Here is a 72,089-nt window from a genome sequence, read left to right on the forward strand (position 1 = left end):
TGAGCTCTCCAGAATTTGAAACCACCATCCAGCCCCTGTTCTTTTGCGCGTTAGACCCCAGAGTTAATGTTTAATTATGTTTTAGTCCTCGGTTTTGCCCAGAAACCCCCTGGAATCTCCAGTTTACTTACAAATAGGTCCCTGGATCTTGTTTTTATCCTAGATTTTGCGTTTTAGCTCCGTTTTAGGCGTTCTTTATGTCCACGCGATTGTTGTAACACGTAGAATAGTTTTAAACTAGTTTAGTGTGCTGTTTTTATGTATTGATGTACTATTTCTTAGCTTTTGTTAGTGTTTGCTTGTATGCTTATTGTTGTGCCTTGTTTTGGCCATGTGTTCGTGAGTAGACGTTGATCCATCTGAGGAGCCCCAGTACCAGTACCCGGAGCAGCCGTCTTTCGACCAGTTTGAGCAGCAGCAGGAGCAATACGAGGAAGGCAAGTATAACATGAACAACCTATCACTTTTAAATACATTTACATACTGCATTTTAATACTGTATGCCTATAAGGACTTTCCTAGCCACTTTATATCCTTTATATATATCCTTGGGTTGCATTTTGGTTAGTTGTGCTAGGTGCCGCGCTATAACACACTGGGTCCTTTTTAATTAATTTGATTAATGGTTTATGCAACTTAATTCTGGGAGTGGCCCTCTGTGCTTCGTGCTTGGGTGGCTGACGTCTCGTTAAAATATGTTTTGTTAGAAACTTGGTTTAGGGGGCCAGCACGGTGCTTAGTGCTTGGTTGGCCACTCTCCATAAGGACTGGTTCATAGAGCGACAACCTGGGATAACAGCGCTACCACAAGACTGGAATGGGATGGTCTTGGCGTAATAATTAGGTCTTTTTGGTTTGGAGTAACTTACCTGCGGGGCAGGGGCGGTAAGCTTCTATGGCCCTCGTGCTGAGTGGCCTCGTCTGTGCTTCGTGTCTTGACGCCCACTAGACCTGCTCCATAGTCGCTGATCCACCCTCGCGGTTACTCCTTACCAACGAGATTCTTTGTAAAGGCCTCGTAGTGTGCTTGCTAGTCATCTCACCTAAGGAAGTGTGACGAACAACTAGTGTAGCTCACGACTTGTGGGTAAAGACGTGCAACCTCTGCAGAGTGTAAAACTGGTATACTAGCCGTGCTCATGGTCATGAGCGGCCCAGATCCTCCTTTTGATTAGTGGGGTTATCTTCCTTCGACGAGGCAGGTTTCCTCGGGTGGCATGGTTCGGTTTGGTTCTCAGTAGTTCTTAATTAATTTTGATTAATTATTATATAACTGGGTTTATGGTAATTCATCATCAACTTGTAGTAATTAGCTTTAATAAAATTTTGCCAAGACTTAAAAGCTAATGCAGTTGAGTCAGCCAACCTTAGAGCCTCATAGTTTGTGTTATACTTGTTGAGTACAAGTTATGTACTCACTCTTGCCTCTTCTCTACTTTTTCCTCTTGGATACTCTACTGCTGCTCAGTTCCTGCCGACACGAGGGAGTTCGCTCAGCGCTACCAGGACTACGAGGACTTCTAGGCGTTCGTCTCCCAGTCGACGTCCCTGTGGCGCCCTGCTCAGCTTCGGAGAGTTTTTATCGTATTTGTACTTCGCTTCCGCTGTATCAGACATTTTTGTCATTAATGTAATAAATAACATTCGTACTCGTTTTATTATATCTTTTTACGTGATATGTGCTGTGATATACTGTTCATTCTATTGTATATACGTGTGACTTGATCCTATCACGTATATGATTGCTCGGTTTATGTCCTTTTATAAACCGGGTGTTACACAGTGCCTTATTGATATTGCAGCATAAGACAATAGAATTATGACAGTACCTATATTTTCACGCATCGATTTGGTATACGATATGTGCATTATTTAAATCATTGTTCGTCATTTGGCGCACCACACTATAGCGCCAATGTCTTCGTCAGGATCAACCTACATTCCGTGGAGCAAGTGTGTAGCCACCGTACCTGAAGGAATTGATGTGCCAATGTGCTTCTGCGGTTCGTTATGCAAGTTCATGCAATCTGAGGTTTTAGAAGATGACTACGGCATGAGGTTCTTTATGTGTGAGAACTACGAATATGATCCACCTAAGCGATACGGCAAAGACCGGGCCAAGGTAGCAGGACAACATACACTATTTTTCTTTGTGACCTAACATTGAGTTATGATTCTAACTTTTGTTGGACAAAGTCTCCTCCACCTCTTCGTGATTTTATGCAGTGGTTCGACACCGTGCAGTCGCAGCAGGCAAAGGACTTTGTGGAACAACAAGCAAGGGGGCTGCAGAACGTTGGCACCGAATGAAGCACGAGGAACATCAAGAGGACAAGCGCAAGAAAGAGCAAGAAGAGATCCGCAAGAGGATGGAGGAGGTGGATCGTAAGACGGCGGCCGAACGTGAAGCTGATAGGGAGAGAAAGCGAGAGAGGGCACGCCGTGTGAAGGAAGCCGGCCCCGAAGCAATTAGGAAGGGCAAATATCCTTGGTGCACTCAGTAGAGTAGTACCATGTAATCCCGGCATTTTACATTCCATAAGGCATGGTAGGTTTAGATGCAACAAGAAATTACCTTGTCGCGTGCACATGCCACTGCAATTAGTTGTTTATGTTTTCAGTTGAGAGCTTGACTCTGTGTGATGTAACTTTTACCATTAATTTGCAGTTGTAGCCGGGAATCTATGAAATGTTTGAACTTGTCCTTAATATTTTTGGAGCTTTTCATGTCACTAGAATACTAAAAAGCACACATTTAATTAATATAACGATAAGAAATAAGAACTAAGAAATGCATTACATAATGTGAACCATCAAATTTTACATCATAATACAACGATAATGAAACACACATCACACATGCAGTGGCATGGCAGAACCCGTTGCAAACTACGGTAAACAGATTCCGGACTAACCTAACATGCCTTAGGTAAGTTAAAAAAACACAACAAACACAACGATGCAGCATGTCACTAGCACTAGGGTAGTCCTAGTAGCCGTACCCCCACGTAGCAAACTGCGTTGAGCCTTCTCCGCAGTATCCACCCATTGCAGGTGGTGCAGGCGGTGGTGCCGGAGGCGCAGGGCCCTTCTTCTTGTGACAAGGGCAGTTGCAGTAAGGGATAGTGCATGGTTCATCCTGTGAACCGGCAGCATTGCTGGTATCATCATCTTCGTCGTCTTTGTTACCCTCGCTCACTTCCTCATAATGGTTCACCTTGCATTCCAGATCAAAGATCTTTATCTGGAGGTACTCGATGAACTCCTGAACAGAATCAATGGGTGCAGGATCGACCCACCTAGTAAAACCACAGTTTTCTGGAGCATCGGAAGACTGCAAAACAAATTGCATGTAAGGTGTCTCATTGAAGATAAAGAAATAAAACAACCGAGTATTACCCATGCGTGTGGACATTTAAAGAAATGCCTACCGCCATCCATCCCGTCGCTGCACATCTGCACTAAGCAGTCCTCACCATGTCTACATTTTGGCCACGGTTCTCTACGGTTATCGTATTGTCGAAGAGGAGTTTCATTGGTAAATTCACTCTCGTGATGTGGCGGAAACTCAAACACTGGTTCTGGAAAGGAATCAGGTCCAAGAGGCCCCTCCCATATTATGGGGTCTCCCTTTCTTCCCCATTTTCCTTTCCCAAAACCGTAGTAATTCTTCCCGCTAGACCCACATCCAGACATTGGGTATACAATGAGCTTTGGTGTTTGAGTGCTACTGGGAGTTCACAAACTTCGGAGTATTTATAGGCGCACAAAGGTCTGATACCCGGAGTGTGGAGTGAAAATGCACCTAAAAAACCTACATGACAACACAGTGGAGAGGCTAGCTGACCTAACACTGAAAAGGCTAGATTCGATTCTCGAAATGACTACTCGATGCATCTCTGTGCATGCAGACTCACAGCACTGCATTGCTGCCGCTCGGTCGATCGCGCCTAGATGCCACCTTCCCCACTACACGCCACAGACCTTCGCTGTAGAATGACAGGTCTGTCGTCCTCGCCAGAGAGACTGCTTTGAAGGTGAGCTGGTGTGGTTGCCGTGTTGTCACATCTTTTTGAAATGGTGGAAGGGCACTGCTACTGGGTTGTCCTCTTTGTCACATATGTCTGGGCAAAGAATGCGACATTTGGGAAACCCGTGATCGCCGTGCTGAGCAGTGGCAACCTGTGATCTCGTACTCGCAGGTAAATACACTATGGTTCCTATTTTGAGCTATTCGAGCGTGTAGTCATCATCATCGTCGGTGGGATCTCAGCCGCTAACTCCTACCGCACCTAACTTGTCCTTCATTAAATCACGGAAAAAATTCGCAAGAACTTCCCTTATTTCACGAGCATTTTGGAACCAACAAACATAACAAGTTCACATCAATAGTATCTATAGAAACAAATGACAAGTAAACTAGCACAATCATAAACATCGGATACAAATAAGCGGTCCACAGTTATCTCATTACAAATAAACATCAGAGATACAAACATCAGATATATCAAACCACCCCTAGGGCGTCGGACCCTCTTAGCCCTCTGCTGGGCACGGACATGGCCCTCGGAGTAGGTGAGAACATCCGGAGACCTCACCTGTCACTCAGGACGCGCAAGGGGCTGCGGTGTCTACTGCTGAGAGATCCCAAGTGGTGCTCCTCCTAGCTGTGGATACCCCAAGACATCGGGGTCACCTTGCGCGGCAGGCTCTTCTGGAGTCAAGCTGTCGAGGTCGTCTAAGGTGAAGCCCTCGTTATCTGGTCGAAAGGAGGAAGAAGAAGGTCTGGCGCCCGCATCGGGGTAGAATCCTATGCATAAAATGCGGATGTTAGCGTACGCTCGTGTCTTTCATCATGACATGTAGAAACCAAAATACGAAACACAAACTAACCTGTGTAGGCTGGTATCTGTGGCCCCGGTACCATCCCTAGATACAGTCTGCCAACTGGTGTTGTCCCTCTAAACATTCCAGTATGGCCGAACGCAGTAGCTAGATCGTATCCTGTTTGTGATATTAGTAAATATGTAGGAACACTTGATCTAATTTTAAAGAGATATGTATGTTACCTGCACTTGGGAAGAACTGCGACATCGGCCCGTGCACGGTCGACGGACACGGGAATGATGACGAGGCCTGGGACGACCCGTGGCTGTCTTCGTACTGCACACGGCTTCCCAAGTTGTGCACTACCTGACGCAACTGGTCACGCTGCCTCAACCATACCTCTGTCTGCTCAAACTGGGTCATTGGGGATCCGGCACGTACCCTCGTCAGGTAAGTCGAGCAGTCCATCTCCATCATGTTGCAAAGGCGAAACTGCATCCATTCAGTAAAGGAACAGTTAGAAACACATGAATTATCTTATGAATATTAATATATATATGCAAATATGATCAAGAGACTCACCGCGCCAGCTAGTGCCTCCACGTGGTGCCGGGCATAGCCATCCTGAGGCCTCGCCTGGTGTGGCTGCGGGTGAGTGTCAACATAAACCAGACGAGCCCGAGTCCGGGGTAAGTACCAGGTGAGGTAAACCCTAAAGGAGATGTCTGTGTGTGGTCATGTTGGATGGACCAAGTGCTCGTCTGCCTGTTCCCATTGGTCCACCCACGGATGCATCTTGGTGAGCCAATCATCAGAGCACGGCAAGCCACTCCTTGACAACCTACAAAAGTGGACCACGAAGAATCGTTAGATTCGACACGAATGTATGAGCCAAGTTAATTCATAATTACCTGTGGTCTCGGCGACTGACACGCTCCAACGCGGTGGGCACCGGAAACTCCTGGCGCTGCCAAAACTGTCTCCTGACTCTCCAGGGGCAATATGCCTCAACCGCGATGTCATAAACCAGGACGGCTGTAGTAAGCCACAGGCTCGCATTCACGGAGCAGTGCGAAGACAGGCCTGCTGGTGCACGGGTAGCCACAGCCTCTGGGTTGTAAGGCTCCCAGACAACATCCTCGGGCGTCAGCATGTTGAGCTCCGAAACAAACTCAGGATATGCGCGTCTAACCTGCGCATGCGCCCAGGACCTCTGCATTCCGAATAAGTAAAATTAAAAGTGCGCTAATGCATCATGTAACAATGAATAACAAAATTAGATTTGTTGCGAACGTACCTGACGCCAGATCCAGATAGTTCCCATAGTGGGCCTGTCGTCCTCCTCATCGCCGTACATGACCCCGTGGTAAGGCTCGTGGCTGACCATGGGCCGACCAACGGCTAGCCTCTCGTACGACCAAAGCTGTAGCAGTAGTGGGCACCCTGCCAGGATAGCGTTCCCATGTGTCTTCATGCAGCCGTCGCAGAGTCCACGGTAAGTGGCTGCAAGTACCACCTCACCCCAACTGTAGGGCGGTACGTCCTCGTCCCCATCCGCAATCTCCCGTGCATACGGAAGGAGAATACTATCGACCGAGTTGCCATGAGTGTTGTTGAACATGATGTAACCAAACAACCAAAGTAGGTACGCCTCGAGCGATCTAGTCACACTGTACTCGTCGGCATCCGCATCCAATAGGGCAGGCTGCCTAAACAATTAAGATTAATGGTTTCAACTGACATTGGAACATGTGAATTGTAACAATTAAATTTAAATATGGAATGAATACGTACTGTAAACTGTAGGAACCAGGTCTTTGAAGGACCCGCTGCTCGCGGGTGCGGGTTGATCGGACCTGCATCTTCCACGCGGTCAACTAGGGCAAAACGGGCCTCCAGGTCATCCTTCCACGAGGCCGCCACCACACGCGGACCTACAGCCTCCCCGACGATAGGGAGGCCGAGGAGGTAGGCCACGTCCTGCAGCGTAGGAGTCATCTCCCCACACGGGAGGTGGAACATGTGTGTCTCCGGCCTCCATCTGTCAACGAGCGCCGTCAGAAGGGATCGGTCGAGCTGAATAGGCCCACCCTCGACAAGATGGCTCAGAGTCAGTAGACCGGCCTCACATAACCTGCAATAAACAAAATTGTCGAAACAAAGGAATACCGACGAATACATAAGTGATAAATAATAATATTTCATTATATACCTGTCACACCAATCGTGGTGTATAGAGATCGCCTCCCCGGGTGGACGAGGACGTAGCACCTCTAGGGCTCGGTGCTCAACTGCTGCAAAGTAAGACCTGTGGCTCGAGTCGATAACTGGGTCTAGCAAGGAGTCCATCTCCATACCTGCATTCAAAAATATATGAGAACACATAGGTACATATATGTTTCATACAAACTGGACGCGTAACATTTATACATTACAGATAGGTTCGATACAAACTCCACGCACGATTACTATATATTACAGATAGGTTCGATACAAACTCCACGCACGATATTTATACATTACAGATATGTTCCATACAAACTGGACGCACGATTACTACATATTACAAATATGTTCGATACAATTGTGGATCATGACACCGAATGCCTTCCATGAGCAATTCTCGCCGATGGTCGTCTGAACGTAGGAAGGACCAACGTCAGCAGCATCGTGAAGTGCATTCTGAGGACACTTTTTGTAGTTGTGATCCAATGCTCCACATTGGCTGCAACGCTTTTGTGCCTTGCTTGCTTCGGACTCGACCATACCATTCCGAATACGACGTGTCTGACGGCGGCCTTTGCCTTTCTTAGTGGCTGGATCAGGAATAATCATCTTATTCTAATTATCCTGAATGAAAGGCCCCACTATTCCAATTCCGTATACATCATGTCCTCAGGTGGATACAGCTGCTTCCTTGCTGAAGTAAGGTGAAACAAATACTCCTGGCTGCAACCCAGACTCTGCACATGCCGCAATGAGATGCGAGCATGGCAAATGCAATAACTTAGGCTTCATGCAGGAGCAGAAGGCTTTGCCATCTACTGTAATCAAACTCTCATGTACCACCCTATCTCTACGGATACCACGACCAGTTCTATCCTTGCATAAAACCTCAAATCTATGCTCCATTGTACCTGTCAATATGACGCGGTGCAGTTTGGCCTTTTCAATCTTCTCTTGCATATATTGTGTCACTCTTGTGCAAAACTGAATTTGGAAGTTGCTGATGTTTATGCTTGCAGCCATGTAACGCTCTCTGAAATACTTCATGCACTCATACATGATGAACTCAACAATTCCCACAAGAGGAAAGGCACGACAAGAGCGCATAACCATATTGAAACACTCTGCATGGTTCGTTGTCTGAATACCATACCGTATTCCGTTGGTATCATAAAGGAATGACCATTTCTCCTTAGGTGCACCTCGAATCCAGTGTGAAAATGGCTTCTCAATTGAATCCCTAGCCTCTGCAGCCTGACTCGTGCATGTTCCTGATGCCCTTACCTTCACTAGCTCTGCAGTCAACTGATCAAGCATCTGCCATAATGCATTGAATTTTTTCTATTGATTTTGGGTGCACAACCTCTTAAACAGGTTCTTAAGATCCTTGTTCTTGAAGTGGTCATAGAAGTTTGCACCCATATGCCTAATGCACCACCTGTTTTGGACATCGGGCCACAATGGAGGCGTTGTCGCAAATCCACGTTGCAATTTCAGTATTGATTGCAGCAGACCTGCATGCCTATCACTAATAAGGCACACATCTGGACGTGCAGCAACAACATGAACCTTCACTCATTCAAGGAACCAATACCAACTGTCTAAGTTCTCATTCTCAACAAATGCAAATGCGAGCGGAACTATTTGGTTGTTGCAATCTACCCCGATTGCGGTGAGTATCTGACCTTTATACCTTCCAATCAGAAATGTGTCATCAATGCAGATCACCGGAAGACAACACTGAAATGCTCTAACACAAGCACCTATGCAAAAGAAGGCTCGTTGCATAATTCTTTGCCCCCTAGTCACGGCTGGTACGAGGTCTGTGTCAAAAGCTTCCAGGATTTCTAGCAGCAACTTGGGATAACATACGAGGTAGGTTATCATATGATACCTCGTATGTGCCGAACCGCATCTCGAACACCCTTTGTTTAGCCCGCCATACCTTCAAATAACTAATGGTGTACTGGTAAGTCTGCTCAATGTGTCGAACAATCATTTTTGTCTCATAATTTAGGTTGTCCATAATCAACCCATATATTTGCTTTGCAACAAAGTCGCATGATATATTGCGATGCGAGGGAAGAACTTCTGACAACAAACAAGTGTGTTTAGTCACAATGGAACATTTTCCGTTCGACTTCCATTTTCCCTTAAATGCATGTACTCGCCATGGACATCCATCACTCACACACTTCACCTCATATTCTTTACTACCAGACTTTACGACTCTGAATTCTCGTTTCAATGACATTGCCCATAGTCTCACAGCATCTTTTACGGCTTCAATGTTTGGATATGTTGCACCTTGCACTACCTCATTCCCTCTGTACTCCCACTCCTGATTTCGTACGTCTTCTGCAACATGACTGCCAAAACCATGCTCCTTCCACTCTTTTGGCAATGAGTATTGCTCGTCATCAGATGAGCCCTCATATTCTTCCATCTCTATTACAGTTTGGTCTTCTGCCTCCATCTCGTCCACAATGCTATGTATCCTCTCTCCCTCATCAGCAAGGCCCTGTGGCCCCATGTTTTGGTTCTCTATCTCTTCTGACTCATCTTGCTCAACATAATTGATCTCTCTTCGAATACTCGGAGTTGCTTGATCTGCACCATGTTGGATTTCATTTTGTGTCTTCTCCCGGATTTGAACAAGAATAGCCAGATGCCACCCACGCTCTAGAGCTGCTTGCATGTACTTCTGCCAGTCATCAATGCTGTGTATCATCATCAATTCTCATAAATCACTTTCTACCTCCCAATTAACAAGAGACTGGACGGTCATCACATGTGTCAACGAATTAACACGGAACCCACGCTGCAGCCACTTACATATGGAACCAAAACTCTTTTCCAAAGGTTTATCTATGGCGCTAGATGTGCACTTAAAGGCAGAAAGGTCTACTCCATTTGGCCCATACAAAACATTGTAGTCACCATAAAATACTTGAAACTGCATCTTGCTCGACATATCTGTATATCACAGAATACTTATCGAGTTATACTCTTTACTTCACTACCTTATTCAATAATCCGTAAAAACTAAGTATGGAATTCAACTACAACGTATAAGTATTCATAACTACGTGATGACACTCAAATTCTATACTGCATATGCCAAATTTTATTCTAAATCGTAATTAATTTATAAACACGTCTCTAATAGTACTGTAATTATAATAATAAATGCGTAGTACTAATTTTCTAAACTAATTTACTACTACGTAACTAAAGTATCATTAAACTCCTACTTAAATGGTTCTAATATAGCACTAATTAAATTAAATTACTCTACAATACCAATGGAAAAATACATAAACTAAATGTACTAACCTGCAGATTACAAGTGTGGAATCCGGCAGGGCTTCGCCGCTTTCCTTCTCCTCACCCCTCTCTTTTTTCTGGATTTTTGATAGAATTTTCGGGCTCAAATGAGGAGAGAATGGGGGTCGGATGCTTATATAGAGGGGCATGGCCCGGTCGCCCGAGGGGGGGACCTGTCGCCCCCGCCCGCGGGAGGGGGGGGGGCGACAGGCCCCCCTGTCGCGCCTGTGGGCGGGGGCCACCGGTCGCCGGGGGGGGGGGGGCGACAGGCCCTCTTTCATTTTTTTTCGGCCATGGACCTCGTTGCAAATTTGAAGAAAAAAAATTACATCTAGGGCCTGTCGCCCCCCTAGGGCGACCGGTGGTAGTTTTGAAATTTTTCAAAACGGACATATATTTTTGAAATTTAGATTTTTTTAATATATAAAAAAAAGAACGCCTGTGGCTCCTCGCTTGGGGAAGGCCATGCTCTGGATTTTGCATCAACAGCGGGGATGCCTCGGATTGTATTAGAGCCTGATACTAGTGAACAGCGTTACTGAGCTCCCAGTTTGACAAGACCCTCCAATGTCTTCTTTTCCATGAATTAAAGTTCTTAATGTATGTCAATTTCAATAATATGCGGGTTTTGTACACCCCTCGTGCAAGTAATACTGTAGCCCATCTGACGAATTGCTTTCTGATGCAAACGATTTGGTGACTGCCGATTTCAGGTCAGCCTAAGTTAACGGAAGCTTTTCCATCTGATCTGGATTAAAAAGAAAGAAAAGAAAAGTAGGATCGACCTGGAGCGGGACTCCAATCCTCTGCTTCAAGGAACATAGGACCAGAAAGGCAACAAAAAATGCTAAACAACCTGCAGAAGCCAAGCACTCTGGTTGCAACGTTGGCACAAAAACATAACAGACCAGCATGTACAGTTTTATTTTGCCATTCCGGTTTATTGTTGTGTCACCTCGTTCTGCCTTGCTGAGGCACTATACTGCTACTGTTGCATGGCCTGATCGGCCGGCTAATATTAGCCCAGAAAACACTCATGAATTGCACATATCCTGTGCCATCGCACCTCTAGAAGTTTGCATTCGTCATATCTCGCTGAATGACTTGATAGTGCGGAAACCATGGTTCTCAGGAAGTGGAGCATTTCCCGGGCGAATGGAGATTATCACATCGAAACCTGAAAAGCATTGTTAGACGATGATACTGAATCGAGCGAGGGAGATAAAATGACTAAGAGTACAAGCACATATAAATGTATGCAAATAATTAGTAAAACAGATAATAGACAGCCTCATCTCTGTGCTTATCATCTTACAACTGAAGACACTAAAACCAGAATGGCGAATAAGTAGATTTAAGGGATTTGCCTACAAAGTTTATTGGCTTGAATTGGTCATTACCTGCATTTTTGGCAGCAATGGCTTCTTGGTAGACGTCAGTGATGAATAAGATTTGAGATGGACTGTCAACACCAAGTGACTGAGAGATCTCAAAATAACTCTTGGTTTCTCTTTTATTACTGCATAAATAGGATGAAAATCATAACTTATGTCAACTTCTAAATATAGTTATAGACAAATGAAACAAGAAATCTATAACAAAATAATGCTTCGGTGTGTGAGAAGAAAACAATATTTGCTGAGCTGAACCTTTGATAAAAATATAGGCGGCAGGAACTTTTGTGTATGAGAACAAAACAATATTTGTCAGAGCTTACCCAGTTGTGGTATCAAAATACCCACACAGAAACTTTCGTAGGTCACCAAACATTGTATTGCCAAATAGAAGCCTTTGTGCCTCTCGACTTCCACTCGAGTATATGTAGACCTAATGACAAGTATTCATATTTTCGCAACATGAGAAAATGTGATTGCAATATCTTTACAAACTAGGGAATGGATATTGTGCTAACATAACTAGAAATTTGTAATTCACAGTTGTGACACATGACTGTACTGTACATCTTAACAAATTGTTTTCTATCAGAAACAGTTTCTCAGTGTTCCTTTCATGTTTCACTAAATTTTATAGGGGCTCATAACCTACAAACAGGAAAATTAAGTTTCATTTTTTGGCAGAATTTTGAAGCATTGAGCATTTTGTACTATTGATTTACTTTAATTTAAAGAAAAAACTCCATTTTTGGCCATCCAACTATTGCCCGAGTTTGATTTTGGCCATCCAACTCCAAAACCGGGTATCTTTGACTATCCAACTCTCAAAACTGGTCAGATTTGGCCATCCTAGTAGTTTTGGGTGCGGTTTTGCTGATGTGGACGCCACATGACGGTGCAGCCCACCTGTCAGCCCTCCTCTCCCCCTTCTCTCTCTTTCTTCTTTCCTCTCCCTCTCCTCTCACCCTGCACCGGCCGATGCCCTCCCCCCGCGCGCCTCTCCAGCTCACCAGGCCAGTGGTGCTGGCCCGCAGCAGAGCTCGAGCGGTGCTGGCAGGGCAGGTCGCCGCCACGCGCACGGCCCCGGCCATGGCCCGAGCTCGAGGTTGCCCCGTCGCCGCCGCCGCTCGGAGGGGCCAACCGCCAGCCTCCCATCGCATTCCTCAAGGATCTCGGGGTGCCGTCCATGCGGCCCCGCCCCTGCTCACCCCGCGGGCCACCCTGCTCCTCTGTGCCGCCGTCGATCCCGGCAGAGCAGGTGGCGGATGGAGCAAGGCCACGAGCAGGGGAGCCGCCGACGGCCACCTCTGCCCGCGGCGTGTGTTGCTCATGCACGCAGAGCTCCGCCACCGGGGGCAGTGACGGGGGCACTAGATCTCCGCCGGCGCCACGGAGAGGGAGGGAGGGCGCTGTGAGGGAGGAGCGCCGCCGTCCTCCGCACCTCCTCCACGCCGCACCCAAGGAGGCAGAGCAACCATCCTAGAGCGGATCCAAACACGAGCTCGGCCATGGCCACCGCGCACGAGCTCCGCCATGGCCTACTTGACGAGGTCAGCGCCTCCGCCGCCGCCACCCGCAGCGAGCCCTGCGGCGCGGAAGCAGTCGACCTCCTCCACCACGGCGGCGCGGTCGAGGCTCCTCCACCGCCAGTCGAGTCGTCCCTACGAGCCGCCGCCGATCTGGGGTCCGCCGCTGCTCGGCATCCCGTGGGTAGGTGGCGGCCGGGGAGGGTGGGGACGGGTGGCGGCGGCTGGGGAGAGGAGAGAAGAAAGAGAGAGGGGGGAGAGGAGGGCTGACAGGTGGGCCCACAGTTGTGTGGCGTCCACGTCAGTAAAATCACACCCAAAACCACCAGGATGGCCAAATCTAACCGGTTTTGAGAGTTGGATGGTCAAGGATACCCAGTTTTTGAGTTGGATAGCCAAAATCAAACTCGGGCAATAGTTGGATGGCCAAAATCAAACTCGGGCAATAGTTGGATGGCCAAAAATGGATTTTTTCCTAACTTAAATCACATTGCCCAAAAGCAGCATTCCTTCGGAATACTGAATCAGCACAATGAAGCAAGCGAATGGTTGATGAAGTTGCAATAGCTGATTGTGCAGGGGAAATGCACAAATATTTTTCACCCTACAAATAATTTTACACATTTTGGCAATAGACATTGTTTCCTATCTCAAAGGTTTCTTGACAGAAGTTTGTATGTTAAAAAAAGTTTTCTAGTTCCTGAATAGTCTACACTTCGCAATTCACATGAATTAGAACAAACAGATACCTTTATGCCACTAGCATGCCAGTTCTTTAGTGCCACTGGAACATCCTCAAAGACAACTCCATGTAGTTCTTTATTTTCAAATCCAGTCCTCCATATATGACCCTGAATTTAGCCAATTAGGACAACTGAACATACCGATGAAAAAAATAATATGACTGAAAAAGTGATACTATCTTCTGTCAAAACTAGATGAAGTTTCAGACCAACAAAACATGCTAATATAGATTGTTTTCTTGGTCTGAAAATCTATTCTTACTGGAGGCAGTAGATACGAATTTTAAACTAAGCTACCTGAAGTTGTTTCAATGACGTAATCTTCCGGTCTGCTTTAATCATTGATTCAACATTGGCCACCAATGAATTGATGACCTCTTCTTTGCCAGCCTCATCGGGTGGAACTGGAACAGCCCCAGCAATTCCATTTCTTAAATCATCTTCAATCTGAATAGTTTGTCGCTAGTTTGTTAGAACATTAATAGAACAAAGTAATATGTGCAGACTATCAATATCACTTCAAATTTTTCATTAATGTATTCTACATGCTACAGATCTATATTTTAACAGGAATACTTCATTGCTTACTTGGATGCGCAATAAATTGAAGTCTTCTTTGGTTTCTTCAGAATCAAACGTAGAAATTAGATGCTTTCGCACATTGTTATGTGCATATGGAAACATAGCATCAGTCACAAATGATATTGGAGTGGTTGTGCCCTCAATGTCAAGTACAACACACTGCCACAATAAAAAAAATGTCGAGTTAGTTGAACATAAAACACATAGCAATCAAAGACAAGATAAAGAAAACAACAGAGCTTTCATAAAACTACATGAACAACAAAGTAAAATCTACAGGTATGACACATCGCATTCCTAGGATATTAGGAACAATAAATTAACCTTTGATGCTTCAGCAGAATGGCATCCATTAGGAATTTCAGGGCTCAAAATGCTGTGCAGTCTCTTTGCACTGTTTAACGGACCATGTTCAGGAGTTGTCCAATCAATTCCTAGTTGATAGAGCTTGATGCAAGCATCTAAAAGATAATGGTAGCATTCAGCCTGCAAAGCAAGGCCACAAAAGTAAAGTAAACATCTGCACTCATATAAATAATTATTCCAAAACTTAGCAGACATAACGGCAATATTTACATCAGTCTATAAATCACAAAACTCATTAATTAGAATGCTTGACATGAATATTATGGTACAAACAGATTGTTTGCTTTTTCTTTTGATTGTGTCTAGATCTAGTTCAAGGAATTTTGGGTGTGATCTAAATACAGTCCTTAATCTGGTAATTGCTCAAAGCCAAGAGGGTTGAGTATCATGCATCAATAAAATGGATTAGGTCAATCATTAAAAACAAGTTCAGGGTAATAGGATCCTGCTTCATTATACAAATAGTGCCAACTAGATTCAAATTTGCAACCAAGTCAAAAGTTGCACGACAAGATTCACCTTATCAGCTTATTTATGATCATGTAAAAGATTTTAGATACATGGCAAATTAATTACAGGGAAATAATACGGAAAGCAGGTAATACAGAAGAGTAACATACACAAGACTGTTTATATTGTGCCTAATCATATAAGTATACTCCCTCCGTCCCAAAATATTAGTCATCCTAGGATTCAAAATTTGTCCCAAAAAGCAAGTCACCCTACTCTATTTAGAAAGTGCATGTGCATGCAAGAATCAATTAGTGCTAAATATAAATAATATATAGGGGCAAACATGATCATTTTACCTTCTTGTTAATTTGTCTTAGAATTCCTAGGATGACTAGTATTTTGGGACGGAGGGAGTATGCTATAATATTAAGCATCTCAAGAATACCAGTCTAAGAGTTGAAATTCAAGGAACCAGAAACATAAAAAGAAATAAGCAAAGTAACTGTCTAAGAATGTTTGTCAGCAGTCAGAGCCCACTCATTTTAAAACTAAAACATTCACAGATAGAAAGCACACCTGTGTCTTGGCATTGATCCAAGAGTCACCCCACACATATATTCCATGGTTACGTACAAGGACAGCAGTTGCCTTTGGGTATGCTGCAATCTGTTAAATAATTTTGTATCAAATGCCTATGTACATCTAAAATATTTATATTAACTTCGTTACAATCAATAATATTTGGTATCAGCTCAAACACTTGATACAATGAAGTGCTGTAGAAACAGCCAATTAGGCGGATAAGTTGATGATGATTGCTAAACCATTAGAGTAAAAGTAAACAGCATAACAACAAACAATTATTCAGAAATTTTCCCGTTTATCATTTAAATATAAATATATTATCTGTATTAATAATGTGCTTAAAATGCTTAATAAGCTCTCTTTTTTCTCGAATGTGCAGGAGAGCTGTGTGTCATTTCATTAAGAAGGAGAGAAACAAATGTACCAGAGGAAAAGGAAAAAAACTCAACACACACCACGCACCCAAAACACTCAAAAAACAGCTGCTAACATACCAACAGATTCGGATCGTCTTGATTATAGGGGCACGTTTGGGTAAGTGATTTGGATTCAAATCCTTATGCCCAATCCTATTGCTGGAATGTTATCTATAAATAATCTATTTATAGGTATCATAAGAATTAAGAACTCCGAAATGACATAACATTGTATCTGTACATATATATTGGATCTCTAGGATTGAGATTGATTCAAAGATAGATACTGATAGCATACCGCCTCACTTAGGGAGTCAGTGAGCTCATACTCATAAGGAGTGTTCTCGATAATAGGAATAACCAATTCATCACGGTAGCCATGACCTTTGATTCCTTTAATCATTTCCATGTGAGTCATCTGCAGTAAGGCCAGCAACAGTATCTAATCAAATAAAAAATTACTTTACAGCAATTACATTAGCACTGATAAAAATTGAAATAATTAAAATTGAAAAGCATATACTACGGATTTTAATTTCTAAATCCTGGCCACACATAACCAAGATTCCAATTAGGCGTGATATTACCGACAAATAAACCATCATGTCAATGGCTTCTAAAAATCCCTGCTATTTCAGTTCTTTCACATACATTTCCTTAATGTTCCTGCGCTGTATGGACAATTTAGGGAATTTATATAGACCACTGTCCACATCACTAGTTCAACCCACCTAGCTAATGCATTTATGCATCTAATCACTGTTGAACTGACATTGAACAAAAGAGGTGCCATTATTTGTTTTTGTGTTTACAACTTCACACTTTCTTGCTGTAATGTCTTTTATACAATAAAAAAGAAGTTTGATACGAACATAAACCAAGAATTATTAAATTGTGAGACACCATCAAAAAGTTAAGCACGTAAATATTAATACCCCTTGAAGGCTTTCCATGGAAATGAAGTTTCGCAAATATTTAGTTTCACATATTTGATAAGATAGACAAGGACACTTGTACAAGAGGATTTACCCTGAACTCCTTTGCACCAGGGTTAAGCATTGTTGCTATGCAAGTCTCCATTCCATGGCTGTGAATGACAGCCCCAGCTCCTCTCATCAAATAGGCCTTCAAAACACAAAAGGGAAATAGATTTATTAGAACAAAACAAGTAGAATCAACAGAAACAATTAAGAAGAAGAGAGCATTCACGAACCTTCATGAACAGAGGAGCACAGTCCGTACACTTTGGAGGTTTGTTTGGCCATGGCTTAGCTGTTGGCGCAGAGAGCACTTTCCCATCTGCAGCCATCACATACATGTCTTCTGCCACCATCCTCTCCTTCTGCACACCTAAAAAAGGTAGACAACAGATATTGTAATTGGAACGAACTACAAACAACTTTGTATGGATCAGCAAAATCCTCCTTGCTGGTCCTTTTCATAGCACTCATATGGATCAGCAAAAGGAGTTGATCCGAGACTTTGTATGCAAAGCATGGAGACACATGACACGAGCCCAATAAGTGCTCGTTTTCGGGTGGAGACTGGCAGCAGCGTCTGAGTCCACCCCGCACGTTCACGCAGCGGCAATCCATCGAACAGGTGGTACGCGGGAGCAGGGGAAAGGAAGGCGAGACACCGAAGACCTCACGGTTGGGGGAGGTGGGTCAGTTACCGGACGGCGACATGACGATGAGGCGGTCGGCGAGCGGCACGGCGGGGTCGTTGACCTTGACGGTGATGCTGCCGCCGGTGCCGGTGACCCACCCCTGCGCGTAGAAGTGGCGGCAGAGCTCCGCCACCAGCTCCCGCGCCTCCCGCACCGGCTCGCCCCGCAGGTACGCCTCCGACGCCGTCGCCCCCGCCCCCGCCGGCGCCTCGCAGGCGCACCCGCCGCACGACATGGCTGCCTGCTTCCTCCGCCGCTCCCGGGTGGCGTGCGGGGGGTTCACTTGCGCGGGCCCCACACGTCAGCGGGTTGTCAGCGGGGAATCTCAGCGCGCGGGGCGGAGGGGGGGAACGGGACGGGGAATAACCGCCGCCCGAGAGGGGTAGTTACTTTTTTACGCGAATTCTAGGGACCCGCTCTCCTGTGTGGGTAAGGAAAAGTGGGTGGGCCCAGTGTCAGTGGAGAGTGGTGGTAACTGTGTGTGGCGCCACCGAGGTCGTCGACTCCTCCGAAGGAGGCGGCGTGCCAGGTGGGGTTTTTTGTGTTTTTATAGCAATGAAGGGGTGGCACAATTCCTGATGGCTGCATTGGCCGCATCTCATCTCCTACATGGCCACATGTTTTAAAAAGAAAAAAGAAGTTATATACCGCTGTTGGTCCTTTGAAATTAGTCCCAATGCAATGCTGGTTTTATGGATAACCGGACCAAAGTGAAGTCACGGTCGACCCCAACACGACGGGTCCCACGCCCATGTGACTCCTCTCGTCCTCTTTTTTTTTCTAGCGGCTTCATCTCTCGTGAGATCCCCATCCGTTCGAGTCTCCTTCCTCTTCCTCCCTCGTTCTCTTTTTTTTTTCTCTGGATCTGACTCAGTGGTTTGCCAGCTTGGAGGTGCGATGTGGCAGCCCAACTACAGCGAGGCACAGCGCGGTGGCCCGCGGCGGGGAGGCGCGACGGTCCAACGACGAGGAGATCTGTGAGCTTCCCCTGGCGCGACGGGCTTCCATGGGCTCTCGCTGGCAACGGGGCGGCGGCGAGCTTCCCGGGTAGCCTCGAGGGATTGCAGCGTCCTTTTTTATTTTTTGATACAAAATTTTTCCCCATTTTTTTTACTTTTGGATGCAAAAAATTTTCCGATTTTTTTTTCAATTTTTCTTAAAACTTTCTCTTCTAAATTTTTGTCATTAAAATATTTTTTATTTCTCTCTCCAAAATATTTTTATTTGAAAATTTCTCTGGAAAACTTTTTACCCGAGCTTTTTTCTTTCCATTTCTCTTCAAAAAAAATTCTGAAAAAATTCTCCTATATTTTTTATTACAAAATGACAAAAACATTACCAAATAAGGAAAAAAAGAAGCTATCGGAATTCGATCGTACGGAACGAATCTAACAGGTGCCCGTAAATTAGAGTGACACGAAATTAGTTGAGGTGAATTGTCTTTGGAGCCAAATCCTAACAGATGTTTTTTGGTATCTGGGAGAAGTTCTAGAGTCTAGTGGGCATTTTGCATAGATGGTCAGAATGGTAAAAATAATATGTTCTCTAAATGGCTTTTCTAGTTGAAAGGAAATATGTTAAAGAAGGGTTTCTTTTCTTAACATGAACTCCCAATAGTACACGAACTAACCAACTTTTGAAACGGAATGACGAGCTTTTGTATAATCAATGAAGGGACTAACAAGTCGTTATAAACTGCAAAAAATGTTTTGTTTGGTAAAACTAAAATTTCCTTAATTTGGTATGTTGATTACATACGTTGATTACACATCTTTTGTTTTTCTATTCTAGCCGTTTTAAGAGCATACATGCACGATTAATTCGTCCAAAAGAGGAGTAGACATCACAACTGTGTTTGTCATACATTTATCCGCGCGGACAAAACTTCACATCTCATTTCTTGCAGCGAGGGATAGAATTTTGGCCATAACTAGAGAACTCGTCGAATTAATTTTCTCTTAATGAAATGCGTATTTAGGTATGCTTTTTTTTTAAAAAAGAACTAGACGAATTATTGGCCAATACTCTACAGTTTTACATGTCTCTATTGGCAATAACTAAGTTTGCAGAAAAAAATACTACCAAATCTATACGTCATCAAAATATATCAATAGGGAATTCAATGACACAAATATCTAAAATATCATATTATAGATGTTATTATATTTTTCTATAAACTTAATTAAAATTGGACAATTGACATATGACATAAATGTGACATGTAAAAAATCGGAGGGAGTCATTCCTGAAAAAATGAATTATAAGCCAACAACCGTTTGTTTGAAAACTTATACTACTCGTCTACTCCCAGCCTATTAGTCCACGTGAGCGGGCTGGGAAATTTCTGATTCCTTTATCCAGTTCTTGAGTGGGTTTTCACTTTTCAGCATCGGATTCGCAAGTGCACACCGGTGACACCAAGGCTGCGAAACGCGAAAGGCCATATGCCCTACAACGCAATAAACCCAGCACGTAACCTAGATTTATTTGAGGCATAGTCGTCATAAGTAGGTTGCGTGATATTTGTGGTGACTTTACAACGCCATCTGCTATGCCATGCTCTATTTCAATTTGACTACGTCAGATGCAGACAGTGCCCTGCTAGGTTGCGTGGAATCGGGATCGGAATTTGAGCTGATGGTCGGAACAAGTATCAATAGACTTTTTTAACAAAAGAAGATAGAGCTTTGATGGGATCAAGCTAGTATCAATGGATTTAGGTTTGGATTGGACTGGTATGAAGGGCAAGAATTCATCTTGTCCACAATGTTAGCCCTACAGTTGTAAGAAGTCCCTGGTAGGCATAGATTCTTTATTTCATAGTGATTTGAATGTTGTGTAGTGGATTCCAGTGCACCGTGTTTCTTAGTTAAAACAGCACCGTACTAATCAGCTTTGTAAGTTTTTCTATTTGAAACTCTCAATTTGAATTCAAAAGCTGCTCAATTTCTTCCTGCTAAGTGTCCCAAATTTGCGTGAATTCCTCAATTCCATATTAAATTTCGTACATCTTTCCCTTGAAATTATTAAAGCCTTCTCTGCAGTGGATTTTCTAAGATTAAACTAGTTTAGTTGGTTATATCCAGGTCTATTAAATGTTTCTTTTGAAAATCTTTCTTAACTTGTTTTTTTTTCACATTAATCTCACCACCGGGAAATCGTTAAGGCCCGCCAGATTTCAAGTCGCAAAAAAAAAAGAGAGCCAGATTTCTTTTAGCCCAAAGGGAATCAGCAGGCCACCAGTCCAACACCTATGCCCAGCCCACAAGAACACGGGGGCACTAACCCTAGTCCTGCTCCTGCGCGGGAAGCGGCTGGCGCGTTGGCGCCAATTTTTCCCGCCACTAGCCCCCCTGCACCCCCGCCGCCGCCTCCCTCATAACACCACTGCTGACCACACAGCTCCTTTCCCGCCTCTCCCCAACACCCCGAACCCGCCGCCGCCGCCTCTGAGCCGTCCGGAGCCTTCTCGCTCGCCGGCGGAATGGTAAGCGCACGGGCCCTCCCCCTCCTTCTCCTCCTCTGTTTGCGGCGCCGCAAGGTCTGATCCCCAATTGCTGCGCTCGCGTGGCGCTGTCTCCGGCCTGCAGGATGACTCGGAGAACAACCCGCCGTCGACCCCGGGGTCCCCCGGATTCAGCACCGACCGGCTGCCGCCGAACAACACCACCAGCCGCGGCGCCACGGACCCGTCGTCCTACTCCGACGACGACGGCGAGGCGGAGGTCGACCCCCACGTGCTCCCGGAGGACGACGACCCCGCCGCCGCCCCCGCCCCCGATGAGGAGGACGAGGAGGGGGAGGACCTCTTCAACGACAACTACCTCGAGTAAGCGGACTCGATCTGACTGCGGCTGCAGGCGGCCTGGGATCTGTTGTGATTTCTCAGGGGCTTCGATTGGCTGCCAAATTTGGGCTGGGGATCTGGGAAATTTCGTGGTCGATTGGCGAATGTGATGGTGTTTGGCTGGTGGTTCGGTCAGAGATCTGGGGTGTTAGGTTTTGTTGTCATGTTTGGCCTCAGGAAGCAGGACATTTTGTGGTATCCATAGACGACGAAATGGTCAATTTCTGGACTGAATTCTGTTTTGAAAAGATGCTGTTATGTTTGATTCCAATCTACTGCGTAAATTGGAGACGAACTTTGTAGTCGAGTAGGTAATTAACTAATTGTGTACATGCTTAACCAAATGGTAAGCTTAACTAATATCTGTTGTACTCATGGAAATAACTGAAATATGCTAATTTTATAAAAAAATGACCAACATCAATTCCTGTTAATCCATTTTGTAATTTGCTAGGCTTAAATGCCTTTCGTGTGATATTTGATGAGATTTGGTAAGCAGTTGCATGCTGCCTTGATGCACATTAGCGGTCAGTCACACATTGTTAGCAGAATAGAGTTATTTTGTCTTCTAGGTAAATTTCCTGTGCAATAACTGTTTTTTATGTTTTGTTCCATCGTTGGGAATTTGCTTGATTTTTGAATAGTTATCATGAAGGCATGCATTTTTTTCTTCATATGATTGCCATGAATAATCTGCAGCCAACACGAACCCATTATATACATGTGCTGGCTAACTGTTAGTTTTAATTTTTTTGTTTCCATATTTATTCCTCTTCCTTTTTCATGATTGTAGTGATTACCGAAGGATGGATGACCATGATCAGTATGAGTCAGTTGGTTTAGATGACTCACTGGAGGATGAAAGAAATCTTGATGAAATCATCGCTGATCGAAGGGCTGCAGAAGCAGAGCTTGATGCCAGGGATGTAAGGACTGGTGCAGCAGCTGTCCGGAAATTGCCACGGATGCTCCACGATCAGGGTAATGGCATAGAAAATAATTATAATTCTGTAATTTCTTAGAGCAAATACAACTTTTTTGTCATTTGAATTTATGCTTTTTATTAGATGTAGGGTCTTACAGCGTTAAATCTGCTTCTTTTGTGTGTGGCTTTAAATCTTCATTTTTGTCTTAATTGTACACAGTTGCTTAGAGAATCATCGGTTGTGCTTGAGTTCATGTCAGCATAGTAAACATTTAATGGATATTAGTAATCAAATTTTCTTTTGCAGCATTATTATGTTATGTCTAGACAATTGTTTGAGAACTGATAGCTATAAAAGGGTAAACTGATTGGGGTTGTAAACATTTTTGACACATTGGGAGTCCAAGATTTTCATGTTAGTTACTGTATACTCAGATCTCTTTTCTTCCATGTCGCAGATACAGATGAGGATATGAATTTTAGGCGTCCTAAAAGGCACAGGACTAGTTTTAGACCACCTAGTGGACCAAGAACACCAAGAAGTGATGACGATGGTGATGGTGCCACTCCAAGTTCACCTGGAAGGTCTCAGCGTGGATATTCTGGTGGTGATGTGCCTATGACTGATCAGACTGATGATGACCCATTTGAGGTATTGGCGTATCAATTAGACTAGTTTTTCTGTTGATTTAGAACTTCAGTGTTTCTGTTTTCAACAATTAAATAGTATGCCTTAGGTTCTGCAGTTCTAGATGGTTGTCCTGCCTTTAAATGACCATTTTTTTCATGCAGGATGAATTTGATGAAGAAGATGAGATGAACATGTACCGTGTCCAAGGTACACTAAGAGAGTGGGTCACAAGAGATGAAGTCCGGCGCTTCATTGCAAAGAAATTTAAAGAGTTCCTTCTTACATATGTGAATCCGAAGAATGAGCAAGGAGAGTTTGAATATGTTCGTCTTATTAATGAGATGGTTTTAGGTATTGCTTGCCCACACTTTTCCAGTTGATATGAAATTTTTTTACAAGCTTTAGTCCCACTAGTATGAAATCCTATTCTCTAACCTTGCCTATTTCTTTTGCAGCTAACAAGTGTAGCTTGGAAATAGACTACAAGCAGTTTATTTATATACATCCAAATATTGCCATATGGTTGGCTGATGCACCTCAATCAGTGCTGGAAGTTATGGAGGAAGTTGCCAAAAATGTTGTTTTTGATCTCCACAAGAATTACAGGAACATCCACCAAAAGATCTATGTCCGAATAACCAACCTTCCTGTCTATGATCAAATACGCAATATTAGGTAAAGAACATACCTTCCTCTGCATGTATTTCTTAGCACCATGTTCAATTTAGCATTTCTAATGTCCAATTTATCTCTGGTAAGGCAAATCCATCTCAACACAATGATTCGAATTGGTGGTGTTGTTACTCGACGATCTGGTGTATTCCCTCAGTTGCAGCAGGTTAAGTATGACTGTAGCAAATGTGGAACTATCCTGGGGCCTTTCTTCCAGAACTCCTACACTGAAGTGAAAGTTGGATCATGCCCTGAATGCCAATCCAAAGGACCATTCACAGTCAATGTTGAGCAGGCAAGTTAACTAAACCAATACTAATCTATTTGTTTGTACATGGGTTATTTTTTAATCCTGGTAAATCTCTTTAGTCCTAACAATTGAAGTCTTTTTTTTCCCATGCAGACTATATATAGGAACTACCAGAAACTCACTCTTCAGGAAAGCCCAGGAATTGTTCCTGCTGGCAGGCTTCCCAGATACAAGGAAGTAATACTTCTGAATGATCTGATTGACTGTGCTCGTCCAGGAGAGGAAATTGTAATTTTTCTCCACCTACCTCTTGTCTTTCGATACATATTACTGTTGGAATCAAACTGATGTTCAGCGTTCACTATTTCCAGGAGGTCACTGGGATATATACAAACAATTTTGACTTGTCTCTGAATACGAAGAATGGTTTCCCTGTTTTTGCAACAGTGGTAGAGGCCAACTATGTGGCAAAAAAGCAGGATCTGTTTTCTGCATACAAATTAACTGACGAGGATAAGGCAGAGATTGAGAAGTTGTCCAAGGATCCAAGGATTGGGGAAAGGGTTTGTTATTTTACTCTTCAATCTCTTGATACAATTTGATATGCTAATGTACAATATCTCACATAAGCAATTGAACTCAACAGATTGTCAAATCAATTGCACCGTCCATTTATGGCCATGAAGATATTAAAACCGCCATCGCACTAGCTATGTTTGGTGGACAAGAGAAGAATGTGAAGGGAAAACATCGTCTAAGAGGCGATATCAATGTCCTCCTCATGGGTGATCCAGGCACTGCAAAATCCCAATTTCTAAAGTAAGGAGATAATCAATCACTTTTCATCATTTCCTTGAGATTGCACCACTAATTTTCCATCTTTTAGGTATGTGGAGAAAACAGGACACCGAGCGGTATATACAACTGGAAAAGGAGCCTCTGCTGTTGGTCTCACTGCAGCAGTTCACAAGGATCCAGTAACACGAGAATGGACACTCGAGGGAGGTGCACTGGTTCTTGCTGATAGGGGCATATGCCTTATTGATGAATTTGACAAGATGAATGATCAAGATAGGTATGGTATAACATTTGCTTTGGAATTTTCTGTATATTAGCATCTAAATTTCTATCTTATGAAGATATAATTCTCTTCTGATTCTTCCAGGGTGAGTATTCATGAAGCCATGGAGCAACAGAGTATCAGTATATCAAAGGCAGGAATCGTCACATCTCTTCAAGCTCGATGCAGTGTTATTGCTGCAGCAAACCCAATAGGGGGAAGGTAGCTTTTATTACCTGCATAGTTGCAAGCCATGTAACCAGTGCCTAGTGTTAAGAAAGTTACTGAATGTATTCATCCTTGATTTCACAGATACGATTCATCAAAGACATTCACTCAAAATGTTGAATTGACGGATCCCATTATTTCACGTTTTGATGTCCTTTGCGTGGTTAAGGTAAGGAGCTGCTCTTCATATGTGATATATTTGTCCCTTGAACAATGTTCAATCAGTACTGAACTTTTCTTTCTGAAATGTAGGATATCGTTGATCCGTTTACAGATGAAATGCTTGCAAGGTTTGTTGTAGACAGCCATGCTAGATCCCAACCCAAGGGGGCTAATCTTGAAGACAGGGTTGCAACCGATGTGGATGATGATCCATTGGCCGCTGCAAGGCAAGCTGATCCAGATGTAGGCATCCTTGTCATTTCAACCGAAAGAGTTTTTTTACTCTGTTTTCTGGTTCTAACAGAATGTTGTATTATCAGGTCCTTTCACAAGACATGCTGAGGAAGTACATAACTTATGCCAAGCTGAATGTATTTCCCAAAATACATGATGCTGATCTGGACAAGATTAGCCATGTTTATGCTGAACTCCGGCGTGAGTCCTCTGTAAGATATCCTTCTTAGCCTTGCTTAGGCCTTTGCACGGACTACATTTTTTTTAGTGATACCCTTGGAAACATGGAAGTAAAGTGGTTCGCAACTATTTTTGCAGCATGGTCAAGGGGTTCCAATTGCTGTTAGGCATATAGAATCGATCATCCGAATGTCAGAGGCGCATGCAAGGATGCATTTAAGGAGCTATGTGTCTCAGGAAGATGTTGACATGGCCATCCGTGTCTTGCTTGACTCTTTTATTTCCACTCAGAAATTTGGTGTGCAGAAAGCACTTCAGAAGGTAAATATTTAAATGCTCAATGCCATGGTATCACCTAGTGTGGCATATAAGTCCTAAGTTACATAACCAATAATCACCTTTAGTACTTAAAAAAATAATCACCTTTAGTAACCAAATGGTGTCAGAATTGTCAGTAAATGGCACCACATATGCATTATTTTTCAAAATGCATTAAGCAGACAGCATGAGTTAAATGTCGGGCCCTTTACGTTCTCCAGAACCATCAGTTTACTTGCATATATCAAATAAATTTCTGCTGTCTACAGAATTTCAGGAAGTACATGACATATAAGAAGGATTACAATGAATTGCTTCTGCTCCTCCTGCGCACACTGGTCAAGGATGCCCTGCACTTTGAAGAAATTGTGTCAGGATCAACTTCGCGCCTCACTCACATCGAGGTCAAAGTGGAGGACCTGAAGAACAAGGTAACTCATCTATCCATGCTTTCATACATATCCCAAGAGTACATACTTCTGGGCTTACTTATACATATGTTGACAGGCCCAAGAGTATGAGATCTATGACCTGAAGCCGTTCTTCTCTAGCGCGCACTTCCGAGACAACAGCTTCGTCCTGGATGAAGGGCGCGGGATCATCAGGCATCCGCTGGCAGCATAACCTACCTTCCTCTTGTCTATGATCAGCCTAGCTTTCTTGGTGGCAACCCTGGATGAAAAGCCACAAGCCGCCACTTGAGAGTAGGATGTCAGATTAGAGCTTGCAGCTGAAGCAAACTGATGACAGCACCTGTCCGCCTGACCAGGAGATAAGACTGTTGCCTATTTAAAGGGGGTGTGCCATGTAAAGTGTTAAAATGTTGCGCTGTCTCCATGGGATCATTGGTTCTCTGTGCTATTGTTGTGATGATTTCCTTGATGCAAGGACCTTGTCTTTACACATAGAACAATGTAGTTAACATCTATTGCCAGTACTTGGTTAGCACACTAGTTCTTGATTACAAGGGTTGAACTTAGTTGTGTGAGGTGCGCCTGGAATTTTACCAGGGGTTCTCGGTTACCAAGATTGAACTTGTAGTTCTATGAGGTGCACTTGAAATTTTACCAGAGGTTCTCGATTATGAAGATTGAACTATCAACATCATACTTGCAAGATGGATGGATGGCTTGGTTGTATGTAGTATGGACAATATTTGACCCTTATGAGTTATGCTGTAATATTTCTTTGGCTTGTGTGTGGCTGACTGGCTGGACAATATTTGATTCTTATGCGGTAATATTCATTTGGCTTGTGAGACAGCCATATGTTTGTCATTGTCACTGTGGTCTTTGTAAACTCTGAACATCAAGTTTTGCTGTCCTGTGAACAGCAAGTGTGATTTGTGATCGTTGCTAGTTCTGGTTGGACGGTTTTGTCATTGGTATTATGAACTTTGAACTGTGATTGTTGCTTAGACGGCAATGTGGCTGTCAAATTGTTACTGTACTCGATATTAACTTGCTAACTTATTTTTTTGGGTGTGGGCAAGGAATTTCACCCAAAATGCCTGGTGGGCACAGGTTCGGATAAATGCCTTACCCCTACCCAACCAGTTGTGATCTGTATTTTTTTTTTTTTGCGGGTATGTTGTGATCTGTATTGAGCATACGTATTTTTATTATAGTATAAATCTGCCTATTGCAGGTAGTACGCAAGTGTCACTTGCATCTTAACAAGTAGTTTCTATATCCTACAAGTGAACTAATTAGTGTGTGTTCTGGACGGAAGGCTTGTTAGATCTCTCCCAGGGCTAACAGTGAACGATAAAGGCAAGGTGGGTGAATAGGGTCAACGGAGGGCTAGATAAAAGAGATGGTTGAGTTCAAACTTCCGGGGGGAGGGAAAGGGGATGGTTGGTGCCATCTCGTGATATTGTTGATCTTATTTTTTTAGAAAATAGATAAAGATCCAACCTTTTGCATCATTCAATGTATATGGTCATTGTCAACTATTACATCATCATGCCAAAAATGGCATATTTGGAAAATTATAAAATTAATTTCTCTAGATTATATAATACTCATATCATTCAAATAATCTAAAGAGATATCGCCGACCATTCTTTGCATAGACCTCCATAGCCACCACTTTCACAGTGTGGCAGGCTCTCTGGATACCGTCCCTTTCCACCTCCTTTTGCAATAGCTTTCAGAATCTGAACCAATACGGTTCATAGAATATTGCTTGCATAAAAGATGTTATAGGTTTCTTGTCAAAAATAATATCATTGCGATGTATTATAGATTTCTTGCCTGCATAAAAATTATTATATGTTTATCTTAATGGAAGGTTTCATATTTGTATTTTCAAGAATGCAACGTAAGCGCATATAACATATATGCATTTGCTGATCTTAATGCATTGTTTCATTTTGTAGTTTCATAAATAACACGTGCAAGAGGGTAAGATGTTGAAAAGAGTGCTGATGTGGTTTTGTTAATATGAAACCACTCTCTTCTCTCCGTTATTCCTTTGCAACATCATAACAAATACTAGCACAACACTGTAATCAACGAGACCCATCATGAGTAGCTGATGTGTAGGCCACACATCCCTTCTAAAAGTAAAATGAAGAGAGTTTTGTATGACCAAAAATAAAATGAAAGAGGTTATTATTATGACCAAAAATAAAATGAAAAGGTGAAGAAAAGAAAAAGAAACAGATTGCCTAGAAATTCGGTATCCAACACTCAATTCATAACAACTTCCCTTCAGGAATCATGGCGCCCGAGATGAATAATAATCCTGCAGGTGCCCCAATCCAACACAAATCCACTTGTATTCTGGTTCCATCGAAACTCTTCTTCATTGGATGGATTCCGTGTCAATCCCTTCGATAACAGATCTCAAACAACAGCACGCTCCGACTCCGACTCCACACACAACGAACCACGGCTGGTGTCCGCGTCGGATGTCGTCCGAGCAATGATTTAAATAGCTGGCTATAGCTTAGCTATAGCTAGATATAGCTGCTGAGAAGCGTTGGCGCTAGGAGATCACACTTTTAGCGACATTGTTAGCCTCAGGGCTAATAGCCGCAATTAGCCGGCTATATCCGCTAAATGGGCCTACTTTTAGCGGCTATATTCCTGTGAACTGTGTTGTTGGTGGTGGTCTGATGATCATTTATCTTGTGATGGTCAGGTGATGAACTGATGACTGATGAGTTGATGACATGTTAATGTGTTTTGGTGGTGACCAGTGAATCAATGCTTCAATTGTTATGTCATGTGATCAAATCCTTGCATTTTTTTATAGTTCTGATAAATGGCTTAACTGCGGCTATAGCTGGGCTATAGCTGCTCTTAGCTTTTTCAGAGACCAGCAGCTAAGAGGCTTAGCCCGCTATTTAAAACATTGCGTCCGAGCCGCAGCCCATCAGGCTAAAGCACGCCATATAATGATATAAACAAGCACCCCCACCTGCCATGCCCCCTCCGATCCCTTGGCCCTCAACAACCAGCAGCCGCGCGCCGTCGATCGTGTAGGGCTAGCAGCAAGCCGCGCGCGGCGTAGCGTTAGCGTCTCGCGTCTTGCTTCCCTCGCGAATCGCGATCCATGGCGGGTGTGGCGGCGGCGCTGCAGCCTGAGGACGGGCACCCGGAGGAGAACAAGGCGGCGGCCCCCTACTGCCCGTGGTCGGCGGCGGTGGCGGAGCGGTACGAGCGCCGCGAGAAGCTGGGCCAGGGCATGTTCGGCGACGTGTACAGGGCGTGGGACCGCGTCGACGGGCGGTTCGTCGCCGTGAAGAGGCTCGCCGGGAGGACCGGCGGCGGCTTCGTGCAGGCGGGCATCCGCGACTTCGCGCGGGAGGCCATGTCCCTCGCGGCGTGCCGCGGCCATCCGTCGGTCGTCGAGCTCCTGGCCACCTACGCCGACAACGCCCGCGCCGACGGCGACTGCTTCCTCGTCACGGGGTACGCCGGGCCCCTGAACCTGCGCCAGTACATGGCGCTCCGCCGCCGCGAGGGCCCGCCGCTCGACGAGGACGAGGTGCGCGACGCCATGCGCCAGCTCCTCGCCGGCGTGAGTCGCGCGCACGGCGCTGGCGTGCTGCACAGGGACATCGTCCCCGAGAACGTGATCGTCGGCCAGGAGGACGGGGTCGCCGGCGGCGCGGTCGTAGGGAAGAAGATGGTCTACAAGATCTGCGGCTTCGGCGTGTCCGAGCCGGCGGCGCTGCCGCAGGCGGAGAAGGACGGCTCCGGGCCGCTGGCGTCGCCGGCGCCGTACCGCGCGCCGGAGCTCTTCCTGTCCTCCACGGACTACGACGGGCGGGTGGACACGTGGGGGCTCGGCTGCATCATGGCGGAGCTCCTTGCCGGCACCGGCGAGCCGTTCTTCGGCGGCAGGCTGGACACCGAGGTCTTCGAGAGGATGCTGCGCGTGGTCGGCGCCAAGGGGATCGTCAGGTGGTCTGGGCTGGAGTGGGTGGCGGCGAGCGATCGGGCAGCCTGCCTGCAGAAGCACCGCCGGAAAGAGCGCGGCTGCCTGCGGGAGGTGTTCCCGAGGGAGGTGCTGTCGCCGGCGGGCTTCGAGGTCTTGAAAGGGCTGCTGCGGAGCAATCTGGAGCGCAGGCTCACGGCGGCGGCCGCGCTGCGGAAGCCATGGTTCCGTCGCCCTGGCTTCGGTGGCTGCTTCGTGCCTTGTGGTGGAGGCGCCTCTCCTTAGCCGATCATTGGTAGCACTGCTAGTTGTATCACTGAATCAGTCGGTAGACATGATCTGATGAGCGTGTTCCTAGGGTAGTTGGTTTTCTTTTCCGAGATTTCTAGTAGATGCATGCATCATGTTATTGATCGTCTTGCTTTGTAATGTGATCGTCCTGTCACAATACTACAAGTTCATGTAGGTTTGTCCATAGCCAAATCTTAAAAACTACTTTAAGTTATCGTCTGAATCTGTTATGACTGCATTGCATTCTGAATCTGTTAACTACCGTCACCGATGCCCACTCTATCCAATTAATTAATAAAATAATATTATCTAATTATTTTGCTTGTGGCTGAAGAGGTGGTTGTGCCCAGTTTTTTTTTTTTGATAGAAACGACGACGTTCCAAGCCTTGACTACAACTGCGGGTGCTCTAAGGCTCTCACTTTTTAGGATTCGTTTTGCAGGGAATTATACTGCTCTTTTTTTTTCCAACTCAATTGCTCTGGAGCATTTGGAGCTGTGCTACTGCCATGAGAATAGCATTCCTTGAAAATACCTTTGCACACAGAAGCAGCTCAGTTTCTTGCGGGTTGGGCGATGCAACATGCTGCAGGTGATAGAGAGCGATGCACCAAATGTCTTCCCATAGTGGCCCGGAATGTTGAAACTCTGTTCCTGATGTCTGCTGATGAGATCGGTGCTTTTTATGGTCTAAACGATTTGCCACAAGAAAAATTCTTCCATCTCAAGTACCTGGAGCTAGCTTGCAAAGTTGCAATTGTTGGACCAAAGACTGTAATCAGCTTTAACTATAGATACTTGTTTCTGGTCCCTTTTCTCATCGGTAGTCCAGCACTGGAAACTCTTATCTGCAGGTATGACATATTTTATCTCACATTCTTTTTTTTTTTATCTTTTCAGTTGTTTGGATCAAGCTTGTATGATAATCTCTGAATAAACCGCGACAGATTTGCTCCCACTCTGTTTTATAGCCTGAGCAATCTGGTGCAAGAGGCAGACAATGATGGCACTACGATTCATAGCCGCTGGTTCCTTGAACACAATTAGCAGCATGGAACATTTGTTGGATCTGTTGGTCATATCAATATTTGTACATAACTTATGTCAGAATAATGTTAATATACTCTATTGTATGCCCTCCGCGAAATGTCAAAGATGGCCTAGTTTCAAGTCTCAACTGACATGTTAGTCAATTTTACCTGAAAATTTGTTGTCAATAATGTTTTTTTTTCGAGTCATCATGTCTTTTTGGGATCTTGCTAGCTGAGATTAAGGGGAACAGTTGTTTGGACTAAGATTTGTTTGACCGTAGTCTAACTGGATTAATTTGGACTATAAAACTTCATTATAGCAAATCAGTCAAGCTAAACTCAGTCAATCAATGTTAACCATCAAACTGTTAACAGGAACCACCGGTTGTCAAGACATGTTGCTCTCAGCTCTTATTCATCGCTACAGCTCATGCCATAAAGAACAAAGATTTCAAAACGAATAGCAGCTGGAGATTCTATGCTCGTGTCGGACTGTCGGTCTATGAATATATCCAACAAGTGACAGTGGACCTGTTAATCTCAGCAAGCAATGAGTCGTCATATCTCAAATAGATCCGATAGGTCAACCGAATAAGAGAAGAATTTTTCAATCTGTTTATACTATTATTCCAGTCCAGCATTAATAGTACAGCAAAAATAGAACATGTACTAACAATTACACTTTATACTCTCCTGAGGCACAAAATAATTAACTCAAAGCCTTCCTTATTTCGTGAAGAGTAAAATGCACCAGAGGTCCATCAACTTGTGAGAGGGTGTCACTTAGGTCCATCAACTTTGAAATTGCATTTTTGGGTCCATAAACTTATAATTTGTGTCACTTAAGTCCACAAACTGTGAAAGTCCATTTCTAGATCCATAAACTTGTAATTTGTGTCACCTAGGTCCACACCCCTCCACCTAGCCTCCATGCATTGATATCGCACCTACATAAATCTACACGATGCCCACACATTACTGGGTTTTGCCAGAAGGGTGAAATTTGAGCTCCGATTTTGAATCAAGAGCATATGGAGAGGAGATAGGATGGATGGGAGATTTATTTCGGATGTTATTGACATGTATTAGGATTTAAAGGGGAGCTTACATACTTTCATTAGTGAACTCGGAAGCTTAGATCTAGATATGACCCTGTAATATGGGTGGAAAGAATGAGGTGATGGCTTGGGAAAGGTGGAGGATGTCACAAGAGACTTAACAACATGTGTACCGTGCTAGGGGATATTATGTTCTCCGTGGTGCGGGTAGCCGGATATGGTGGCGCCAGAAGTTGTGGTGAAAAATATTGTGCCGACGTTAGAGCTGGGTCAATCTAGAGTGGTTCTCGGTGAGTGGTTGAAAGATATACATGGACAGCTAGGCGACCTTTGTGGGTGCGTCTATGGCCACACGACTGGTCATGGATAAAATTTCTGGACCTAAAAATGTACTTTTGGAGTTTATGGACCTAAGTGGTACAAATTATAAGTTTATGGACCCAAAAATGCATTTTCAGAGTTTATGGACCTATATTTCAAAGTTTATGGACCTAAGTGACACAAATTACAAGTTGATGGACCTAAAAATACACTTTTAGAGTTCGTGGACCTAAATGACACATCCTTACAAGTTGGTGGACCTCTAGTGCATTTTACTCTTTCGTGAACATCTGGTGTTGCATAATTTAGCATCGCAGTTGATTGGCAAGAACAATCCAAAGCAGGGGCGGAGCTAGGATTCAAATGACGCTGGTGCACTCCATTGCATAGAGTAAAATTATATAATTTACATGGTAAAATTTGAGTTAACTACTAGGGATTTGATTTTCAGCATGGTGCATGTGCACCAGGCAAAGTCACTGTGGCTTCGCCCCTGATCCAAAGTTCCTCTGCCATTTTGTGAACAGCTGAAGGCATTGGCAGCTTCACATTACGGGCCATTCGATTCGGATCTGTCACACCAGATTGCTTGATGGGCACCGATTGAATTTTATCAAGAGTTCCTAAGAGATGATATATAGTTTTCCCAACGTGGGCAAACCGCTGAACCCCAATGCCTTTCCATCTTTGAGAAGAAGAACATAACTTCAGCGGGGGGTGTACCGAGTATTTTTAATTCCACAGAGGAGGGAACTCTCTCAATGATATGGCTAATGATACATTTCTGAAAAAGGTAAGCCTCCCAGTCCGGACAAGATCTCCTCGTCAACCAGAGCGTTTCCTCATTGCCAACGAAATTACTCTGCCACTCTTTGAAATCACGGGTTCCACTGTCTTGTGAGATGCGTGCAACCAAACCCTTCCCAAAACCACGGATCCTGCTATCCAGTGTAAGGCTCTGAAGCGACACCGCGTTCTCGAGGATATGAAATGTCAGCGCCATCAGTTCTGTCGTGGGGCAAAAACCAGTGATCGTCACATGCTTGATGCTCTTGTGATGATGCCTCCCCCACAATTCTGAAGGGTCAATAGCCAATATAGATTCCGGTGTAGCGGACTCCTCTACCTGCACAGAACAAATTAGTTTGTGCCATCCATCATTCTAAAAGAAAAAAAAATTGTGACAATGAGAGATGAAAGATGACATACGTGCAATATGAAAGTTTCCAATGCTGGAGAAGAATTGAGAAAAGGAACCAGAGACACGTATTCATACTTTCATAGTGCAAATCCATTTGGGTCTTTGGTCCAACAACCGCCAGCTCCAGGTACTTCAGGTGAAGAAACTTTCCTGGCACCCTGCTGCTTGATGAAAACGTGCCGACCTCATAAGCAGACGTTAGGAATAGAGTTTCAAGGTTCGGGGCAACTGTTGGAAGCACAGTGCGAGCATGGTCGAACAAGTTGAACCAAGGGTAGACTGATATCTTGATGTCCTTCAGTTGCAGTGAATCTCCAAACGAGAGTGGCAATATCGGCCCTTCATAGTGAAAGGTGGAGAGACATGGAGCATCGCTCTGTATCATTTCCAGCGTGTCGCATCGCCCCACCCGCAAGAAACTGAGCCGCTGCAGAGTGCAAGGTAGTTTGAGGGAAGCTATCTCATGGCAATGCCAGAGTTCAAGATGCTCCAGAGCAAGGGAGTTAGGAAGAAAGGATCCTATTTCTTCTGTGTTGATGCGCACCGAGCTTAAGTGCATTCTCTTCAAGCTTCTGAAATTACAAGATCCTAGATCAGGGTGAAACGAACAGGGGTCGAGGCAAAGAGACTGGATAGAACAGCCTTTTTCATCAGAGAAAAGCTTGCAGGGGAATCTGCATTTCACCTTGCCATCCCGGGGCAGCTCCAGGGTGAGCTCCTCGAGCCCAGGGGTGGATGCATCAAGCCAGCGATCGATGTAGTTAGTTGGCACCTTGCGGATGTTGGAACCAGCCCTTGATACACTTGGATTCTTCACTCTCTCACGCACGGACGGAGGAGGAAGATGATGAACAGCACACACACGATAATGGCGACGAACGCCCCGGCCGCACGGACGGTCTGTATGTTGGCTTCTATTCCATCTCAAGGACTCGGCTCAAAGTTACACAGGATGTACATGGCCTTTTTGTAGCCCCATTTTGGCGACGCAGCGCCCACACGACTCCCACCACACCGATCTTCCTGCGCACGTACGCTTCCTGGAGACCCGGCCGTTCTGCCGTTCGTGAGCTCCTACTCCACCGGGAGAACCGGTCTTCCAGTGTTGATCCGTGGCCTGTCGTGCTCCTACGCCGATGCCGCCAACCGCTCACTCCTGGCCATTCCTGCTGCTGCAATCCTAACAGAACGCGCGCACACGCGAACTAACTAGCTAACTATCTACGCATGCATGGACTAGCACAAACTAATCTACATGCAAGCATGCAACACATGCATGCGCCTACCACAGCCACACCGTGAACAAATCACGTCCTAGCCAAAATGCAACCTATGCAATCTAACTAGTCAAGATTAGTGCTAACAGCGGAGAAACCTCAACTCAAATTTCAGCCTCTTCACCCAGACTCCAGAGCGGTTTCTCAGGACGCTGGGTAACACCTCCAGGACTGTAAAAGCTCCCGAGAGACACAGGCCGCTCGTGCAGCATCTTGCATTGGCACGAGAGCAATAACCTTCTGCAATAAAACCTGAAGAAACACAGTGCATGCCAACGATAACACCGGAGACAACGATCGATGAGTAGAATTTGGACGAACACAAGTTCAGGAAGATCTACGATACCTGCGAGATATGATCTCGTCCTCTTGGGTCCTACAGATTTCCCACCGTGCCCGCAGGGAGAGCCCTTTCGTTTAGCCTCTGAATTAGCCGTCGATCCATCTGCAGCTAGTGCAGCTGAGAAAAAACAGATCACCTCTGATTCCTGTGTGACATGACAGTGCGTGCGTGCGTGCGAGATATATAGATGAAAGAAACAGATCAACTAAAAGGTTGAGATTTGCGGCATCTAGGTTATAGGGCGACTGAATCAAGATGCATACCGGCCTGGGTTCGCCGACGGCGGCGGATGCGTCGGCGTTTCATGGAGATGAGCCTCGCCAGGAACGGCCTCCTCGTGGGGTTCTTCGACTCCCTGGATCTTGCAGGTGCGGCGAATCGACTTGCAGAAACTGAAAAAGATGGACGCCTCACCTCTCTCTCTCTCTCTCTCTCTCGTGAGACCCTCGGACTCGGCAAAAATTCCCTGCGGCGGTGCCGCACAGCGCTGCTCGTGCGACACTGCCCAGGATTGTGCCGCGTGGCCTTCGGAGCGATCGCGACATCCGCGGTCGCGGGAGCTGCGCCGTTTCGGAGCCGCTGCTCTCATGCGACGGAGCTGCAGCAGGAAAGCCGCGCCGAGCGATGGAGCCGGTGGTGCGATGGAGCCGTCGGACGGCTATTCTGCAGCATCGCCGAAGCCGGTCTGCTCACGTAGACTGGATGGAAGCCTCGCGGCCTGCGGACATCGCCCGGCGCCTGGTCGTTCTTCATCCTTGAGCTGTACGACACATCGGCCGTCTGCAGCAAAACCAGCAAGCTTGAAGGTCTCGAGCAAGCCAGCAACCTTGTACGTCGAATTGGCGGAGTATATTTCTGTATTCGGTGCTCTCAAGTTTCAGTGAATGATGATTGTGCTTAACTGCTTATATCATCGAAGAGAAGCCAAGTGAAGGTATGTTTTTGAGAAAAGGTTTAGAAGGAAACTCTATGATTGTAACGATCACAAATGCAAGAACACTGGCTGTGTGAAGTTCAAAAAAATATAGAATCACCAAAACAGTGCAATTAGAACATTTCAGTCCTGTAGTTTGTTTAAAAGTTATCAAAGTATGACTACTACTAGAATATAGCAGGATTAGAAACTTCATCAAAACGTAATTTTCGAGCAGCTGATGCATCTTCAAGGCGCACTAAAAGACTTGTATAAAATTCTTGGACTGAAGGAGGAACCTCCTTGCACCTCTCCGCCTCCTTCGTGTCGGATTTTGCGGGTGAAAACCTGACCCATCTTGGGTTGGCGTTGGCGGCATCTTTGGCGACGTGACCTTCTTGAAGGCGATGCCAGGCTATTCTGGATGGCGGTGACGGCCATCGACGGGTGTGCTGCCTATTCTCTTCCTTTCTCCCCCTATAAATAAAAAATTGTTGCTTGTGTTGGGGTGGCTCGCGTTGAGAACCCAATCCGACCGGGCATGGTGTGCAGAGGCTCTGGACAACGACCCAATCCGACCTGGGTAGCGGGGATGAGCCGTGTCTCTGGAGGCTTTCTGTCTGTGCAGGTGGTGTAGCAGAGATTCCAGCGGCGACACGATGAAGGTGAGGTTTTGGAGTAGCTTGGTGGTATTATGTCATCCTCGACGGTGAAATAAGCCCAGATCCTTGGAGAGTCCAGTGGCGGGAGTGGCGAGGCCCCCGTGCACTTTAAGGTGGTGTCCGAGGAGTGGTGTGCAGTGGTGGATGTGGCGAGGCGTTTGAGTTGAGGCCTAGGTTGACATCCCAATCCGACCTGGGCGAGGAGTTGTCTCGGAGTTCCAGGATCTGGCGTGGTGCATCGGATGTTTGGTTTGCATGGTGCTGTAGCGGTACTTCGGCGAGGGGTCCGGCATGGCGGTGGCTCTTTCGGTGCGGTGGGTTTCTCTGCTGACTTCTGCCAACGTAAGGCCGGAGATGGGAGATCAGCGATCATATATGCGTGATCTGAAGATGATGGCGGCATGGTAGAGGAGTCGTGGTGGCTAGTTTTCTTGTAGTGGACTGCGGTGGCCAGTTCTGTATAGCAGTGGCTGGTTGGCTGTATAGCAGCGGCTGGTTGGTGTGGGACATTGTCGGGGGATGATGACGCTTGCGAGGTTGGATACTTGTCGGCTTCTTCTTGGGTAGTGGTAGTGCGGCGTGGTGGTTTTGTACGGAGTCGAGTTGAGTTGCGCAATCGTATTTGATGTCCCAATCCAACCGGTTATTGTTTGAGTCGAGTTCGAGAGAAGTTGTGCGGTCGTGTTGGCCGGTGGTGGTATCGTTGTGGTTGCGGTTATTGTTGTGCCTAGTCTCGGCGTTGTATCTTCTTTTTAATATAATCGGCAGCTCTCCTGCCTAGTTCATTTAAAAAAAAAGGAGGAACCATATATCCTCCATGGATCGATGAAGGAGGAACCATGCATCTCCTTTGAACTGAAGGATCAATCCAATATCCTCGCTACTGATGGAGGAACCATGTATCCTCCCTGTGCTGAAGGAACAACCATATATTCTCGCTAGATTGAAGGAGCAACCATGATCGGAAATTCACCATATGTATTGGTTGAGAAGCCTGGTAGTGCACCAGAACCCTATGTAGAAAAAAAATATTGTTCAGGGCATATATTTGTAAATGGACCATTCAAATAAAAAAAATAAGACTTGGTTATCTGTCAGTCTTACAGTCAATTCTTCAAAACCTCGTGCATTATTTTTATCTTTTCCTGCAAAATACAATATAGAAAATATTACTAGCTATAAAAATGAGATGGAAAAAATGCATCTTTGAATTCGTGGCAGTACCTTTTTTGTTTGTAGTCTTCTTTTTCTTCCCTTTCTTTTCAAGTACATCTTCTCTTTTCTTCTTTGGAGCTTTTATCACCTTAGGAGCTCTAATAGATACTTTACCATTTAAAATATCTATTTCACATTCAGTGCTAACTCGGGAAACTACACAAGGTTTGCAGGTCTTTGGTTTAGTGTAGTATCTGCTTCCCGGTCCAATTTATCAATAGCTTTCTCCAGATCATCAAGAAGATCTTTTGAAACTGAGCACTTCAATGAGAGATGTTGCCTTTCTAGAGATACGTGCAGTTTGTGCTTTTGATGTTTCATTGTCACTTATTTGTCTCTTCTCACAATAAAATTCCCTTTTGCATATTTTGTCCAACTATTTAGTATGTACTAAGTTGGCAAGATAAAAACTTCAATGATAGTAAAGACTTATATAGCATGCTTGCACAAAATACCTTTAATATATATGGACAAGAGTTTTAAAGAAAAATATATGGACAAGTATTTGAGCAACATGTACTACGAAGTAGTATTAATTTAATGAGTGATACATACCAATGCATTCATACTTTCTGCAAGAATATGTTATCGTCAGATCCTAGGAGTTAAAGATAATTATTGCTTCATCTTGATATTTGGTTGGGGGTAACCTTATATGTATTGATTGCCCCTTCAGATTGAAACAATTTGCATGAGAAAGAAAATTGCTCCTCAAAATCTGAATAAAGATTCCTTGTATATGATTGAGGTGCAGCCTTCAACATTGCTAAATGTGGCATATAAATAATTGGGTTAGTGGATCGTGATTTATAGTCCGCATCCAACTCATTCTCACTCAGACTAGCAGTGCATTTCTCATATTCTTCAAAGAGCTCAGAAAGACAAAGTTTCCTTCCAAACCTTTTCTTGAATACATTATTCATACCTTCACTTCTTTGCGTTGAGGTCATATCAGCAGTAAAAGAGTCACGAAAGATAGAAGCCAAGTGTGCCCGCAACGCATAAAGGTTATTGAGCCATGAGTTCTTCTCCAGCTTATATTTGTTTAATAATTTATGCCATAACTCATCAAAATATGCCACAGAACTCTCTTGGTTGACGCATCTCTTAAGTTCTGCAAGAAGTTATGGATGATCCTCAATTACGTGACTAAGATGTTTGGAAGCATTTTGGAAAATATGCCACAAACAAAGACGATGCCTTGTGTCAGGGAATACAATTCTAATTGCAGCAGATATGGCAGCACATTGATCCATGAAAATTGTGCTAGGATGCTTGCCGGACACTGCTGTTAGAATGTGTTGAAGAGCCAAACAAATGATTCAATGGTTTCATTATATAACAGTGCAGCCTCAAAAATAATTATCTACTTATGATGGTTGGTTCCAAGAAGTGGGGCAAAAGGCATCTCAAATTTGCTGGTCTAAAATGTAGTGTCAAATGACACGGCATCACCAAAACATGCATAATTCATGATAGCTTGACCATCTGCCCAGAAGAAATTGGCTATCTGACTAAAAGCCTCATCTAATTGTATGGCATAAAAAAAGGTAGGATCCTCTAATTGCTTATTCTTCAAATATTCTAGTAGTGTTTGTGCATCATTAGATGGTAAGTACTTCATCCGCTCATGACCAATCATATTATTGCAATCCATCAATGTGAAAGGTACATTCTCAACTCATCCGTACCACTGCTTAAGAAATTCATAGACCTTGGCTGGTTGTATTCTAGCTCCTCGTAATACGTCGTTGGGACCTCAACTTGTTTACCTTATTTGGGCTAGCAAGATAGTGATTGTGGTCGAATACAACCTTTTGCACTGTCCAAATTCCCTCTCGACTTACACTGAACTGAATACGAGCATCACAACATGTCCTTGTAGTGGCATTTTCTTTTGAAGTCTGATGTTTTGAATGCTTAGCTTGTTGTACTTGGTTGCTGCAAACCATATGCTTCTGATATACAGTCTCATCTGCTCTAAGCCTTGTGGTGCTCTTTCTTATACTAAAACCAATTCTCCTAGCATACGCCTTGTACATCTGATATGCATCATACTCTGATTTGAAAGACATTCCAACTTGAGGTACAATTGCAGATCGACCATGATTACTACCCACCGACGACACAATGAGATAATAATTAAAACATGAAACTACAATAGAAGCATAGTTCAAAGCTTATTTTGCAAAACTACCTGATCAATTGGTAAATCTTGAGGTGCCATGGATTCGAGCACCTCTGATGCTTGCATGGTTGAATTTGCTGGCATCTCCATCACCGTTGAGAATGTGGAAGCACCAGTGACCAACTCAGTGCCGGGAGCCGATGATGACCTCAATGGTGAAATAGAGTGAACTGCAATCTCAGTAGCCGCAACTACTTGGATGGTGTCCGGTTCAGCCGTCACCATTGATGGAAGAACAGCATGGCCGATGTTCCTAGCATTTGAATATGAATGCCCGGCGGTGGGAGAACTCTCCATCGATGATAGAACTAGGGTATCTGATACTCGACAGTGGCAAAATTCTGTAATTTGGCGTCAGATCCTCTTTTCACGGACCTATATTCAAGCAGAATACGGACGGCTCCATTGCAACACCAGCTCCATCCATAATCTGGTGCTCAGCTTTCCTGCTGCAGCTCCGTCGCATGAGGGCAACGACTCCAAAATAACGTGCAGCTCCCGCGACAGCGGATGTCGCGATCGCTCCGAAAGCCACATGGCACAATCCTGGGGGGTGTCGCACGAGCAGCGCTGTGCAGCACCGCCGCAGGAATTTTTTTTGCCCTTGGACTCCCACCTTTCGTCGTCCGTCTACTAAAATAGAATCCATGCCGTTTGGCTCCGCCTTTTCCTGCTCATGTGCCATGATGTGTCATGGCGGTGGCGATTCCTCATCTAGGAGCCGAAGGAGTCCTCGCTTTCCCCACGTCCACCGAAGCCGAATGGCGACATCCTCTGCTACTGTGAGGCCCGCTGCTACAAAGCCTTCTCACAGGGTGACATCCTTTACTGCTGCACCGACCACACAACCCGAGACGGCCATCGTCCAACTCTCCCTTCCAAATCTGTGAGCGCCTCAATCATTAGCGGTTCACTCGGCACAGCTTGTGGAGCTCTTGGGTAGTGTCGCCTAAAGAGAAACGGGTAGGCTACGCTAGCTATAACAATTATCAAATACCGCGTTCACCTAAGAAAATTGCGAGTAGGAAGTCATAGATCATTACCATTAGATGCGTAGCGCAACGGAAGATACGTTGGAGTAGACTCGGTGCAACGTAGTCTCGCTTCGAAGTAGACTAAGTAGTCGTTCTTGTCACGAACAGATCGTATCCTCCTCGCCGATCAGCATCGCAACAGCAACAGCGCTTCCATGAAGTCCACATGTGCGGGAGAGAGAACGCTGTGCGCCGATGTGCTAGCACCACGCGCAAGACTAGAAGGGAGCGGCGGCAAAGAGGAGGGAGGACAGCTACGGTTTTGGGTGTGGCTAGTGGACCTCGACCATGTAAGCCCATTAGTAACCCTAATCGCTTATGGATCAATATCCGTATGGGCCCTTAATCCTTATTGTTATGATTGCCTCTTGGGCATATCACCAACAAATCTCCCACTTGTACTAGAGACAATCATTTAGCCAAGCTTTCCAACATTCCAACCCGTTAAGTGTGTGACCTGTTAGGTTCATGTGTGGACGGCCGTGGGCGGAAACCTTTTCTGAACCACAAGTCAACAACGGCACCTAGCAGGGCATACTGTAACACCCGGTTTATAAAAGAACATAAACCGAGCAATCATATACGTGCCAGGATCAAGTCACACGTATATACAACAGAATGAACAGTATATCATAGCACATATCACGTAAAAAGACATAATAAAGCGAATACGAATGTTATTTATTACATTAATGACAAAAATGTCTGATACAGCGGAAGCGAAGTACAAATACGAATAAAGCTCTCCGAAGCTGAAGCAGGGCGCCACAGGGACGTCGACTGGGAGACGAACGCCTAGAAGTCCTCGTAGTCCTGGTAGCGTTGGACGAACTCCCTCGTGTCGGCAGGAACTGAGCAGCAGTAGCGTAACCAAGAGGAAAAAGTAGAGAAGAGGCAAGAGTGAGTACACAACTTGTACTCAACAAGTATAACACAAACTATGAGGTTCTAAGGTTGGCTGACTCAACTGCATTAGCTTTTAATCTTGGCAAAATTTTATTAAAGTTATTTACTACAAGTTGATGAATTACCATTAACCCAGTTACATAGTAATTAATCAAGATTAAACATGTTACTACTGAGAACCAAACCAAAACCACCAAGGTAAACCCCGAGAGGCACCTCCCTCGTCGGAAGGAGACAACCCCACTAATCAAAAGGAGGATCTGGGCCGCTCATAACCGTGAGCACGGCTAGTATACCAGTTTTACACTCTGCAGAGGTTGCACATCTTTACCCACAAGTCGTGAGCTACGCCAGAGGTTCATCACACTTCCTTAGGTGAGATGACTAGCGACTCACTATGAGGCCGTTACAAAGAATCTCGTTGGTAAGGCGTAACCGCGAGAGTCAGGTCAGCGACGATGGGGCCCACCTCCGGGGGTACAAGCACAGGAGCGCAATCCAAGCACAGACCAAGCCGGAGGAGCAGGGACCATTGAAGCTTACTACTCTTGCCCCGCAGGTAAGTTACTCCAAACCAAAAAGACCTAATTAGTAAGCCAAGTCTATCCCATTCTAGCCTTGTGGTAGCGCTGTTGTCCCAGGTTGTCGCTCTATGAACCGGTCCTTATGGAGAGTGGCCAACCAAGCACTAAGCACCGTGCTGGCCCCCCTAAACCATGTTTCTACAAAAACCACCTTTTAACGAGACGTGAGCCACTCATCCACACAGAGGGCCACTCTCAGAATTAAGTTCAAGTAAACCATTAATCAATTTAATTAAAAAGGACCAGAGTGTGTTATAGCGCGGCACCTAGCACAACTAACCAAAATGCAACCCAAAGGTATATATAAAGGATGTAAAGTGGCTAGGAAAGTCCTTATAGGCATACATTATTAAAATGCAGTATGAAAATTGTATTTAAAAGTGATAGGTTGTTCATGTTACACTTGCCTTCCTCGTACTGCTCCTGCTGCTGCTCAAAGTGCTCGGAAGACGGCTGCTCCTGGTACTGGTACTGGGGCTCCTCAGATGGATCAACGTCTACTCACGAACACATGGCCAAAACAATGCACGATAAATAAGCATATAAGCAAACACTAACAAAAACTAAGAAACAATACATCAATAAATAAAAACAACACACTAAACTAATCTAAAACTATTCTACGCGTTACAACGATCGCGTGGATATAAAGAACGCTAAAAACGGAGCTAAAACGCATAATCTAGGCCAAAAACAAGTTCTAGGGGCTTAATTTTAAGAAAACTGAAGTTCCAGGGGGTTTTCTGCTAAAACCGAGGACTAAAACGTAATTAAACTATAGATCCAGGGTCTAACGTGCAAAAACTACAACTCTGGACCGCGGGTTCGATTTCTAAGAAGGCCAGGGGCTTAAGCGTTAAAACAGGACCTATGTGGAAAATACTTTTGAACTAAGAGGGATGGCGGATTAATTAGCAAAGAGTCCAGGGACTCTTTAACAAAAGTGACAGGCCGAAGAGGTACCATCTAATCTGGGCCGGCGGTTTTGGATCTGACGGTCCGGATTAGATCAGGATCTGATCTAATCTAGCCCGCTGAAATCTAATCGGGCGGCTCAGGACAGAGAGGCGCGCGGGGCGGCGGCGGAAGGCCGCCGGAGACCAAGCTCCGCGGCGGCGTTGCGCGGGAGCTCGCCGGACTTGGCCAAACTTGGCCGTCCGAGGGTCAAATCGACCCGTTCTTGGGTCTGGGGTGACCTACAGGGCACGTGTAGTCCACCTGGGCTCTAAACGGAGCTCGGGGAGGCTCGGCTGGGGCTCGCCACGGCGCGGGGCGGACTGCGCGGCGGCGCATCGCCGGCGCAGGGCGGTTCGGGGTTTCCCGGCGCTACATCTACCAAAATCTAGCGCCAAAAGAAAGGGCGGATCGTTGTGAGGCTCACCGAGGGCCTGTGGTGGCCGGAGCTGCTGCGCAGGGCGGCCGGCGTCGAGGAAGGGCGGCGGCGCTAGGCGGAGCTCGGTGGCGAGGTCGGCGCGGGGTGCCCTGGGCTCCGGATCTCCACGGTTAGGCGCGGCGTCGTGCTGTGAAGATGTCACGGGGGTCAGGATGGGCTGAGAACCACTGGCGGCGATGAATTTACGGTGGCGGAGCTTCTCACCGGTGACGCGAATTCGGCGGAGCTCCGGCACTGCAGGGGCCTAGGCCGGGGAAGAAGGGCTCGGGGAGTCTCCTGGGCCTCGGGCGGAGCTAGTGCACGGCTCCGGGGGGGCTTGGGCGCTGCGGAGCGTCGTGGCCACGAGGAGCAGGGGAGCAGCGCGGGGCGGAGCGGCGCAGGCGAGCTAGGGTACGGCGGCCGGGGCTGAGCGAGATGGTAGGCGCAGCGGGCCGCAGGGGGTATATTTGTAAGGCGGCGGGGTGATCTGGGCGTGCGCGCCCGCGGTTGGAAGGCAAGCGCGATCGGGGCCGGGGATCTCGGCTTCGGTTGCGCGAGGAAGACGAAGCTGGTGGGCGGGGTCCACGGGTCAGCGGCAGCGGGCGCTTGCGGAGGCTGCGGAGGCAGGCGCCGACAGGTGGGCCCGGGGGCGCGGTGAGGGAGAGGGCGATGCGCTGGGGCGAGCGGGGCGACGCGGGCTGCGGGCGCTAGCGCGGGGCAGGCCGGGGGGTCTGGGCCGCGGGGAGAGGCTGGGTCGCCTTGGGCTGGGCTCGGGAAAAAGGGAAGGGGGAAGTGATGGGCCGGACTGGGTTGTGTTGGGTTGGGCTGGGGTTTTGGTTTCCTTTCCTTTTCTATTTCCTATTCTTCTCCCTTCTAAATCTAATTCAAACAAAGTTTGAATTCAAATATGAATTTGAATTCAAACCGCACTCAAATAAAAGTATGCACCGGCATGAATGCAACACAAATTTTTAAACCTAGACAAATTTTTAATTACTTATAGAACAAAATTTTAGATTAAATGCAAATCTAACACAATAAACCTTAGAAAATTAAATAAAGCCAATTAAATTTATTATTAAATACTGGAATTTAAATTAGGGTGTTACAGACCCTACCCGCTTAAAGAAATCTCGTCCTCGAGATTTAGCTGGGCTGGTTAGCAAAGAGATCTGGATATGTCTTCTTTAGCTCATCTTCTCGCTCCCATGTAGCCTCAGCTTCACTGTGATGACTCCACTGAACTCTGCACATCTTGATGCGCTTGTTCCGAGTAACCCTCTCTGATGTCTCCAGAATCTTCACCGGATGCTCAGTATAAGTCAGGTCTTCCTGGACATCCACTCCATCCAGTGGTGCCTGCTCCTCGGGTACTCGCAGACACCTCTTCAGCTGAGATATATGGAAGACATCGTGAACTCCTGAGAGGCTGAGAGGTAACTCCAGGCGATAAGCAACTTCACCTTTCCGCTCTAGCACCTTGAATGGCCCCACATACCGAGGTGCTAACTTCCCCTTGACATTAAATCTGCGGATTCCTCTCATCGGAGACACCTTCAGATACACATAATCACCGACACTGAAGGTCAGATCTCTCCGTTTGCCATCTGTATAGCTCTTCTGTCTGCTCTGTGCAATCCTCAGATTTTCTTGCACAGCCTGAACCATCTGCTCTGCATCATCTATGATCTCAGGGCCAAAGAGCTGCTTCTCTCCAATCTAATCCCAATAGAGAGGAGTTCTGCACTTTCTGCCATATAATGCCTCAAAGGGGGACTTTTTCAGACTGGCCTGATAGCTGTTGTTATATGAGAACTCAGCATATGACAGGCACTTATCCCAACTAGTACCGTACTGAATGGCACAAGCTCTCAGCATATCCTCCAACACTTGGTTGGTTCTCTCTGTCTGCCCATCTGTCTGAGGGTGATAAGCCGTACTGAAACGCAGCTTCGTATCCAACGAATCATGGAGCGGCTCCCAGAACCGAGAAGTGAACTGGGACCCTCTGTCAGATATAATCTTCTTAGGCACACCATGCAAGCAGACAATCCGAGAGATGTACAACTCCGCAAGTCTGGCACCGGAGTAAGTAGTGTTCACTGGAATGAAGTGAGCAACCTTCGTTAGACGATCCACTACTACCCAAATGGAGTTGTACCCTTTCTGAGTACGAGGCAATCCAACAATGAAGTCCATAGTAATTTCCTCCCATTTCCACTCTGGAATCTTCAAAGGCTGTAACAGACCTGCTGGCCTCTGATGCTCAGCCTTGACACGCTGACAAGTGTCACAAATAGCCACGTACTCTGCCACTGAACGCTTCATCCCATACCACCAAAAACGTTCCTTCAGATCATAATACATCTTCGTGATGCCCGGATGAATAGAGTATGCTATATCATGGGCCTCACTCAGAATCAACTTCCGGAGATCATGCACATCAGGCACATAGATCCGGTTCTTGTACCACAAAGTACCCTGATCATCCTCTCTGAAATGAGGAGCCTTGCCCTTCTTGAGCAACTCACGAATCTCCTGTAGCTTCTCATCATGTTTCTGATGCTGCCTGATCTCTGACTCTAGAGTCGGTACTGCCTCGAATGCTGCACTGGAAGTATGATGCAAGAAGCCCAGACTCAACTGCTCGAACTCCTCGCATAACTCTGGAGGCATCTGGAAAGCCACGGCCATGTTGACATAACTTCTTCTGCTCAGAGCATCTGCTAACATTGGCCTTGCCCGGATGATAGTGAATCTCCAGATCATAGTCCTTGACCAACTCTAGCCATCTTCTCTGCCGCATGTTCAGCTCATTCTGCGTGAAAATATACTTGAGGCTCTTGTGATCAGTGTAGATATCACACCGCTGTCCATACAAGTAATGCCTCCAAATCTTCAGAGCATGCACAACTGCGGCTAACTCAAGATCATGAGTGGGATAATTCAGCTCATGCCGACGTAACTGCCGTGAAGCATAAGCAATCACTCTGCCCTCCTGCATCAGAACACACCCAAGACCATCCTTCGAAGCATCACAATATACCGTGAACCTCTTCGTCTGGTCTGGCAGAGTCAGGACTGGTGCCGTAGTCAACCTTTTCTTCAGCTCATCAAAGGCCATCTGACGCTCTTCAGTCCATACGAAAGCCACATTCTTCTCTAGCAAGGAAGTCAAAGGCTTCGCAATCTTGGAGAAATTCTCAATGAACCTCCGATAATATCCAGCTAAGCCCAAGAATGACCTGACTTCCTTCACTGTCTGTGGTGTCTCCCACTCGAGTACATCCTTCACCTTACTCGGATCAACAGCAATGCCTCCCTGAGAGATAACATGACCGAGGAATGGAACCTCGTCAATCCAGAACTCGCACTTGCTGAACTTGGCATACAATTGATGCTCTCTCAATCTCTGCAACACGAGCCTCAGATGCTCCTCATGCTCTTCTTCTGTCTTGGAGAAGATCAGAATATCATCAATGAAAATCACCACAAAGACATCCAGATAATCCATGAAAACCATGTTCATCAGATGCATGAAGAAAGCCGGGGCATTAGTCAAGCCGAAGGACATGACTGTGTACTCATATAGCCCGTACTTGCAGGTGAATGCCGTCTTCGGAATATCCCCAGGACGGATCCTTAGCTGAAAATAACCCGAACGAAGATCAATCTTTGAGAATATACGAGCACCTCGAAGCAGATCGAAGAGATCCTCAATACGGGGCAGTGGATGCTTGTTCTTGATAGTAACTGCATTCAGCTCCCGATAATCAACACACATCCTCTTCGAGCCATCCTTCTTATCTACTAGCAACAATGGAAACGCCCAAGGAGAGAAGCTGCGACGGATATAGCCCTTGGCTAGCAACTCATCAATAGTCTTGTTTACTTCTTCATGCTCTATAGGTGCCATACGGTAGGGCCGCTTTGCAATAGGAGCTGTGCCAGGCAAGAGATCAATACAAAACTCAATGGCGCGTTCAGGCGGCATACCTGGCAGATCATCGGGAAAGACATCCGGGAATTCAGACACCACGCGAATACCGTCCGTGGGTCTAGCCTCCATCTGATGAAGAAATCCAGAAGGCTCTACTGCACTGATAACAACCTCTTGGCCACTGGAAGCTGATAGCAAGACTGTCCTCTGAGCACAATCTATCCGGACTCCCCACTTGGCCAGAGTCTCCATTCCCAGAATGACATCAATGCCCTTGGTGTCTAGCACCATCAGATCAGTACAGAACTCTACTCCCCTCAAAGAAACACTGACTCTCGGGCAGTAAGTGTGAGACCTCAATTGTCCTCCCGGTGAAGATACTAACAGGCACCTCTTTAATGTGCTAGTATGAATACCATGATGCTCGACAAAAGACTGAGTAATGAAGGAATGCGTAGCACCAGTATCGAAAAGCACTGTAGCTGGATATGAATTAACCGTGAACGTACCAATAACCACGTTGGGAGCCTCGGCCGCTGACTCGGCCGTCATGTGGTTCACTCTGCCCTGAAGTGGCGCCCTGGGTTGAGCTGGGCGCCCCTGCTGTCCCGCCTGCGCCTTCCGTGGGCAAGCGTTGGCGTAGTGCCCCGGCTGGCCGCAGTGAAAGTAGGTGCGAGGAGGTCCCTGAGCCTGCTGTCCGGTAGGAGCTGCCGGACGTGGAGCCTGCGGTGCCGGTGGAGCTGGTGGAGCACGAGCCGGAGGTGCCGGTAACCTCGGGCCCTGACCTGCCTGCTGCTGCTGTCGAGGCGGGTACTGCTGCGGCCTCGGCTGGTACTGCTGGGGAGGCCGGTACTGCTGCTGGGGCGGCTGGAGTCGAGGGCGAGTGTTGCTGCCGGAAGCAACGGGGACAATCTTCCTCTTCTTGTCCTCCATCTCCATGTGCTTACGCTCAGTGTTGAGCGCGCTGTCAACCAGATGGTTGAAGTCGTCGAAGCGGAGGTTAAGCAGCGCGTACTGGAGGTAGTCCTCAAGGCCCTCCATGAAGTGCTCCTGCTTCTTGCGGTCATCCGCAACATCGGCAGGGGCGTAGCGAGCGAGCTGCAAGAAGCGATCACGATACTCCGTGACCGACATAGTTCCCTGAAGTGACAATGACAGATAGATATCGGAAGATTAACTCAAGATTCATAAGGATAGAACAAGGGGCATTATCTCAAAAGAAACCGCTGAATGATTATATTTAAGATTACCTGCTTCAGTGCAAGGAACTCCTTCTGCTTCATCTTCATAACGCCCGCGGGGACGTTGTGGCTGCGGAAACGCTCCCTGAACTGGAGCCAAGTAAGAGACTCGCGGTCATGAACTGGGTGGGACTCCCACCAGTCCAAAGCTGCCCCTCGCAGCTGTCCTGCTGCGTACAGAACTCGCTCCCGATCATCGCACTGGGCGATGTCTAGCTGACGCTCCACTGCACGGAGCCAGTCGTCAGCCTGAAGAGGGTCGGACGTATGAGAAAACGTCGGCGGGTGACCCCTCAGGAACTCAGCACGCCTGTCGCGAGGCTGCGGCGGTGGAGGAGGCGGAGGCTGAGTGTGAGCCTGCTGAAGAGCCTGAACAGTGTTGTTCAGGGTAGCCATCATCTGCATCTGGAGCTAGAAGTACTGCTCCGGAGTCAAAGGCGGCGGCATCGGGATCCCGGTCCCCTGGATGTTCTGACCCTGGTTGTTCTGCCCCTGCTGGTCAGAACCACGCCTGGTGTTCACCATCTGATTTTGGACAAAAGATTTCACGAGTAAGGATATTGCAGGAATAAATTCAGATGGATATGATAACTATTTGCGGAAAAAGACTCAGCCATGATAAAGTAGACAGGATAGAGTGGACTGTTTTACCCCCAACGATCTAACTCATTTTATTAATTAGTTAACTTTAACATAAGAGTAATTTTCTCTAAACAAATTTAAACTACTAAGCTATGCAATCATTCAAAAATCCAAATCAAACATGTAGCATAATAACAAGCAGACAATTTTCACAACTTAGCCGAGTTTATCAAAAGACTCGACTAACACAACGCGTCGCAGAACGTGCTATCGCATTATTATGAAAGGGTCACCTAGCTAGTACTCATGGTGGTCAGATGACTGATTCAGGCCAAAATCTACGAAAACTATTCTTCAGAGAGAGAAATCAAGGCAAGAAGGGTAAAAGTCATAGAAGTCAAGGGGTATAATAGTAAAATAGTTTCAGCAGACAAGGATTGGTGAGAAGAAGTCCTAAAACTCGACCAGTTCTGTCTAGGCTTCGTCCTACAGTCGATACGGCTCTGATACCACTCTGTAACACCTGATTTATAAAAGAACATAAACCGAGCAATCATATACGTGCCAGGATCAAGTCACACGTATATACAACAGAATGAACAGTATATCATAGCACATATCACGTAAAAGACATAATAAAGTGAATACGAATGTTATTTATTACATTAATGACAAAAATGTCTGATACAGCGGAAGCGAAGTACAAATACGAATAAAGCTCTCCGAAGCTGAAGCAGGGCGCCACAGGGACGTCGACTGGGAGACGAACGCCTAGAAGTCCTCGTAGTCCTGGTAGCGCTGGACGAACTCCCTCGTGTCGGCAGGAACTGAGCAGCAGTAGCGTAACCAAGAGGAAAAAGTAGAGAAGAGGCAAGAGTGAGTACACAACTTGTACTCAACAAGTATAACACAAACTATGAGGCTCTAAGGTTGACTGACTCAACTGCATTAGCTTTTAATCTTGGCAAAATTTTATTAAAGTTATTTACTACGAGTTGATGAATTACCATTAACCCAGTTACATAGTAATTAATCAAGATTAAACATGTTACTACTGAGAACCAAACCAAAACCACCAAGGTAAACCCCGAGAGGCACCTCCCTCGTCGGAAGGAGACAACCCCACTAATCAAAAGGAGGATCTGGGCCGCTCATAACCGTGAGCACGGCTAGTATACCAGTTTTACACTCTGCAGAGGTTGCACATCTTTACCCACAAGTCGTGAGCTACGCCAGAGGTTCATCACACTTCCTTAGGTGAGATAACTAGCGACTTACTACGAGGCCGTTACAAAGAATCTCGTTGGTAAGGCGTAACTGCGAGAGTCAGGTCAGCGACGATGGGGCCCACCTCCGGGGGTACAAGCACAGGAGCGCAATCCAAGCACAGACCAAGCCGGAGGAGCAGGGACCATTGAAGCTTACTACTCTTGCCCCGCAGGTAAGTTACTCCAAACCAAAAAGACCTAATTAGTAAGCCAAGTCTATCCCATTCTAGCCTTGTGGTAGCGTTGTTGTCCCAGGTTGTCGCTCTATGAACCGGTCCTTATGGAGAGTGGCCAACCAAGCACTAAGCACCGTGCTGGCCCCCTAAACCATGTTTCTACAAAAACCACCTTTTAACGAGACGTGAGCCACTCATCCACACAGAGGGCCACTCTCAGAATTAAGTTCAAGTAAACCATTAATCAATTTAATTAAAAAGGACCAGAGTGTGTTATAGCGCGGCACCTAGCACAACTAACCAAAATGCAACCCAAAGGTATATATAAAGGATGTAAAGTGGCTAGGAAAGTCCTTATAGGCATACATTATTAAAATGCAGTATGAAAATTGTATTTAAAAGTGATAGGTTGTTCATGTTACACTTGCCTTCCTCGTACTGCTCCTGCTGCTGCTCAAAGTGCTCGGAAGACGGCTGCTCCTGGTACTGGTACTGGGGCTCCTCAGATGGATCAACGTCTACTCACGAACACATGGCCAAAACAATGCATGATAAATAAGCATACAAGCAAACACTAACAAAAACTAAGAAACAATACATCAATAAGTAAAAAAAGCACACTAAACTAATCTAAAACTATTCTACGCGTTACAACGATCGCGTGGATATAAAGAACGCTAAAAACGGAGCTAAAACGCATAATCTAGGCCAAAAACAAGTTCTAGGGGCTTAATTGTAAGAAAACTGAAGTTCCAGGGGGTTTTCTGCTAAAACCGAGGACTAAAACGTAATTAAACTATAGATCCAGGGTCTAACGTGCAAAAACTACAACTCTGGACCGCGGGTTCGATTTCTAAGAAGGCCAGGGGCTTAAGCGTTAAAAACAGGACCTATGTGGAAAATACTTTTGAACTAAGAGGGATGGCAGATTAATTAGCAAAGAGTCCAGGGACTCTTTAACAAAAGTGACAGGCCGAAGAGGTACCATCTAATCTGGGCCGGCGGTTTTGGATCTAACGGTCCGGATTAGATCAGGATCTGAGCTAATCTAGCCCGCTGAAATCTAATCGGGCGGCTCAGGACAGAGAGGCGCGCGGGGCGGCGGCGGAAGGCTGCCGGAGACCAAGCTCCGCGGCGGCGCTGCGCGGGAGCTCGCCGGACTTGGCCAAACTTGGCCGTCCGGGGGTCAAATCGACCCGTTCTTGGGTCTGGGGTGACCTACAGGGCACGTGTAGTCCACCTGGGCTCTAAACGGAGCTCGGGGAGGCTCGGCTGGGGCTCGCCACGGCGCGGGGCGGACTGCGCGGCGGCGCATCGCCGGCGCAGGGCGGTTCGGGGTTTCCCGGCGCTACATCTACCAAAATCTAGCGCCAAAAGAAAGGGCGGATCGTTGTGAGGCTCACCGAGGGCCTGTGGTGGCCGGAGCTGCTGCGCAGGGCGGCCGGCGTCGAGGAAGGGCGGCGGCGCTAGGCGGAGCTCGGTGGCGAGGTCGGCGCGGGGTGCCCTGGGCTCCGGATCTCCACGGGTAGGCGCGGCGTCGTGCTGTGAAGATGTCACGGGGGTCAGGATGGGCTGAGAACCACTGGCGGCGATGAATTTACGGCGGCGGAGCTTCTCACCGGTGACGCGAATTCGGCGGAGCTCCGGCACTGCAGGGGCCTAGGCCGGGGAAGGAGGGCTCGGGGAGTCTCCTGGGCCTCGGCCGGAGCTAGTGCACGGCTCCGGGGGGGCTTGGGCGCTGCGGAGCGTCGTGGCCACGAGGAGCAGGGGAGCAGCGCGGGGCGGAGCGGCGCAGGCGAGCTAGGGTTACGGCGGCCGGGGCTGAGCGAGATGGTAGGCGGCGGGGTGATCTGGGCGTGCGCGCCCGCGGTTGGAAGGCCAGCGCGATCGGGGCCGGGGATCTCGGCTTCGGTTGCGCGAGGAAGACGAAGCTGGTGGGCTGGGTCCACGGGTCAGCGGCAGCGGGCGCTTGCGGAGGCTGCGGAGGCAGGCGCCGACAGGTGGGCCCGGGGGCGCGGTGAGGGAGAGGGCGATGCGCTGGGGCGAGCGGGGCGACGCGGGCTGCAGGCGCTAGCGCGGGGTAGGCCGGGGAGTCTGGGCCGCGGGGAGAGGCTGGGTCGCCTTGGGCTGGGCTCGGGAAAAAGGGAAGGGAGAAGTGATGGGCCGGACTGGGTTGTGTTGTGTTGGGCTGGGGTTTTGGTTTCCTTTCCTTTTCTATTTCCTATTCTTCTCCCTTCTAAATCTAATTCAAACAAAGTTTGAATTCAAATATGAATTTGAATTCAAACCGCACTCAAATAAAAGTATGCACCAGCATGAATGCAACACAAATTTTTAAACCTAGACAAATTTTTAATTACTTATAGAACAAAATTTTAGATTAAATGCAAGTCTAACACAATAAACCATAGAAAATTAAATAAAGCCAATTAAATTTATTATTAAATACTGGAATTTAAATTAGGGTGTTACACATACTGACTCCTGAATGCACATAAAGATCATATCGATTGAACCTAGATACACATATATACTAGACACTTTGCCACACGATACCAGTCAAGCTCAAGGCGAGATTTATGCCACCCTTTTAGTCACCATGATTAACTCTTTAACCTCATTGGCATGGCCATGAACTTCCAAATCCAACTATCTCGAGGGGCCCAGAGATATCTCTCCTGCTATTAGGAGGGGCAAATTCCATCTTGATCCGCTCACATCCCACTCCATGTTTCATGGTACCCCCAAAAACTGCTTTTGTAGCTACCCAGTTATGGAGTAGTGTTTAGCAGCCCCAAAGCGCAGCACTACTCACAGTAAGAAACAATGGCGATCTCAAGTCTATGGATCTTGTAGGTATATCACTCGAGACCAACTGATGGCACATATAAAATAACAATCCTAGCAGTGTTTTGGAGTGAGTCAATCCAACACCATGGTCACTAACATGTGTCCACATCATTAATTTGATATCTCTATATCCATGATCTGTGAAAGGTAATCATTAATTAATCCATGCGCTAGTCCGTGCATCATTATCATCCCACATAATGACATAGACTAGGGACCATTTAGAACAACATCAAAATATACAAAGAGTTTCACGAACAAGTCACATACTTGATAATCAATGTAAAATAGTTGCTCAAGGAACAGATAACACTCTATTCAATACATAAACATAGACTTGGCATAAAAATCTCCCACTCACACAAGAACTACTGATGTAAGTATCTAATATCCATAGATCTTGTGTGCGCCTCATGATTCAGTTGTGGGAGAGGCTTCGTCAAAGGATCAGTGACATTCGAATCTGTATGTACCTTGCAAATCTTCACATCACATCTACCTATGATCTCATGGATGAGGTGATAGCACCGCAGTATGTGCTTGGACTTCTGATGTGACCTAGGCTCTTTTGCTTGCGCAATGGCACCACTATTGTCACAATAGAGGTCCACTGGACTAGACGCGCTAGGAACCACACCCACCTTAGAAACAAATTTTCTGATCCAAACAACCTCTTTTGCAGCTTCAGAAACTGCAATATACTCGGCCTATATCGTCGAATCTGCTACTGCCTCTTGCTTGGAACTTCTCCAGCTCACTGCCTGATGAGGGCATCTCTCCTATGCATACAACCGAACCTCCTCCAGTGGTGATGCAAGGTCCTCTCACAAGAGCACGAGCACGACAATTAAATGAACAGGTGAGCTCATTCCTATGTTTGAGTGCATATACTTATGAGGATGGTTTGCTACCTAATGGTACTGTTGATTATATTTTACTTAGGAACTTTGGAGAGGATCATGAAGGCTATGGAAATCAGCAAGGGCGAGGAGGAAAGCAAGGAGGGCGTCCAAGTCAAGATGGAGGCCTGATGTAACCTCCATCTGGCGCGGCAATGTATGCCCACTTGCTGGGGCAATCCCTCTGGACGTGGCCAATACCTTGGCACTTGTGGCAGCGAATATCCGTCGATGTACGGCCTGTGGAAGCGACAGAAGAAGAGCTCTTGGCAGGCGTCGAAGGCTTCACTTTGCTGCTGTCTGGAACGCGTGTGGATGGTGCAGTCGATGCTGGTCGTGGTGCCATCGAAGGAGGCGGAGCAGGCTGCCGAAAAGAGGAAGAAGGTGCTGTCCTTGCTTGCCCCATCGATATTTGAGCCGTCAAGCTTCAAACGTCAGTTTTTCCAAACGCTCCTGAACTTATACCGATCACATCCTTCATCGGTTGGAGCTGATAATTTGTGGTGTTCCTATTCTTGTGCTTCTGAGTCAGAAGAAAATATCAAAAAAATAAAATAAAAAAGAAAAACGAAATACACTGTGATTCCTACTAGTGCTAAAAGACGAAATAGGGGGCTGTTTTATGTGTGTGCTGTTATACTTGAGCTGAATTCATCTTTGCTGTTTATCATCTCCATCCTTGATCCTTGCTTGTTGCCACAACTGTTCTAATACATTTTTAGGCCAGCAACTAGGTCGAGTCTTTTGGACATCTATTCAGCATTGCTATCTGTGACTAACTTGTGTGCCACATACATATAATAGCCTTCCTACAGCTCCACACAAATTATCTCCTGGTTAAGTACAGGTTTGAGCCCTTGCAATCGCTTCATCACGCCCTCACGATATCACGAACCAGCCGCCGGTTGTACCGTCCTTCGCTGTGTTGGTAAGAACCGGGTAAGAACTTGGTAAGTTTGCTTGAGAGCGTGAGATCCCAGCTAGTAGTTCATAGGCTCATAACACTTGTGCTTTCTTGCTTTGCTTCTGCGCTAACCATGACAGGTGATAAGAACAATGATGTGAGCATTGAGGATTGTGTACTCCACTCAGAACAGAAAGTGATGCTAGATGAGATCAAGGCATCGATCGCTGAGGGCAATAAAACAACAAACAAGACCCTCGGCACCATTACCCGAACCTTGGTCTCCCTCACCGACCGGATGGATGCAATTGAGAAGCGCTACAATGACCCTATTGAGGGAGATGCCTCCGCCAGCGTTGTCAAGAAGGACGCCAAAGATGGCGTTAATGATGAAGAGGATTTTGAGGAAGAGGGATATGTTGACGAGGTAGAGGAAGAGGACGAAGAAACCGAACTTCAACAACGACTGCGGAATCGACTTCGGCGCAACAGGATAGGTATGGGAGGTAATAAGTGGGGTAATAGAGGAGCTAACTCTCATGATGATGATCCCTTTGCTAAGGTAAAATTCACCATCCCACCCTTTTATGGAGCTTATGATGTTGAAGCTTACTTAGATTGGGAGATTATTGTTGAACAAAAATTTAATTCCCACCTAGTTCCTGAAAAACACCGAGTTAGGCAAGCCACTAGCGAGTTTAAAGATTTTGCAATCATTTGGTGGACTGAACTAGGCACCCTTCACTTACAACCTGATACATGGGATAGGTTAAAAGAAGCTATGCGTGAACGATTTGTTCCTTCCTCATATAAGCGTGATTTGCGTAAGAAACTACAACGTCTAGAACAGGGTGACATGACCATTCAAGAATATTATGCTGAGTTACAAAAGGGTATGATTCGTTGTGCTGTCAAAGATGAAACTGAAGATAAAATTTGTCGTTTTTATGGTGGCTTACGGCAAGAAATTCAGGACATTGTTGACTACAAAGAATTTTCTACTGTCAATCGTTTGTTCCATCTTGCCATGTTAGCAGAAAAGGAGTTGCAGGGACACCAACCCAGGAACAGGAACAACACCGGCAGCACCTTCACGCCTCGAACATCGACGGGGCAAGCAAGGACAGCACCTTCTTCCTCTTTTTGGCAGCCTGCTCCGCCTCCTTCAACGGCACCACGACCAGCATCGACCGCACCATCCGCACGCGTTCCAGACAGCAGCAAAGTGAAGCCTTCGACGCTTGCCAAGAGCTCTTCTTCTGTCGCTTCCACAGGCCGTACATCGATGGATATTCGCTGCCACAAGTGCCAAGGTATTGGCCACGTCCAGAGGCATTGCTCCAGTAAACGGGCATACATTGCCGTGCCAGATGGAGGTTACATCAGCACCTCCGACGTTGAAGATGAAGATGTCCCAGAAGATGACGACAATGTTGATGATGAGGGCACCTATGGTGCTGAGGATTCTGCTGCTGCCCATCCCATCATTGTGCAGCGTGTTCACAGTGCGCAGATGGAGCAAGCTGAGCAACAGCAGCGGCACAACTTGTTTCAATTTTTATTCATCATCAACAACCAACGAGCGCGCGTCATCATTGACTCTGGCAGCTATAACAACTTGGTGAGTACAGATTTGGTCAAGAAGCTTGGCTTGACCACCCGCCCGCACCCACATCCATACCATATTCAGTGGTTCAATGATTCCGGCAAAGCTAAGGTAACACAATCATGTGGAGTTCATTTTTCTATTGGTGCATATTCTGATTTTGCTAATTGTGATGTGGTACTGATGCAAGCCTGCTCTCTTTTATTGGGTCGTCCATGGGAATATGATACTGATGCACTTCACCACGGTAGAAGTAATAAATATACCTTCATGCATAAGGGAAAGAAAGTTACGCTTCTACCTTTGACCCCTGCTGAAATTATTAAATTTGATAATGAGAGACTTGCTAATGATAGGAAAACTGATAGTGCTAAATCTGAAATTCAGCAAGTAGCAAACCAAATAAGATTAAGGAATCCTGTCATGCTTGCTACAAAAGTTGATCTTGCTGAAATTGATAATGCTGCTGCTTTGTGCTATGCTTTCATATGCAAAGATGCTTTATTTTCATGGGAAGATATGCACCATACTTTGCCTCCTGCGGCCACTAACCTTTTGCAGGAGTACGCGGATGTTTTTCCCGCCGAGATACCTCCAGGGCTGCCACCTGTTCGAGGGATTAAGCATCAAATTGATTTGAGACCTGGAGCGACTTTACCAAACCGAGCTGCTTATAGGACCAACCCTGAGGAGACTAAGGAAATTCAGCGTCAGGTTCAAGATCTTTTGGACCGCGGGTATGTACGTGAGAGCCTTAGTCCTTGTGCTGTTCCTGCTATCTTGGTTCCTAAGAAAGATGGAAGTTGGCGCATGTGCGTAGATTGTAGAGCCATTAACAACATTACTATAAGGTACCGTCATCCTATTCCTAGGTTAGATGATATGCTTGATGAGTTAAGTGGTTCTATAATTTTTTCTAAGGTTGACTTGCGTAGTGGTTACCACCAAATAAGAATGAAGCTAGGAGATGAATGGAAAACAGCTTTTAAAACCAAGTTTGGGTTATATGAGTGGTTAGTTATGCCTTTTGGGTTAACAAATGCACCTAGTACTTTCATGCGCTTAATGAACGAGGTTTTACGAGTTTTCATTGGAAAATTTGTGGTGGTATATTTTGATGATATATTGATTTTCAGCAAGTCTTTGCATGAACATATGGACCATCTACGTGCTGTTTTTGATGCTTTGCACGCTGCGCGTTTGTTTGGTAACATCGAGAAGTGCACCTTTTGCACCAATCGAGTCTCTTTTCTTGGCTATGTTGTGACGCCGCAGGGAATTGAGGTAGATGAAGCCAAGGTGCAAGCGATTCGAAGCTGGCCTACGCCCACAATGGTCTCACAAGTGCGGAGTTTCCATGGACTTGTTGGATTTTACCGTCGCTTTGTGCCAAATTTCAGCACCATTGCCGCCCCATTAAATGAGTTGACAAAGAAGGGAGTAGCGTTCCATTGGGGTAAGTCACAGGACGATGCCTTTAACATTTTGAAGGATAAACTTACTCGTGCTCCATTGCTGCAACTTCCTGATTTTGGTAAGACTTTTGAGCTCGAATGTGATGCTAGTGGTGTAGGCATTGGTGGTGTTTTGGTGCAAGAAAATAAACCGGTTGCTTACTTTAGTGAAAAATTGAGTGGTCCTATTCTAAATTATTCCACGTATGATAAAGAATTGTATGCTCTTGTGCGATCTTTGGAAACATGGCAACATTATTTATGGCCTAAAGAATTTGTCATTCATTCTGATCATTAATCATTAAAACATATTAGAAGTCAATTAAACCTGAAATTCTGATCATGAATCATTAAAACATATTAGAAGTCAATTAAAGCTGAATCGTAGGCATGCTAAATGGGTTGAATTTATTGAATCTTTTCCTTATGTCATCAAACACAAGAAAGGGAAAGATAATGTGATTGCTGATACCTTGTCTAGGAGATATGCTATGTTGTCCCAACTTGATTGTCGAATTTTTGGATTGGAATCAATTAAAGAACAATACGCTAATGATGATGGTTTTAAAGATGTTATGATGCATTGCAAAGAGAGCAGAACATGGGACAAATATGTGATAAATAATGGGTTTGTGTTTAGAGCTAACCGCCTATGCATTCTAGTTGGATCCGTTCATCTTTTGTTGATATAGGAGGCTCATGGAGGCGGATTGATGGGTTATTTTGGTGTCAAGAAGACGGAGGATGTGCTGTCCGCTCACTTCTTTTGGCCAAAGATGAGGCGGGATGTTGAGAGGTTTGTAGCTCGCTGCACTACATGTCAAAAGGATAAGTCACGATTGAATCCACATGGTTTATATATGCCTCTGTCTGTTCCTAGTACCCCATGGGAGGATATATCTATGGACTTTGTTTTAGGATTGCCTAAGACAAAGAGGGGGAAGGATAGCATTTTTGTGGTGGTTGATAGATTTTCGAAGATGGCTCATTTTATTCCTTGTCATAAGAGTGACGATGCTGTTAATGTTGCCAACCTATTCTTTCAAGAAATCGTTCGGTTGCATGGTATGCCTTCTACTATTGTTTCAGATTGTGATGCTAAATTTTTAAGCCACTTTTGGAGAACATTATGGAATAAGTTGGGGACAAAGCTACTGTTTTCTACAACATGTCATCCCCAAACCGATGGACAAACTGAGGTAGTAAATCATACATTATATACCATGTTGAGGGCTGTTTTGAAGCAAAATTTGAAGATGTGGGAAGAGTGTTTGCTTATAATCGGGCGGTGCACTCCATCACCAAGGTCAGTCCTTTCCAGGTAGTGTATGGTTTCAATCCCCGTGCTCCTATTGATCTTTTGCCTTTACCTACTAGTGAAAGAGTTCATAATGATGCTAAGCAACGTGTTGATTTTATTTTGAAATTGCATGAAACCACTAAAGAAAATATTGAAAAGATGAACGAACGATATAGAATTGCGGGTAATAAAGGTAGAAAGGAAGTTAAACTAGAAACAAGTGATTTAGTGTGGTTGCACTTGCGAAAGGATCGTTTTCCAGAGTTAAGAAAGTCTAAGTTAATGCCTCGAGCTGCTGGTCCTTTCAAAATAATTGAAAAAATAAATGATAATGCATATAAACTTGAGTTGCCTCCCGAGTTTGGGGTTAGTCCCACATTTAACATTGCAGATTTGAAGCCATACTTGGGAGAAGAAGATGAGCTTGAGTCGAGGACGACTCCTTTTCAAGAGGGGGAGGATGATGAAGACATCTCTCCTATGCATACAACCGAACCTCCTCCAGTGGTGATGCAAGGTCCTCTCACAAGAGCATGAGCACGACAATTAAATGAATAGGTGAGCTCGTTCCTATGTTTGAGTGCATATACTTATGAGGATGGTTTGCTACCTAATGGTACTGTTGATTATATTTTACTTAGGAACTTTGGAGAGGATCATGAAGGCTATGGAAATCAGCAAGGGCGAGGAGGAAAGCAAGGAGGGCGTCCAAGTCAAGATGGAGGCCCAATTCAACTCGGAATCAGCCACCTCGGCCTTCCAGAACTGTCTGCACCAAAATCGTCATCCAGGCTGCAAATGGACTCCGTTTTAGGTGACCCACATATGCTTGGAAAGATAAAAACATAAGCTTTCCAATTCCACCGGTTTGATGCCTTTTGGAGTTCGGAGTCGACGGGAAATTGCGTTGCAAGTTGGCGGACAGAATCTGTCCAGCGGGCTGCGTCATCAATTCGGGTCATTGGCCCATGTATCGTGTGAGAGTCTAATTAGGTCACGTCTAGAAGTCTTTGGCCGACCCTAAGGTCTATAAAACTTTAGCCGCCGCCCAAGTTAGGGTTTTGGGGGATTTGCTTAGTTGTTTCTGTCATCGAACAGTCCACTGTAGAGAACACTCTGGTTTTGTGAGTCCCCAACATTGTGAGATTAATCATTCATTCGCAAGTTTAGTTGCAATGTTTCTCGTTCTTGCTCATGTTCTCGATTCACTTGCAGGGATTAGACTTCGTGGCAAGGTCAACTGGGCCGCGCACGGTTGATAACTAGAGGACGCGTGGTGCTGCGATTGCAGGGGCTTGATCGTGCCGATCGGGAGCTGGATCGTGAGTGCCTCGTGCTGCCAAATCGACTTACTTTTCATCTGACGGAAGATCGGGAACCCCTTGGTCATCATCACTGCCCACCATTGAGGCAAAAGCAAAACCTGACTGCGATCTGGAGTCATCTTTATCTGTTTGGAAGCTAGCATCGGTGTAACCCTTTACGACGAGCTCATCTTCTCCTCCAAACACTAGAAACACATCCTTAGTTCTTCTCAAGTACTTTAGGATACTCTTTACAACTATCCAGTGAGCTTCACCAAAGTTTGATTAATACCTGCTCGTAACACTTAGAGCATAGGAGACATCTGGGCGTGTACATAGCATGGCATACATGATGGATCCAATTACCAAAGCATAAGGAATCTCTCTAATCCTTTCATGCTCATCAGGTGTCGCTGGACACTAAGTCTTGCAAAGAGTGATGCCATGTGACATTGGCAAGAAACCTTTCTTGGAGTCTTGCATATTCAACTGTTTTAATATCTTGTCAATGTATGTATCTTGGCTTAATCCAATTAGCCTCTTTGATCTATCTCTATAGATCTTTATGCCTAAAATATATGCCGCTTCTCCCAAGTCCTTCATAGACAAACTCTTTCTTAATGAAGATTTAACGGCTTCAAGCATTGGAATATCATTTCCGATCAACAATTTGCCATCCACACATAGGACCAGAAACACAAGTGCGCTCCACTAGTCTTCTTGTAAACACAAGACTCTTCTTCGTTCTTGATGAAATCAAACAATTTGACTACTTCATCAATGAAAGGACCGGAGGGGGGTGAATAGGTGTTACGGAAAATTCTGCAATTTACAAAAACTCAAACAAACTGTCAGCACATAGAGTGGTTAGACCGGTCAGGCAGACCGGTCAGACCGGTTTGACACTTAGAATAGGCTTACAAACCATGCAACTGGTCAGACTGGTTGGAGTGACCGGTCAGACCGGTCTGGTGTGCAGAACCTGCCCAAATTAGAGTTGCTTCCCCTCCTCGAGCTTTAGCACAAATACAACTTGGTGTAATGCTTTTGCAGGTGATATCAAGTATATTTCAAGTCCCTGCACACACATAAACAACACACCAAAGTAGATCAAATCGAAATTACAAATATGAAGCTAGATCATAAGTAGTGAGGCAAATCACAAAAGGAGACACGAGGATTTGTTTCCCAAAGTTCAGATTCACCTCTGTGAATCCTACGTCTCTGTTAAGGAACTCATTGGGTGTGAGTCTCTTTCAACTCGATCCCTTGAGTTGGGTCTCTTTCAACCAGTCCTCGTTTCTACTATCTCAATCCTTTCCACCAAGGGGGCAAGATCATGCCGTACAGACTTGCTGCTGCTCACCACATTGTCGGGAGCTAGCCGGCGACACCTAGCCGTCTAGGAGGCAAACCTCCAAGAGTAACAAATGCAAATTGAATGCTTTGACATAACCAAGAGTGCTCAAGCTATGGGATTGCAAACTGCTGATCGAAATAGAGCTCTCAAAGTGCTCACAAAGTTCACACACGCTCATCCTCTCAACCCAATCAAAAGATATGCAATCTAGTTAGCACAACTTACAAAGAGTATTGGGGAGAGCTTGTTGGTCAAGAAAAAGGCTTTAGAAAGCTCAAAGATGCTAGGGAACCAGCAGCCCACGAAAGATAGGGCTGAGTGGTATAAATACCCAACTTCCAAAAACTAGCTGTTTGAACTGTTAGTACAGATTGGTCAGATCGATCCCTAGAGCGGTCAGACCGGTCTGCCTTAGAGACTAGCCATTAGACACCCGACCGGTCAGACCAGCCCCCCAAACCGGTTAGACCGGTCAGGCTTAGAGGAACCCAAATCCAAGTTAAAGAGCTCTACTGGATCTACCAAGTCAAGACTTGATCAAACAAGTAGCTCAGAGTTAGTTTACAAGGTTTTCTCTCAAGGATTCTCACTGGGGTAACTTATGAGCACTTTCGACCATTGTCAAACAACCAATGTTGCATCCCTCTTGATAGTACGGCATAACTATACTCAAGATTAAATTTAGATTACAATTCAACCACTTGAGCTCTGAAACACTTCAGCTTTGCCATACTTTGACTTTGTCAACCTTAGGACTTTCAACATTGAACTTCTTCTCTTGAGCAAATCTATATTTGAGCTAGTGACTTAGAATTCCCATCATTCTTGCAAATATGTCCTTGGAACCTAAAGTCACTCCAAAAAGTATTTGATGCATTGCATTGCTTCTCCCAACAAGGTTTAGATTTGATACTTCGAAAATCCCACAGACACTAGCCACTTCACCCTAGCAATTTGCATATGGTAAGCCGTCGCTTCACCAAAGCTTGCTTAGTCCCTCATACTAGTCATCTCGGTTGGTTTCTTCACCACTTACCTTCACCTTATTGAGTTAAGCTTTGCACATCAACAATGAATTCCACTTGTCACATTATTTGATTGCTTGTTCTTGATTGATAAATGTAATCCATGAATTGCAAGCTTCCAATGATAAGATCAATATGCGTCTCATAAGCATATGCCATTGTATTATAAATCCACAAAGCCTTGCAATATTATATTTCAATCATTGATTTCTTGATGATCCCTGCACTTGTCAATCTAGCATTGCATCACGGGATCAAACACTTGCTTGATTTGCTTTGCAATTATACTTTCAATAAATCACATTTCAAATGTGCCAAGCCATGAATAAAAACCATTTGTTGATATTGTATGAATACTTGTTTCTTGTTTATCTTCACACTTTGCTTGACATTCATCAATATTTCCCTTTTATTTGAATCCATAATACATGTGCCAACAATATAATTGCTTTACAAATAAATTTCTGCTCATGATATCTTAAACAACAACATTTGTCCTTTAATCATGTTGTCACTCAATTCACCAAAACTCATTAGGGGCCTAGATGCACTTTCAGTCAAAACAAAAATTCCAACTCCGAGATGCTTGCTTTAGTCCATAGATAGACTTGTGAAGCTTGCATATTTTTCCAACATTTCTAGGATTGACAAAACCTTCAGGTTGTGTCATGTACACATCCTCACATAGGTTTCCCTTAAGGAAGGCTGTTTTGACATCCATCTGCCATATCTCATAATCGAAATACACAACAATCGCTAGGAGGATCCGAATAGACTTAAGCATTGTGACGGACGAAAAAATCTCATCGTAATCAACACCTTGAATTTGCTTAAAACCTTTCGCCACCAATCGTGCTTTATGGATGTGAACATTTCCTTCCATGTCCATCTTCTTCTTAAAGACCCACTTGCACTCAATGGGTTTCACACCGTCGATTGGATCAACCAAGTTTCAAACTTGATTGTCATGCATGGATTGTATTTCGGATTCCATGGCTCCAACCCATTTCTCAGAGTCAGGTTCCATCATTGCTTCCTCATAGGTCCTAGGCTCATCATTGTCCAACAACAATATGACACATTGTCTCGTGACCAAAAGATTCATCTTGTCAGGTGTGAGACGTGCCCTTGTGGATCTTCGTGGGGCTGGTGCCTCAATCACAGGCGGTACAACCTCTTCTGCATCTTATGGAGGTTCTTCGATGGGGGCTGAAACATTTTCAGGTGTTTTCTAACTTTCTTCAAGTTGCACCTTGCTCCCACTTACTCCTTTTGAGAGAAACTCTTTCTCTAAGAAGGCACCATTCCGAGCGACAAACACTTTGCCCTCAGCTGAATTATAAAAGTAATATCCTTTGGTTTCTCTAGGATACCCCACAAATAAACATTTGTCTGATTTTGGAGTGAGTTTATCTGACATCAAACATTTGACATAAGCCTCACATCACCAAACTTTGAGGAAATACAATCCAGGACGCTTCCCAGTCCACATTTCAAGTGGTATCTTCTCAAAAGACTTTGTTGGGACCCTGTTTAGTGTGAATGCAACAATTTCTAGAGCATAACCCCAAAAAGACAATGGAAGATCAGCCTGGCTCATCATTGACATAACCATGTCCAACAAGGTTTGGTTCCTCTGTTCGGATACCCCATTCCATTGAGGTGTTCCAGGTGGAGTAAGTTGTGGAACAATTCCACATTGCTTTAAATGATTATCAAATTCATAGCTCAAATATTCACCTCCACGACCAGATCGCAGAAATTTAATTGTCTTGCCTAATTTATTCTGTACTTTGTGCTGAAATTCTTTGAACTTTTCAAACGATTTAGACTTGTGCCTCATTAAATAGACATATCCGTATCTACTAAAGTCATCAGTCAAAGTAATGAAGTATTGGAAACCACCTCTGGCCGTTGAGCTCATTGATCCACATACATCAGTATGTATAAGTTCCAACAAATCACTTGCCCTATAATTTTGACCAGTGAAAGGTGCTTTAGTTATCTTCCCAAGTAAACAAGACTCGCACGTGTCAAATGATTTAAAATCAAATGAGCTCAACAAGCCATCTTTATTGAGTTGTTCTATGCACTTCTCATTTATATGACCTAAGCGATAATGCCAAATAAACATGGGATTCAAATCATTTGGTCGAAGCCTCATAGTATTAACGTTACAAACAGATTTATCCACAAGATCAAGAATGTACAATCCATTCACCAACAGGCAATGAGCATAGAAAATATTATTATAACAAATCAAACAACGTTTGTTCTCTATTACAAACTTATAACCATCAACTTGTTCCAAACATGAAGATGAAATAATGTTTTTGCTCAAAGCAGGAATGCAATAACAATTATTCAATTCTAAAACTAATCCTGATGGTAATGACAAGTGATAAGTGCCAACCGCCAAGACAGCAAGCTTTGTATCGTTGTTGACACGAACATCCAACTCGCCTTTTGCAAACCTTCTAGCATCACCAATTCCCTACAACGATTTGCAAGTATGAATCGTTAATCTGGTATCAAATACCCAATCATTACTAGAAGATAAAGCAATATTAATTTCTATAACATTTATACCTGAAGAAGAAGTCTCACTTCCCATCTTCTTCCTTCTTTAGATCCTCCGAATACTTCTTGCAGTTTCTAGACCAATGTCCTTTGCCCTTGCAGTGGAAGCATTCATCGTTGGGAGAAGGGCCAGATTTGGCCTTAGGCTTAGAGCTCTGGGCTCAGAGGAAACCTTTTTCTTGCCTTTTCCTTTGCCTTTGCCTTTGGAATGCATCCAACGCTTCATATTTTTGTTCTCCTTCTGAACCATCTTCACATGATTAGAATTTTTCTTATTGCTTTCCTCTGCTGTTTTTAGCATGCCATGCAGCTCACTCAATGTTTTCTCCATGCCGTTCATATGAAAGTTCATGATGAACTGCTCGTAGCTCAGAGGGAGCGACTGGAGAACAACATCTATAGCCAATTCACCATTGAGGGGAGAACCAAGTCTCTCCAAGCTCTCAATGTAACCAATCATCTTGATCACATGAGGACTAACTGGATTACCTTCATTTAGCTTGCACGCAAACAAGGACTTTGAGACGTTATATCTCTCGGTCCTCGTCTGGTTCTCAAACATCTCACGTAGCCCTTGAATCATAGTGTAAGCATCCGCATTCTCATAATGCTTCTGCAGATCAGAGGACATTGTGGCAAGCATGAGACAGCTGACATTGAGTGAATTGTTGACGCTCGATAAAGACCATTTTCAAGCATCAATTTTATCAGAAAATCATGAGAGTTTGTATTTCTTACACGCATACATATCCAAAATAAGGTCAAAACCCAATATGCCTCTAGAAAATATGCAACATTGGTATGTGAGCTAAAATGTAGGGTGCAAGCACCTTTTCATCCAAGGTAGAAACACGTCGTCAGATCAGAGCGCAGAATTCAGGCTCACACGGATCAAAGGGCCCACCTGTAGGTCAACCACATCAAGACAAGGAGTATCTCACCTGGATTGGACATGTGGACCATCAAGACAAGCTGTCGGAGGAAGTTGGGGGCAGTTGGCGCCCATGGGCCGTCGGCCTACTAGCCCGGTCGGCCGAGCCCATGTAAGCACAACCGACCTTCTCCTTTGATGTGGCAGCTCCCCAGTGGCTCCCAATGGTGGTTTGGCAAGGCATAGCTGCAGCTCGGCACCGAGACACCCCATGGCTCCCTTCTATAAATAGTAGAGGGGGGTTGAGATTAAGAACACACAATAATTTCTCACTTAAGTTGAAGGTCAAGTTTCTCTCTTGCTTAGCTCTATAGGTTAGTGGAGTTTAGGCTGAAGTAGTAGTTGTCGGGTCCCCGAGTTTGCTTAGCAGTTTTAGTATGGGTTCATCTCTTGCTCTCCTTTGTAATTCTCGGATATTTGTATCAAACATAGCTTTCGGTATTTATATTGGCATGACTTATATCCTACAGTGTTAGACATATATTTTATGATTAGTTTTTATGCTTATTCTATGCTGGATGTGATTAGTCAATTAGCTTTAGTACACCGATACCCGTTCCAGTATTTATATGTTTGCTCTGGTATGATGTCTGTCCATCCGAAGGGTGGAGGCTCCGCGCGGATACTAGAGTATCGCTTATTAGCGCAGACGTGGTGTTTGGGTTAATTAAGTGTTGCTAGATGTCACCCTTTCCCACGATTTGTAGAGGTATCCTGCAGGTGGTGACAGCCCTTTTAGTGCCATCGAAATCCTCCATGTTCGGATTGGGGGTAGGAGGTCCATAAAGTACTGTAACGGTTGACAGACACTACCAAAAAAAATGGCTAATGCCACCGGTTTTTGTTGCAACACCCAGAATTTTATTGCGATACATAGGTTTAGCGCAACGACAGGTGATTTTGGTTGCGATAGGGTGACTTATTGCCACCAAAATCGTAGTGTTGCAATTAAAATTTTGTTGGTTGCGACAAGTAGGAGATATCACAATGCATATTTTGTTGTTGCAATTATGGTGAAATTATTGCCACATATTTTGTAATGGTTGCAATAGTTGTCCATATGGCAACGATTATAACACGTTGCTATTAGTGCTATCATGCGTCGCAATAGAGTTTTAGATATAGCAACGAAAACAAGATCGTTGCGAATGAAATTATGGATATAGCAACAAAAATTGACGATGTTGCAAATGAGTCTTAGATATTGCAATGCTAACGTGAATCATTACAACTAGACTTAGATATAGCAACGAACACCAGAATTGTTGCTACATAGAAGGACCTATTGCAATAATATTTCGTCGTTGCAATATAGAAGAACGATTAGTGTCAATAGATGAGTTTGTGGGTGCCTCCAAGGTTTTGTCCGTGAGCCTTTGTTATGGTTAAAATAAAATTTGCATTAAAGTGCCCAAGTCAATATGGGCTTTGAGGGCATTATTTTGCTAAACCATTTGGGCTGTGCGGGATCTTTCTAAATTGGAAAAAAATAGTTGCATGGCCACAACCTAGACCATGTGGCGCACCCCCTAGTTCATCTTTTTCTTTGGTGGAAAATGAAAAGATATAGTGCATCGAGGACTTGAACACACAACCTCAAGCACTAGCTTCCGTGTTTAGACTTGCATGCCTTACCATTGCACTGCAACTTAGTTGGTGCTTCCACTTACTATTTAATTTATATATTCACATACCAGCGTGATTTTTTCATCTATCTCCAAGACATGAGTTAGAATGCAACATATGAGACTAAATATGATTTTTATGCTCTAGAGCTCATTTTACAAAATACAAATCAATTTAATAGTTATTTGAAATGAAAAAGAAAAACATTCAGTTAGGCCTAGACTGATTTGAAATCAATATATATGGAGTAAATTACCTCTCACCTCCCTCATTTGGAATCAGCCCGCACTGTGCCTTGGGTAAAAGGAAAAAAAATTGAGTTGGAGAAGAATCGAACTAGTGACCTGCACCTTGGCGTACAGGAGCCATACACCGCACTAAGCAATCTTTTCAATTTTGCTTGCGCTGATAATGATTATACCTTCGTTTTGGCCCGCCCAGTCCAGCGAACCATCTCTCTCTGCCCAGCACTCCACACTAGACCACAACGTCGTTCATATATGTTGTGGCATTTTCTGATTAATAATATTTTTTTTCACATATGCAAAAGTATGGCTAGAAGCGGTGCCACGGATTGCCCTCGGCGGTGATCCGCGTGGTACGGTTGGAACCAATAACAATGCTCCATGTGGCGAAGCTGAACACATGAACAGTTACCTTCCTCTTTTTAATCTGGAATTAGGTCTTGTAACTAAATATTTCTCCTTCATAAGAACTCCAATTTTACATTTCTCTTTTTAGATTTTTTTTCTAAAATCACGCTCAATCATCTAATAACACTTGTTTGTAAGTTAATTTATATTTTTTGGATACTTTTTCACTTGTTTTCTTCCATCTAAATGAGAATAGATAAATATATCTTTGCATAATAATTGGTAATGTGTTACCGCCGGAATTTGGCTAAGACAGATATGGGCCGAAGCTGTTTGATGGGCCGGTTCGGGTCGTTCAAGGAAGAGGCGACTGCGATCCATGCCAGGAGCCGATGAGCTCTTTTTATCTGTAATTGTTAGAGATAAGATAGTTTTCGTATTGAACTAGGGTTTGTTTAGCTTGGTCATCAAGTTTCCGGACTATAAATATGTACCTATACCTGATGAATAAAGATTGACGGCAAACGTTCCCAAGCAGCGGTTGTCTCTAACATTCACTCGGCTCATCGCCACCCCTAATCGCATTAGGGTTTTTTCCTCGAGGTAAGCGTCATGCTGCTCTAATGATTCTATCATAATTTCATTAGAGCATCATGGCTCCGGCCTTTTACCATGGTAGATTTCGTACTAAGCCTTTTTGTTGGCGAGATCCGCTAGTTATCCCGGTTACTGTGTATGCTTTTCGATCTACTATTGCGTCTGTGCTTCGAGTTAACAGATCGTTTAGTTATACGGTTCGGAACGTGTTACCTAGCCGTTTGTTACAATCCACGACGTGCGCTGCAACACGTGCATGCGACCTGCCGATAGGATAGCGTGTGCCGAACACCCTGCCCGTTATGTCTTAATTTAGATCTGTTTTTGTGGATGGATTTCCTTGGAGATCCTGGCTATGTTCACGCGTGCTTAGATTGTTCTATGTTATGCGTAGCAAGAGCCCGATCCGGATAGGTAGATTTATCTATATCATGTTCTGGAGCAGGTC

At 45.2% G+C, this 72,089-nt stretch overlaps 3 protein-coding genes and 1 pseudogene across 4 annotated transcripts; 2 read left to right on the forward strand and 2 right to left on the reverse strand.

Annotated features, from left to right (window-relative positions):
* Nucleotides 1-11,228: 11,228 nt before the first annotated feature.
* LOC120644346 (probable bifunctional methylthioribulose-1-phosphate dehydratase/enolase-phosphatase E1) lies at nt 11,229-18,484 on the reverse strand. Its single transcript, XM_039920966.1, has 12 exons — nt 18,121-18,484; nt 17,659-17,795; nt 17,475-17,570; nt 16,744-16,863; nt 16,021-16,110; nt 14,950-15,111; nt 14,632-14,784; nt 14,341-14,490; nt 14,050-14,151; nt 12,098-12,207; nt 11,781-11,899; nt 11,229-11,557 (listed from the first exon to the last, which is right to left on the reverse strand). The coding sequence occupies exons 1-12, from the start codon at nt 18,347-18,349 to the stop codon at nt 11,466-11,468; spliced, it is 1,560 nt and encodes a 519-aa protein (XP_039776900.1). The 5' UTR covers nt 18,350-18,484; the 3' UTR covers nt 11,229-11,465.
* A 2,888-nt stretch (nt 18,485-21,372) lies between these two features.
* LOC120644347 (DNA replication licensing factor MCM2) lies at nt 21,373-27,904 on the forward strand. 2 transcript variants are annotated; one of them, XM_039920967.1, is made up of 18 exons: nt 21,373-21,601; nt 21,705-21,943; nt 22,755-22,942; nt 23,345-23,538; nt 23,679-23,868; nt 23,973-24,192; nt 24,277-24,484; nt 24,593-24,727; nt 24,811-25,002; nt 25,086-25,258; nt 25,326-25,514; nt 25,605-25,721; nt 25,812-25,896; nt 25,980-26,132; nt 26,210-26,335; nt 26,442-26,624; nt 26,891-27,052; nt 27,129-27,904. In XM_039920967.1, exons 1-18 carry the CDS (start codon nt 21,599-21,601, stop codon nt 27,243-27,245), a joined length of 2,874 nt encoding a protein of 957 aa, XP_039776901.1. In that variant the 5' UTR covers nt 21,373-21,598; the 3' UTR covers nt 27,246-27,904. The 2 variants fall into 2 exon arrangements, 1 of the variants encoding a protein (XP_039776901.1); XR_005663640.1 differs by lacking the exon at nt 27,129-27,904 and having other exon boundaries at nt 21,445-21,601; nt 26,210-26,324; nt 26,891-26,925.
* A 2,278-nt stretch (nt 27,905-30,182) lies between these two features.
* LOC120645601 (putative cyclin-dependent kinase F-2) lies at nt 30,183-31,295 on the forward strand. The gene has a single exon (XM_039922383.1). The coding sequence runs from the start codon at nt 30,183-30,185 to the stop codon at nt 31,293-31,295; it is 1,113 nt and encodes a 370-aa protein (XP_039778317.1).
* A 914-nt stretch (nt 31,296-32,209) lies between these two features.
* On the reverse strand, nt 32,210-36,434 carry LOC120645602 (annotated as a pseudogene).
* Nucleotides 36,435-72,089: the final 35,655 nt, after the last annotated feature.

The sequence above is a fragment of the Panicum virgatum genome, chromosome 8K (genome assembly GCF_016808335.1).
Source record: "Panicum virgatum strain AP13 chromosome 8K, P.virgatum_v5, whole genome shotgun sequence".
Taxonomy (NCBI): Eukaryota; Viridiplantae; Streptophyta; class Magnoliopsida; order Poales; family Poaceae; genus Panicum; species Panicum virgatum.

Excerpts from the sequence above, each read along its gene's own strand:
- LOC120645601 (XM_039922383.1), top strand. The coding sequence starts at position 30,183 with ATGGCGGGTGTGGCGGCGGCGCTGCAGCCTGAGGACGGGCACCCGGAG.
- LOC120644347 (XM_039920967.1), top strand. Across the intron at positions 24,485-24,592 it reads TCACAGTCAATGTTGAGCAG|ACTATATATAGGAACTACCA; the intron begins GCAAGTTAACTA and ends TTTCCCATGCAG. Across the intron at positions 25,897-25,979 it reads ATGTCCTTTGCGTGGTTAAG|GATATCGTTGATCCGTTTAC; the intron begins GTAAGGAGCTGC and ends TCTGAAATGTAG.
- LOC120644346 (XM_039920966.1), bottom strand. The coding sequence starts at position 18,349 with ATGTCGTGCGGCGGGTGCGCCTGCGAGGCGCCGGCGGGGGCGGGGGCG. Across the intron at positions 16,111-16,743 it reads CTGACTCCCTAAGTGAGGCG|ATTGCAGCATACCCAAAGGC; the intron begins GTATGCTATCAG and ends ATTATTTAACAG. Across the intron at positions 11,558-11,780 it reads CATTGCTGCCAAAAATGCAG|GTTTCGATGTGATAATCTCC; the intron begins GTAATGACCAAT and ends AATGCTTTTCAG.